The 72,089-nt window shown below is 36.2% G+C and overlaps 1 protein-coding gene and 1 pseudogene across 7 annotated transcripts; one reads left to right on the top strand and one right to left on the bottom strand.

Annotated features, from left to right (window-relative positions):
- Window positions 1–32,872: 32,872 nt before the first annotated feature.
- LOC122297529 (UPF0481 protein At3g47200-like) lies at window positions 32,873–53,471 on the bottom strand. 7 transcript variants are annotated; one of them, XM_043107628.1, is made up of 4 exons: window positions 35,408–35,551; window positions 34,896–35,010; window positions 34,125–34,794; window positions 32,873–34,010 (listed from the first exon to the last, which is right to left on the bottom strand). In XM_043107628.1, exons 3-4 carry the CDS (start codon window positions 34,713–34,715, stop codon window positions 33,066–33,068), a joined length of 1,536 nt encoding a protein of 511 aa, XP_042963562.1. In that variant the 5' UTR covers window positions 34,716–34,794; window positions 34,896–35,010; window positions 35,408–35,551; the 3' UTR covers window positions 32,873–33,065. The 7 variants fall into 7 exon arrangements, with proteins under 7 accessions (XP_042963562.1, XP_042963558.1, XP_042963561.1 ...); XM_043107624.1 differs by having other exon boundaries at window positions 34,913–35,010; XM_043107627.1 differs by having other exon boundaries at window positions 34,947–35,010.
- A 10,139-nt stretch (window positions 53,472–63,610) lies between these two features.
- On the top strand, window positions 63,611–65,093 carry LOC122297530 (annotated as a pseudogene).
- The last annotated feature ends 6,996 nt before the right edge of the window (window positions 65,094–72,089 follow it).

The raw sequence follows: 72,089 nt of genomic DNA, 5'->3' as shown, positions 1-72,089 counted from the left end.
AAATGACAAGAATTTAAATATGAACAGATATCTTTGGAGTCGTAGTAGACTGCCGATGCATGATATGCTTGATATGAAAATAAAGAAATAATGAAACCAAAACTTTCAAATATTATTAATTGAAAGTAGATATTTAAACAAACTTACACAAACTTGAAATAAAGAAAAGAAGAGAAGGAAGGTGAATTTGGCTTGTATGGGAAGCAGTTCTTGCTGAAGGTGAGTTCGGCTAGAAAGTTCTGATTTTCCCAATAAAACGAAGAGCCCTTTTATAGATGAAGGAAGCTCTTTTACAATCAAAGGATCCCATAAATCACGGGATGAACAGTAAAAGGTTCCCATAAATCACGGGATGAACAGTAAAAGTGAACAGTGACTTTTTTTTTTTACTATTCACTTTTCAGAAAGCATGCACTCGTCGAAAGTGGTCTTGTCTTCTTTCACCGAAAGTGCGATATTCTTTCCTGCACTCCAAGCACCGAAAGCATCTTTGTCTCAATGTGCTGTCTGATCGTGCCGAAAGCAAACTGAAATGACTAAAGCACCGAAAGCATTTCTGTCTTCAATGTGCTGTCCGTTTGTAATGATCGAAGCAAACTGAAATGACTAAAGCACCGAAAGCATTTCTGTCTTCAATGTGCTGTCCGTTTGTAATGGTCGAACCATCTTTCCACCCCCAAAAAGTTGAAACTCCGGGGTTGAGAAGAGGGCAGCCGTTTGGGCATGATTTAATTATCTCCCAGCCTAGGGGGATAGTGTTCCGAGTCATGTCCAAAAATGTTGCTGTATGGATCAGAGGCCGTCGATTCTGTTGACGAAGCTTCTGACTCTTTATCCAAACCTTCACTGTTGGAGGTCTGTTCAATGGACTTCTTCAACAGTTCAAGTTGTAAAAGTAAATCCTGCTTCTTCTGTTTTGGAGAAGAGGATGAAGCTGTAGAATTCTTCTTTTTGCCGGAAGGTGACTTTTTCTTCTGTTTTGATGAAGAATTCTTTGACCCTGAACCTGAAGCTTGATCACTTGAACCTGGAATGGTTGGATATGTAATCAAAGCTTGATTTGGGGTGGGGGAAGGGAATTGTTGTTTATCCTTGAGGTTAGGAACAACAAGGGGAAAATCAGCTGAAATTCTTGAGACAATATCGTTAGTGTGAGGAAATTTATCCCACCACTTGACAAAATATTGTCGAATTAACATGTAATCTTTTTTAGTGTATTGCCATCTACAAATCCAAGGAGTTTTGTATTTGGCTCAGAAATGGAGTAAGGGTGGGAGCAAGATGTCTCGTCCTTTCATTTTTGATACACTGGAAACGGTAAAATGTTTAATAGCCTTCTGAAGACTATCAGGAAACAAATCATCAATGGGGCCAAAGAAATGCCACCATTTTTGAAACCACAAAGGAAATGATTGCTTGCAGTTCTTGTTGAAATTGAAAAACCAAGAGTGCTGCATAGCTGGTGTTTGAAACAAAGGAAATCTTAACCAAGCTTCAATATAATCATAATAATTATACTGAGCATTAGAATCCTTGATTGTTTTGAAGGTAGATGGGTGAGTTTCCCATTCTTCTTCGGTTATGACTGAAATGATAAAACAGTTGTGAAAGATGACCCTTGCAGGATCAACTTTGCAGTAAATGGGTTTAACTGAAATGGAACCGGTGCCAACCAAAATTCCAAGATAGTAGCTGAGGTTTTTGTTTAGATCCTCAGGGATCCAATGGAAACCTCGGGGAAAATAATCAGAAGCAATCTGGAAGGGATCTGTTTTTACTGATTTCTCAATGTAAAACAGATTCTGAAACCAAGCTTTTAAGAAATATTCTGCCTTGTTGGCAGAGGGAAATCTGGGGTTTATCGTAGCTAAGGGACTCGCATACGCATCGTATGGAGTGACTAAGGTAGAGGCAAATGAACTGGGAGGAATTGGCCTAGGAACTTGTCCTAGACTGGTAAATCTATTGGCTATCTCCAGTGGGGAGGAAGCTATGGTTGATGCAGATGCTGGAGGCATAAGCATTGTTAATGAAGCGGTGGTGAAGTAATCGGTGAAACCGGTTTCTTCTTCTTACTCATGTTTTCTGCAAGAATTCACGGGTAAGAAAATCAGGGATCGAATTATCAGAACCTTTGATAAATTCAATATCATAATCAAAAACACTTAAAATAGCTTGCCATCGTGCAAAAATCTGTTTTGATGCAATGTTTTTAACATCTTGTTCTAAAACAGTTTTAGCAGTTTTGCAATCAATGCGTAAAAGAAAATGCTGATTAAGCAAATCACTTTGAAATTTAGAAACACATAGTACTACTGACAAAATCTCTTTTTTAATAGTACTATAATTATGCTGTGCATGGTTCCAGGTTCCGGAATGGAAACGAACAATCTGTTCAAAAGAACCTGGTGAAACAACTTGTTTCAGGATGCCGCCATAGCCTGCGTCTGAGGCGTCAGTCTCGACAATCTTGAAGCTATTTGAAGTAGGAATCCCAAGACATGGAAGAGTTTTGACATGTGTCTTGATTTGTTTGACTACGTTGGTGTGAACATCAGTCCACGGAGAAGGATTAGAACGCAATCTCGCAAAGAGAGGGCGACATTGTTTTCTCATATCCTTGTAGAAATCTGAAATGTAATTTAAAGAACCAAGAAATCTTTGAAGTTGGTTTTTATCAAGAATGACATCAGGAAATTTGTCAGCAAATTCAATGGCTCTTTGGATGGGCCTGATTTTGCCTTCAAAGATGTCATAACCAAGGAATCTGATCTTGGTTTGAAATAGCTTAATCTTTTTCGCAGAAACAACAAGTCCATTTCTTTTGATGATCTCAAGAAACGTTCTGAGATGTTTCCAGTGTTCATCAATAGATTTGGAGAAAACAAGAACATCATCTATGTAGACGATGGTGAAATCAGTGAATGATAGGAAAATATCATTCATAATATTTTGGAATTCACTAGGAGCATTCTTCAGCCCAAATGGCATGACGTTCCACTCATAGTGACCGAATGGAGTAGTGAAACCAGTCTTGTACCGGTCAGACTCCCTAATTTGGATTTGCCAAAATCCAGACTTAAGGTCAAACTTGGAGAAAATAATTGCATCACTCAATCTATGAACCAAGTCATTCTTGTTAGGAATGGGATACCTAATCCACTCTAACACCTTGTTCAATGGTTTGTAATTAATGACTAAACGGGGTGTACCTCGCTCAATCTCAGCATTTTTTTGAACATAAAAAGCTGCACATGACCAGGGTGACTTACTATGCCTGATGATATTTTTAGCAAGAAGATCCTGGATTTCATTTTTGCAAAACTCCAAAGTTTCTCTATTCATTTGAATAGGTCTTGCTTTGGTTGGAATTAAGTTTTCAGAGAAATCTTTAACATAAGGTAAAGAAACAACATGTTTCTTCCTATGCCAGAAAGCATTAGGAAGTTCCGAGCAGACTTCATAAATCAAAGTTTTTTGAAAATCTTCGATTTTAGATCTAAGCAAGGAATCATGCAAATTATCAGAAACACGTTTGAATCTAATTTCTTGTTTAAGAAAATCTAAATGTTTTCTTTTTGCAGAGAGCAGAAATACAGATCTTCTAGCAGTATCACGTTCAAATTTAGAAGCAAATTTAAACTTAACTTTCTGTCCAAAGGGGTCAGTGGTGATCCCATCGGCTTCAGAAAGGAATGGATAAATCATGTTAAGAAAGGGCATACCAAGAATAACATCATGAGTCAAATTCTTAACAAGCACAGAAGGAATCTTAAAGCAGACATTGTCCTGGCAAATATGAGCTGTGTTCAACTCATAGCGAATCTTCATCTTAGATCCGTTTGTCGAGAATAAATTCTCTTCGGACTTTTCGAAATAAGAGGTAGGAACTAAGCCTTCTCGGATACAATTAAGATCCGCTCCTGAATCTATTAAAGCGACAGCAGAGAATTTGTATTCATGATTAACAATTATTTCTACTAAACAAAACCATTTCTGTGGGACAGAACGGTGAATCAAACAACATTCCTTAGTTGGATTAGAGGGTTCAGCATGGTCTGACTGGTTTGACTCATCACCAGAAGGACTTTCATGATCAAATTCTTTATCCAACTTTAAACATGCTAAATCTTGTTTAAAAGATGCATTTTCAGATTTGAGATTCTTGATCTCTTCTCTGAGTTCAGTAATCTCTCTTTTTACAAGAGATACTTCATGTTGTAAATCATTTAATGAAATATCTTTGGGTTTTTGTTTTTGAAAACGTCCCAAAGTTTCTTCAAAAGAAATCTTGCCCTTGGAAGTCGATGGTTCTTTTCGAATCATCGTTTCCTTAAGCTTTCTGAGATATTTCTCTTTAAGCTCAGGGTCTTGAATTTGTGAGATAATCGAGAGGAGCATGTTTTCATGTTCCTGCTCTTTACTCAAAACAGTTCCTTGTTCTCTTCCTCCGTCTAAAACATTGATTGTTTTGACTTTAGAAGCACAACAAGAATCATTGCACCCAAACTTGATGTTTGGTGAGTTAATATGATCAGAGTCCGAGTGGTAATCAGATCCACTTGAACTAAGTTCATCATCATCCGTGGATGTAGGAGATCCATGTTCGAGTAAACGAAACAGATCTTCTTGATCAACGGAATTGATATTTAACTCATTAAGCTTTTTCTTAAAACCTTGTGGCTTCTTTGTACACTTATTCGCATAGTGTCCAGGTTGGCCACAATTAAAACATGCTCCCTTTGCAGGGGCTTTTGAAACCTTTTTCTGAAATGGTTTCTTTCTTGAAACCGGTTTTGAAACAGATTTTTTATAAAACTCCTCACGGGATCTGTTATAGTTCCTACGAGGTTTTGAAAACTTTTTAGAACTCTTTCTGCGCTGCACAGATGGAGCAATAGGAGGAAGGCCAAATTGTTCACAAAAGTTTCCCATCTCATATTTGGCTTTCTTTCTATCTTTCATCTGTTGGGCAATCATCCTTTGATCATTGCACATACTAATACCAAGTTTCTGAATAATACTTACAATATCACCGTAAGTATAATTATCATAATTCAGATAACCCGTAGTATCAGTAAGTGAGTCCTTTACCTTAATGGCGAACAAACGAGGCAATCCATCAATGAACTTCTCTTTCCAGTAAGGTTTTTGAGAATCTTCCCTAAGCATAACACGAGACATAAAAACATCTTTATACCAACGATAATCAGACATTTTATTGCATCGTAAGTTATTCAGCTAATCAGAAACTCTATTTGTGATGTTGGAAGGGGTTCCAACAAAATGTTTAACTATGGTAAAAATCAGGGTATTGACACCATCAGGAGACCCATGGGTTCCTTCCCTTCGGTCTTCCTCGGGTGGCAATATGGGTAAACCATCTGTGTCTCTTTTGATAGCAGAACGAATGGTTTCCCTATCCTCGGTAGTGAGATGTTTATCCCACCAAGAACGAAGCATCCCTGAAAATCCGCTGGTCAGGATATCAACAATCTCAGTCTGACTGAGTTTGTTGTTGTAATAAGCAATAGCAACCATGGACATACGATTCAGAGTATTGAGAATTTCTTGCTCAGAGAATCCATCAATATTCCATTCATACATTTGGTCAGTAGATACGGAGAACTGAGAGTATGAACCTCTCTCTTCGTACTGTAAATCAGGAGGTGTGGGTCTAGAATACCAGTTTTTCGTGAGACCTATTGGTTTAATGTCAATCGAATATATCCTGGCAAGTTCGGGTTTTTCAACTTGAAGACCCTGAAATTCTTTTTCAAGTAAATCAATTTTCTGAACTAAGGAATTATCAGACAAAGAAACATCATCATCAGAATCATTCCAAGTATGCACAAAAAAAGAATCATCAAAACTAACCCCTGGGCCGTTTCTGTCAATAACAGAACAGGAGGGTTTTTCTTGCTTAACTTCAGCAAGCATTTGATCAAGTTTAGCCATTGTATTGGTCACTCCAAAATGGATTTTTGACCTATCAGATGGTAGGACAATCAAAGGTTTTTCAATTGTTTTCTTTAAAGCAAGTTTTTCGAAAACAGGTTTTTCAACTTTTTCCTCTATACGGTCGAGCTGTTGACCGATTGTATGGAGGGTCTGGTTGACGAAATTGTTTTGTTCTATGATCTTTTTGGTTTCAGCAAAAACATTTTCATTCGGACCTGGATCCGAGATTTTGAAGGGCGAAGCTTTCACCTCAATCCCTTTGACAGAAACAAGGATGGTTTCTAAAGGAGGATGGCTGGTTTTCACAACTTTCCTGCCTTCTTCTTTAGTAAAACTGGTTTTTAAAACATTCAAAAATTTCTTTGAAACATAATGATTTTCAAGGAAGTCGAAGAATAAGATGTGCTTGCTATCTTTGTACATCTTTTTCTTCCATTCTTTTCGAATCTTCTGTTTCTCAGAAACTGAATAAATCCTATGATAAGTTTTTCGCTTATCACGGTTTTCTTTTGACATAAAATCAGCATGTAAATTAACCATATCAATTACAAACAATTCAGAATCTAAATCATCCAATGCTTTATCCAAAACCATTAAGCTGGAATGGACTGGAGCAACCATATTAGAAGCTGTAGGAGATGTTGATTCAACATCATCTTCTACTTGTACTTCTTCCTTTATGGATTTACCTTTGGATTTAAGATCCTCCTTGGTTGAATAATAAGCAGAGGTAACCTGGGACGAAGTTGAAATTCCTTCCAACTTTATGTCTTGGCTTGAGGGTTCTTCTTTTGAATGAAGTTCCCTAATCTGAATCGGACAATTGGGATTTTCGCGATCCCTCAAGAATCTTTCGAGATTTTTATCTCTTAGATCTTGGTCCGAGCTACAAGAAGACCTAGAACCAGCGAAAGAATTTCTCCTTTCAGACTGGTCAAAAGAAATCTTTACAGTACCATCAAGATACTGTTGGATGATCTTAAGGTCTGAGTTTTGAGCTGGTATCTTCCTGGGAGGAAGTTCCTGCTTGAGTACCCATTCATTTGGAAGAGTTACATCTTTCCAAAAGAGCATCTTGGGTGTTGTGATGTTAGAGTTCGAGGTTGAACTATACATCAAAACGGTCTCATTTTTTGGAGACTTAATCTTAGCCTTTGGCTCAAGGCTAGTACTTAAGACTCTGTAATAGATGCGGTAAACTAAGGATATAGGTCTGCTGCCTTCAACCATATCAAAACCAGAGGTCTTAATACTCAAAGTTAGAGAAGACAAAACATTCTTATCAAACAAATCGACAATTAAATCAGGATAACAATTAAAATGAACTGGTCCATCTATTAGGGATGTTTGAATGATCCCTAAAATACTATTATTGTAATTTAAATGTCTACCATCACGTAAACATAAAAGAACACAAGCATCAATACCTTTTCTTACTAAAGGTACGACTGCAATTTGAACAGATGCAATATGCATAAACTTATAACCCTTTTCTTGAAAAGATTTTATTGTTTTCTTTTCAAATAGAACACAATGTTCTTGTGTTCTGGAAATAGGAAATGTTTGTTCTATTGTTTTGACATGAAATAAACTTTTCATTTTAGATTGAATCCAAGTGCGGTGATAAAGAGAATCAATTTTGATCTTTGGCATATGCCATTGATCAGAACTATTTGAATCATTTTCAGAAATCTCACAATCTTCTTCATTAACAATATCAGGAGGCATACCTGACTGGGAACTGACAGATGAGTTAGATCTAAACATCTTACTCACCTTGGTAATTACTGAAACAAAACTCTTGGGTACATCCTAAATCTAGGTCTTTTCATTTTCCTAGCTGCAGGACTCACACATACCGGAGGGCCACAAGACCAAAACACAACCTCTATATCCCTTCAATGTTCTTCACACGCCTACCCGGCTAATACGGACTACAAGGAACTCCGGAGGTATCTCGTAGGGCCTATTCGACTGCGGTGGTGTACAACAGGAAAGAGAGAAAATAACTAGAAACAGAATGAACTTAGAGTGTTTCCAGAAATTATCCAGATAAGAAAGAGATGTATGGTATCAGAGCCATCTTCTGGTTCTGGTTACTAACAGCTTTGTTATTTCTTTATCTCTTTCTTATCTTGATAATTTCTGGAAACAATCTAAGTTCATTCTGTTTCTAGTTATTTTCTCTCTTTCCTGTTGTACACCACCGCAGTCGAATAGGCCCTACGAGATACCTCCGGAGTTCCTTGTAGTCCGTATTAGCCGGGTAGGCGTGTGAAGGACATTGAAGGGATATAGAGGTTGTGTTTTGGTCTTGTGGCCCTCCGGTATGTGTGAGTCCTGCAGCTAGGAAAATGAAAAGACCTAGATTTAGGATGTACCCAAGAGTTTTGTTTCAGTAATTACCAAGGTGAGTAAGATGTTTAGATCTAACTCATCTGTCAGTTCCCAGTCAGGTATGCCTCCTGATATTGTTAATGAAGAAGATTGTGAGATTTCTGAAAATGATTCAAATAGTTCTGATCAATGGCATATGCCAAAGATCAAAATTGATTCTCTTTATCACCGCACTTGGATTCAATCTAAAATGAAAAGTTTATTTCATGTCAAAACAATAGAACAAACATTTCCTATTTCCAGAACACAAGAACATTGTGTTCTATTTGAAAAGAAAACAATAAAATCTTTTCAAGAAAAGGGTTATAAGTTTATGCATATTGCATCTGTTCAAATTGCAGTCGTACCTTTAGTAAGAAAAGGTATTGATGCTTGTGTTCTTTTATGTTTACGTGATGGTAGACATTTAAATTACAATAATAGTATTTTAGGGATCATTCAAACATCCCTAATAGATGGACCAGTTCATTTTAATTGTTATCCTGATTTAACTGTCGATTTGTTTGATAAGAATGTTTTGTCTTCTCTAACTTTGAGTATTAAGACCTCTGGTTTTGATATGGTTGAAGGCAGCAGACCTATATCCTTAGTTTACCGCATCTATTACAGAGTCTTAAGTACTAGCCTTGAGCCAAAGGCTAAGATTAAGTCTCCAAAAAATGAGACCGTTTTGATGTATAGTTCAACCTCGAACTCTAACATCACAACACCCAATATGCTCTTTTGGAAAGATGTAACTCTTCCAAATGAATGGGTACTCAAGCAGGAACTTCCTCCCAGGAAGATACCAGCTCAAAACTCAGACCTTAAGATCATCCAACAGTATCTTGATGGTACTGTAAAGATTTCTTTTGACCAGTCTGAAAGGAGAAATTCTTTTGCTGGTTCTAGGTCTTCTTGTAGCTCGGACCAAGATCTAAGAGATAAAAATCTCGAAAGATTCTTGAGGGATCGCGAAAATCCCAATCGTCCGATTCAGATTAGGGAACTTCATTCAAAAGAAGAACCCTCAAGCCAAGACATAAAGTTGGAAGGAATTTCAACTTCGTCCCAGGTTACCTCTGCTTATTATTCAACCAAGGAGGATCTTAAATCCAAAGGTAAATCCATAAAAGAAGAAGTACAAGTAGAAGATGATGTTGAATCAACATCTCCTACAGCTTCTAATATGGTTGCTCCAGTCCATTCCAGCTTAATGGTTTTGGATAAAGCATTGGATGATTTAGATTCTGAATTGTTTGTAATTGATATGGTTAATTTACATGCTGATTTTATGTCAAAAGAAAACCGTGATAAGCGAAAAACTTATCATAGGATTTATTCAGTTTCTGAGAAACAGAAGATTCGAAAAGAATGGAAGAAAAAGATGTACAAAGATAGCAAGCACATCTTATTCTTCGACTTCCTTGAAAATCATTATGTTTCAAAGAAATTTTTGAATGTTTTAAAAACCAGTTTTACTAAAGAAGAAGGCAGGAAAGTTGTGAAAACCAACCATCCTCCTTTAGAAACCATCCTTGTTTCTGTCAAAGGGATTGAGGTGAAAGCTTCGCCCTTCAAAATCTCGGATCCAGGTCCGAATGAAAATGTTTTTGCTGAAACCAAAAAGATCATAGAACAAAACAATTTCGTCAACCAGACCCTCCATACAATCGGTCAACAGCTCGATCGTATAGAGGAAAAAGTTGAAAAACCTGTTTTCGAAAAACTTGCTTTAAAGAAAACAATTGAAAAACCTTTGATTGTCCTACCATCTGATAGGTCAAAAATCCATTTTGGAGTGACCAATACAATGGCTAAACTTGATCAAATGCTTGCTGAAGTTAAGCAAGAAAAACCCTCCTGTTCTGTTATTGACAGAAACGGCCCAGGGGTTAGTTTTGATGATTCTTTTTCTGTGCATACTTGGAATGATTCTGATGATGATGTTTCTTTGTCTGATAATTCCTTAGTTCAGAAAATTGATTTACTTGAAAAAGAATTTCAGGGTCTTCAAGTTGAAAAACCCGAACTTGCCAAGATATATTCGAGAGACATTAAACCAATAGGTCTCACGAAAAACTGGTATTCTAGACCCACACCTCCTGATTTACAGTACGAAGAGAGAGGTTCACACTCTCAGTTCTCCGTATCTGCTGACCAAATGTATGAATGGAATATTGATGGATTCTCTGAGCAAGAAATTCTCAATACTCTGAATCGTATGTCCATGGTTGCTATTGCTTATTACAACAACAAACTCAGTCAGACTGAGATTGTTGATATCCTGACCAGCGGATTTTCAGGGATGCTTCGTTCTTGGTGGGATAAACATCTCACTACCGAGGATAGGGAAACCATTCGTTCTGCTATCAAAAGAGACACAGATGGTTTACCCATATTGCCACCCGAGGAAGACCGAAGGGAAGGAACCCATGGGTCTCCTGATGGTGTCAATACCCTGATTTTTACCATAGTTAAACATTTTGTTGGAACCCCTTCCAACATCACAAATAGAGTTTCTGATTATCTGAATAACTTACGATGCAATAAAATGTCTGATTATCGTTGGTATAAAGATGTTTTTATGTCTCGTGTTATGCTTAGGGAAGATTCTCAAAAACCTTACTGGAAAGAGAAGTTTATTGATGGATTGCCTCGTTTGTTCGCCATTAAGGTAAAGGACTCACTTACTGATACTACGGGTTATCTGAATTATGATAATTATACTTACGGTGATATTGTAAGTATTATTTAGAAACTTGGTATTAGTATGTGCAATGATCAAAGGATGATTGCCCAACAGATGAAAGATAGAAAGAAAGCCAAATATGAGATGGGAAACTTTTGTGAACAATTTGGCCTTCCTCCTATTGCTCCATCTGTGCAGCGCAGAAAGAGTTCTAAAAAGTTTTCAAAACCTCGTAGGAACTATAACAGATCCCGTGAGGAGTTTTATAAAAAATCTGTTTCAAAACCGGTTTCAAGAAAGAAACCATTTCAGAAAAAGGTTTCAAAAGCCCCTGCAAAGGGAGCATGTTTTAATTGTGGCCAACCTGGACACTATGCGAATAAGTGTACAAAGAAGCCACAAGGTTTTAAGAAAAAGCTTAATGAGTTAAATATCAATTCCGTTGATCAAGAAGATCTGTTTCGTTTACTCGAACATGGATCTCCTACATCCACGGATGATGATGAACTTAGTTCAAGTGGATCTGATTACCACTCGGACTCTGATCATATTAACTCACCAAACATCAAGTTTGGGTGCAATGATTCTTGTTGTGCTTCTAAAGTCAAAACAATCAATGTTTTAGACGGAGGAAGAGAACAAGGAACTGTTTTGAGTAAAGAGCAGGAACATGAAAACATGCTCCTCTCAATTATCTCACAAATTCAAGACCCTGAGCTTAAAGAGAAATATCTCAGAAAGCTTAAGGAAACGATGATTCGAAAAGAACCATCGACTTCCAAGGGCAAGATTTCTTTTGAAGAAACTTTGGGACGTTTTCAAAAACAAAAACCCAAAGATATTTCATTAAATGATTTACAACATGAAGTATCTCTTGTAAAAAGAGAGATTACTGAACTCAGAGAAGAGATCAAGAATCTCAAATCTGAAAATGCATCTTTTAAACAAGATTTAGCATGTTTAAAGTTGGATAAAGAATTTGATCATGAAAGTCCTTCTGGTGATGAGTCAAACCAGTCAGACCATGCTGAACCCTCTAATCCAACTAAGGAATGTTGTTTGATTCACCGTTCTGTCCCACAGAAATGGTTTTGTTTAGTAGAAATAATTGTTAATCATGAATACAAATTCTCTGCTGTCGCTTTAATAGATTCAGGAGCGGATCTTAATTGTATCCGAGAAGGCTTAGTTCCTACCTCTTATTTCGAAAAGTCCGAAGAGAATTTATTCTCGGCAAACGGATCTAAGATGAAGATTCGCTATGAGTTGAACACAGCTCATATTTGCCAGGACAATGTCTGCTTTAAGATTCCTTCTGTGCTTGTTAAGAATTTGACTCATGATGTTATTCTTGGTATGCCCTTTCTTAACATGATTTATCCATTCCTTTCTGAAGCCGATGGGATCACCACTGACCCCTTTGGACAGAAAGTTAAGTTTAAATTTGCTTCTAAATTTGAACGTGATACTGCTAGAAGATCTGTATTTCTGCTCTCTGCAAAAAGAAAACATTTAGATTTTCTTAAACAAGAAATTAGATTCAAACGTGTTTCTGATAATTTGCATGATTCCTTGCTTAGATCTAAAATCGAAGATTTTCAAAAAACTTTGATTTATGAAGTCTGCTCGGAACTTCCTAATGCTTTCTGGCATAGGAAGAAACATGTTGTTTCTTTACCTTATGTTAAAGATTTCTCTGAAAACTTAATTCCAACCAAAGCAAGACCTATTCAAATGAATAGAGAAACTTTGGAGTTTTGCAAAAATGAAATCCAGGATCTTCTTGCTAAAAATATCATCAGGCATAGTAAGTCACCCTGGTCATGTGCAGCTTTTGATGTTCAAAAAAATGCTGAGATTGAGCGAGGTACACCCCGTTTAGTCATTAATTACAAACCATTGAACAAGGTGTTAGAGTGGATTAGGTATCCCATTCCTAACAAGAATGACTTGGTTCATAGATTGAGTGATGCAATTATTTTCTCCAAGTTTGACCTTAAGTCTGGATTTTGGCAAATCCAAATTAGGTAGTCTGACCGGTACAAGACTGCTTTCACTACTCCATTCGGTCACTATGAGTGGAACGTCATGCCATTTGGGCTGAAGAATGCTCCTAGTGAATTCCAAAATATTATGAATGATATTTTCCTATCATTCACTGATTTCACCATCGTCTACATAGATGATGTTCTTGTTTTCTCCAAATCTATTGATGAACACTGGAAACATCTCAGAACGTTTCTTGAGATCATCAAAAGAAATGGACTTGTTGTTTCTGCGAAAAAGATTAAGCTATTTCAAACCAAGATCAGATTCCTTGGTTATGACATCTTTGAAGGCAAAATCAGGCCCATCCAAAGAGCCATTGAATTTGCTGACAAATTTCCTGATGTCATTCTTGATAAAAACCAACTTCAAAGATTTCTTGGTTCTTTAAATTACATTTCAGATTTCTACAAGGATATGAGAAAACAATGTCGCCCTCTCTTTGCGAGATTGCGTTCTAATCCTTCTCCGTGGACTGATGTTCACACCAACGTAGTCAAACAAATCAAGACACATGTCAAAACTCTTCCATGTCTTGGGATTCCTACTTCAAATAGCTTCAAGATTGTCGAGACTGACGCCTCAGATGCAGGCTATGGCGGCATCCTGAAACAAGTTGTTTCACCAGGTTCTTTTGAACAGATTGTTCGTTTCCATTCCGGAACCTGGAACCATGCACAGCATAATTATAGTACTATTAAAAAGAGATTTTGTCAGTAGTACTATGTGTTTCTAAATTTCAAAGTGATTTGCTTAATCAGCATTTTCTTTTACGCATTGATTGCAAAACTGCTAAAACTGTTTTAGAACAAGATGTTAAAAACATTGCATCAAAACAGATTTTTGCACGATGGCAAGCTATTTTAAGTGTTTTTGATTATGATATTGAATTTATCAAAGGTTCTGATAATTCGATCCCTGATTTTCTTACCCGTGAATTCTTGCAGAAAACATGAGTAAGAAGAAGAAACCGGTTTCACCGATTACTTCACCACCGCTTCATTAACAATGCTTATGCCTCCAGCATCTGCATCAACCATAGCTTCCTCCCCACTGGAGATAGCCAATAGATTTACCAGTCTAGGACAAGTTCCTAGGCCAATTCCTCCCAGTTCATTTGCCTCTACCTTAGTCACTCCATACGATGCGTATGCGAGTCCCTTAGCTACGATAAACCCCAGATTTCCCTCTGCCAACAAGGCAGAATATTTCTTAAAAGCTTGGTTTCAGAATCTGTTTTACATTGAGAAATCAGTAAAAACAGATCCCTTCCAGATTGCTTCTGATTATTTTCCCCGAGGTTTCCATTGGATCCCTGAGGATCTAAACAAAAACCTCAGCTACTATCTTGGAATTTTGGTTGGCACCGGTTCCATTTCAGTTAAACCCATTTACTGCAAAGTTGATCCTGCAAGGGTCATCTTTCACAACTGTTTTATCATTTCAGTCATAACCGAAGAAGAATGGGAAACTCACCCATCTACCTTCAAAACAATCAAGGATTCTAATGCTCAGTATAATTATTATGATTATATTGAAGCTTGGTTAAGATTTCCTTTGTTTCAAACACCAGCTATGCAGCACTCTTGGTTTTTCAATTTCAACAAGAACTGCAAGCAATCATTTCCTTTGTGGTTTCAAAAATGGTGGCATTTCTTTGGCCCCATTGATGATTTGTTTCCTGATAGTCTTCAGAAGGCTATTAAACATTTTACCGTTTCCAGTGTATCAAAAATGAAAGGACGAGACATCTTGCTCCCACCCTTACTCCATTTCTGAGCCAAATACAAAACTCCTTGGATTTGTAGATGGCAATACACTAAAAAAGATTACATGTTAATTCGACAATATTTTGTCAAGTGGTGGGATAAATTTCCTCACACTAACGATATTGTCTCAAGAATTTCAGCTGATTTTCCCCTTGTTGTTCCTAACCTCAAGGATAAACAACAATTCCCTTCCCCCACCCCAAATCAAGCTTTGATTACATATCCAACCATTCCAGGTTCAAGTGATCAAGCTTCAGGTTCAGGGTCAAAGAATTCTTCATCAAAACAGAAGAAAAAGTCACCTTCCGGAAAAAAGAAGAATTCTACAGCTTCATCCTCTTCTCCAAAACAGAAGAAGCAGGATTTACTTTTACAACTTGAACTGTTGAAGAAGTCCATTGAACAGACCTCCAACAGTGAAGGTTTGGATAAAGAGTCAGAAGCTTCGTCAACAGAATCGACGGCCTCTGATCCATACAGCAACATTTTTGGACATGACTCGGAATACTATCCCCCTAGGCTGGGAGATAATTAAATCATGCCCAAACGGCTGCCCTCTTCTCAACCCCGGAGTTTCAACTTTTTGGGGGTGGAAAGATGGTTCGACCATTACAAACGGACAGCACATTGAAGACAGAAATGCTTTCGGTGCTTTAGTCATTTCAGTTTGCTTTCGGCACGATCAGACAGCACATTGAGACAAAGATGCTTTCGGTGCTTGGAGTGCAGGAAAGAATATCGCACTTTCGGTGAAAGAAGACAAGACCACTTTCGACGAGTGCATGCTTTCTGAAAAGTGAATAGTAAAAAAAAAAGTCACTGTTCACTTTTACTGTTCATCCCGTGATTTATGGGAACCTTTTACTGTTCATCCCGTGATTTATGGGATCCTTTGATTGTAAAAGAGCTTCCTTCATCTATAAAAGGGCTCTTCGTTTTATTGGGAAAATCAGAACTTTCTAGCCGAACTCACCTTCAGCAAGAACTGCTTCCCATACAAGCCAAATTCACCTTCCTTCTCTTCTTTTCTTTATTTCAAGTTTGTGTAAGTTTGTTTAAATATCTACTTTCAATTAATAATATTTGAAAGTTTTGGTTTCATTATTTCTTTATTTTCATATCAAGCATATCATGCATCGGCAGTCTACTACGACTCCAAAGATATCTGTTCATATTTAAATTCTTGTCATTTATCTTCAAACTCTGTTATTTCATTTTCCTTCTATCATACACTTGATTCCGCTTTTATGGTATATATAAATATATATATATATATATATCCATCCATCCATGCATTTATAATCTTGAATGGATGGAAGAAATTTATTTGATTCGATATAACTTTTAAAATATTAATTAATTCAATGACCCATGGATTTATTAATTAAGTTGACGTGACAATCAAAATCAATCCCCAATCAATAATATTAAAAACTAATAGACATGGATGCACAGTAAGTACAATTATAATAAGTACTTGAGAGGGACTGATCTTGGATCGTATATTTTTTCTCCTACACATCATGCATGGATGCACACGTACAACGTCAGAGCTTAGAAAAGCATCAACACTACTAGGATATAAAGTAACAGATTCATCATATATGGAGTCTTGCAAAGACCAATACTCAAGTGTGAAAGCACAAAATAATCAGTTGGGCCAAATAATTAGCTCCCAACAAAAGATCAGAAAATTATAATGTGAAAGTGGAATATCCACGTGTCTCTTGCCCGGGAGATTAGTTAGGAAAGAGAAAAATTTTCAAGCATTCTGGATCATCCTCCTCAACCTCATCGATTTCACAAATTAATAATCTTACTAAAGATTTGGAAGTTGCACGGTTTGAGAATGAGTATATGAGGTCTAGATAGTAAGAGTAGGCGACAGTCTGATTTAGAGACGCATTTGCAGAACCAACAAAAAGACCAGAAGGAAAGAATACGCAGTGAGGTCTAACAGCAAGTGCAGCGGAAGATAATGCTGCAAATAGAGCGTGTTATGTCATTGCAACAGAATCGCGATCGACAAGGAAATAAAAAAAAATGAATTTTATCAGTATATTATATTTTTAATATCTAATTTCAAAACAGTTGAAAACATTGTTAGTTGTGAAATATGTTATGTAATATGATCCAATTAATATGTTTTTCAATTGGATGAGATTAGTATTTCTGATATGTACATTTCAACAGTGTTTCACATTCGAAGTTGATGAACAACTAGCTAGCTAGTTCTCGTTAATGGTTAGATATTGATGGAGTAGAGAATTAGAAATATAAATAATAAAGGATTCAGCTTTATTTTATATAGAGTAGTAAAAAAATTGTAAGACAGTTGTAGGTTAATCATCTTTCTTAAATTAATTAGGTCTGACATTAGAAATGGATTAGTGAACTTATGTTCATCATCTAAAACTATTTATTATTTTCATCTCGTACTTACCGAGCTTGGTTATGGCTTAATTATTAAGATGAAGTTGATGAACAACTAGCTAGCTAGTTCTCGTCCATTTTAATGGTTAGATATTGATGGAGTAGAGAATTAGAAATATAAATAATATAGGGTCTAATTGGAAAATCTTGACAGTTTGAAGTTATGAATAATTTGTAGGCGTGGAAAATAAATTGATAACCAAGGCCCAAGGGTGATCTGACCCCGAAACTCAAGTCCAACATGTTAGGCCCAAGCCCAACCCATATCATTTTCCCCATTTTATCTCTTCCTCTTCTTTTCTTTTCTCTCTGCCGTTAAACATGAACCCCTATCTCTGTCCTTCACTCTCGTCGCCGCTCACCACATCGGACACCAAGCGGCGCCAACAACATTAACATCATGATCTATTCCTTCCAAGTAGTGTACGTACGTGTTCTACTTGAACCAGAGGATCCAAAAAACTGCTATATATTGGGTTCATGAATTAAGGGTTTCCTTAAATGCATGGCTATAGAGCCAAGTGGATGCATGGAACTTCAAAGATGTTCTACGGTGTTTACTTTTCTACATTTTATTTTGCTAGGCAACTAGAAAATGTAATGTCAATAATTATTCCAGATTTTCGTTCTTCTTTATTAGCTGCATGCATATGGAAATCATGGCATGACACTTTAAAAGTTCATTTGCATTCTGGTGGACAAGACGCGTCTGTAGTTGGTGGTAGTTGGTATGGGATCTTAGTATTGTATATAAGCTTTGGGACTTAAGGTATCTCATTTGTATCTTAGTATTGTATATAAGTTTGCACTCTAACACCTTGTTCAATGGTTTGTAATTAATGACTAAACGGGGTGTACCTCGCTCAATCTCAGCATTTTTTTGAACATAAAAAGCTGCACATGACCAGGGTGACTTACTATGCCTGATGATATTTTTAGCAAGAAGATCCTGGATTTCATTTTTGCAAAACTCCAAAGTTTCTCTATTCATTTGAATAGGTCTTGCTTTGGTTGGAATTAAGTTTTCAGAGAAATCTTTAACATAAGGTAGTAGTAGTACTCATGCTTTGGTAAGCTCTGACGTAAGTAGCGTGAATCTATGTGGAGTTCCAATTTCCTAAATGCATATATTTAATATTTATACATCAATGTATGTATATTTAAATAGAAGAATAAAAATGATAAATTACATATAGTAGGAAATTAATACTTGCCCTTCCCCACACCCCTGCAAATTAGCATATTTCAATCCCAACCCTCAACATCACTATATTCATAATCCCAACCCTTACAATAAATACAACACGCATGTTCAATTCATCATGAATCAATACAATTCCAACCAATTAAGTATAACACAACTTGCCTATGTCCCAGCATTCAAATACAACATCATTTAATCAAGTGTAATTATTTATCTAAGAGATAGGAAAATAGGGGATATACCAAAATTTAGGGGCTGGCTAGAGGTGGAACCAGATACTGCGTGGGGTCGTAGAAAAAAGGGGCATCTCCACAAAGGATCAGGACTTCGTGATCTATGGATGAAGGAGACAATGGGGCTAGGTGGTTTTGTGCGATGGATAACAGCGGGGCACAGAGGAGCTAGAAGCTTCAGTGAGGAAAGGAGCGTGCAATGGACGTGGCTTGCTTCATTCTTCTCAGAATGTTCATCCATATTTTTAATTAGTAAGTTAGGCATACACCGAGGAGGTATTGAAATTGCAATTAACTTTGTTCCCATCATATCTCATTGGGTGAAAAGAAACCACTACTTGAGGTCACATTTATTGACCTCTAGGAATGTCTGCCCAAATTATAAACAAATAACTTTATTATTCAGCTACTTTGTGAGATATTTCTCATTAAAAAAAAAAAAAAAAAAAAAGAATGTGAGAGAGGGAAAGAAGATAATAACAGACAAAGACTAGAAAAATAGACGAACTTTTGCTCTTATATTTTAATTTCTGTTTATTTTTTTCTTATCTGCCATCATTCAGAGGCAGAAGAACTTTGGGAAGGAAGAAACAAATTTGATCTCTTGACAATAATAAACAAATTAATAACAATGATAAAAATAACTGAACAAGCTATCTTTCCTAAACAAGTATAAAAAATTGCCTAACAAACTCCAAGCATCACGAAAAAATGAAGCCCAAGCCATCAACCTGTTTTGCAAAAAAAGAAAGATATATGTACTAAAAGCAGCAATATATACGAAAGGAAAGATGTCATACATGGGATTTTTTCTTCAAACAGAGCATAATGAAAGCAAAGGAGAATAAAGACTATGAAACCAGATGGGTTTCTTCCATGTATGCTCACAAAGAACAATTTTTTTTCTACATGCCCTAAGCCACAATACCCATCTCAGAAAACACAAAGCATCCCATCTTGACGTACACATGAATAACATAATAGTATTGATTGGAAAATGAAAAATATTTACATACGAAGCTGAGCAAACCATTGGCGAAATAGAGTCGTTTGGGCAGTTGTCGCTTGTTTGGTCCGTTCAATCAACTCACGGGAAGTTGCAATGCTCAGAAGATGTAGGAGCGTTGGGAGGTGGCATTGAACATGGAGATGCCATTGCAAGGTGGCCCTGGGAAGAGAAACCCCGATGCAGGTTCGTAAGGACGTAGGGGGTTGGGTTTCGCGAGATTTCTCAAAAACAAATGTGAGAAAGGGAAAGAAGATAATAACAAAGAGAGACTAGAAAATAGACGAACTTTTCCTCTTATATTTTAATTTATGTTTATTATTTTCTTATCCGCCATCATTCAGAGGCAAAAGCAATTTGGGAAGGCAGAAACAAATTTGATCTCTTGACAATAATAAACAAATTAATAACAATAATAGAAACAACTGAACAAGCTATCTTTACCAAACAAGTATAAAAAGTCGCCTAACAAATCCAAGCATCACGAAAAAATGAAGCCCCAACCATCAACCTATTTTGCAAAAAAAGAAAGATATATATACTGAAAGCAGCAATATATACGAAAGGAAATATGTCATACATGGGTTTTTTTCATCACACCGAGCATAATGAAAGCAGAGGAGAATAAAGACTCTGAAACCAAATGGGTTTCTTCCACGTATGCTAACAAAGAACAATTTTTTTCTGCATGCCCTAAGCCACAATACCCATCTCAGAAAACACAAAGCATCCCATCTCGATGTACACATGAATAACATAATAGTATTGATTGGAAAATGAAAAATATTTACCTACGAAGCTGAGCAAACCATTGGCAAAATAGAGCTGTTCCAGCAGTTGTCGCTGGTTTGGTTCGTTCAATCAACTCGCAGGAAGTTGCAGCACTCGGCAGACGTAGGAGCGTTGCAAGGTGGCGTTGAACATGGAAACACCGTCACGAGGTCGCCCTGGGAAGAGGAACCCCGACGCAGGTTCATAAGGACGCCTGAGGTTGGGCTTCGTGGGATTTATCAAAAAACAAAATGTGAGAAAGGTAAAGAAGGTAGTAATAGAGAGAGACTAGAAAAATAGACGAACTTTTCCCCTTATATTTTAATTTCTGTTTATTTTTTTCTTATCCGCCATCATTCAGAGGCAGAAGCACTTTGGGAAGTAAGAAACAAGTTTGATCTCTTGACAATAATAAACAAATTAATAACAATGATAAAAAGAACTGAACAAGCTATCTTTACCAAACAAGTATAAAAAATTGCCTAACAAACTCCAAGCATCATGAAAAAATGAAGCCCTAGCCATCAACCTGTTTTGCAAAAAAAGAAAGATATATATACTGAATGTAGCAATATATACGAAAGAAAAGATGTCATACATGGGTTTTTTTTTCATCAAACAGAGCATAATGAAAGCAGAGGAGAATAAAGACTCTCTTCCACATATGCTCACAAAATACAATTTTTTTCTCCATGACCTAAGCCACAATACCCATCTTAGAAAACACAAAGCATCCCATCTCGCTGTACACATTAATAACATAATAGTATTGATTGGAAAATGAAAAATATTTACCTATGAAGCTGAGCAAACCATTGGCAAAACAAAGCTGTCTGGGCAGTTGTCGTTGGTTTGGTCCGTTTAATCAACTCGCGGGAAGTTGCAGTGCTCGGCAGACGTAGGAGTGTTGGGAGGTGGCGTTGAACATGGACATGCCATTACGAGGTGGCCCTGGGAAGAGGAACCCCGACGCGGAGACGCCGTCTTGAGGTGGCCCTGGGAAGAGGAACCCAGACGCAGGTTTGTGACGATGCAGGAGGTTGGGTTTCGCGGGATTTCTCAAAAAAAAAAAATGTGAGAAAGGAAAGAAGATAATAACAGAGAGAGACTAGAAACATAGACAAACTTTTCCTCTTATATTTTAATTTCTATTTATTTTTTTCTTATCCGCCATTATTAAGAGGCAGAAGCACTTTGGGAAGGCAGAAACAAATTTGATCTCTTAACAATAATAAAAAAATTAATAAAAATGATAAAAACAACTAAACAGGCTATCTTTTTCAAACAAGTATAAAAAATTGCCTAACAAACTCCAAGCATTGCGAAAAAATGAAGCCCCAACCATCAACCTGTTTTGCAAAAAAAGGAAGATATATATACTAAAAGCAGCAATATATACAAAAGGAAAGATGTCATACATGGTTTTTTTTTCATAAAACAGAGCATAATGAAAGCAGAGGAGAATAAATACTCTGAAACCAGATGGGTTTCTTCCACGTATGCTCACAAAGAACAATTTTTTTCTGCATGCCCTAAGCCACAATACCCATCTTAGAAAACACAAAGCATCCCATCTCGATGTACACATGAATAACATAATAATATTGATTGGAAAATGAAAACTATTTACCTACGAAGCTGAGCAAACCATTGGCAAAATAGAGTTGTTCTAGCAGTTGTCGCTGGTTTGGTCCGTTCAATCAACTTACAGGAAGTTGCGACAGACGTAGGAGCGTTGGGAGGTGGCGTTGAACATGGAAACACCATCGAGAGGTTGCCTTGGGAAGAGGAACCCCGACTCAGGTTCGTGAGGACGCATGAGGTTGGGTTTCGCGGGATTTCTCAAAAAAAAAAAAAAATGTGAGAAAGGGAAAGAAGATAATAACAGAGAGAGATGAGAAAAATAGACAAAGTTTTTCCCTTATATTTTCATTTCTATTTGTTTTTTTCTTATCCTCCATCATTCAGAGGCAGAAGCACTTTGGGAAGGTCGAAACAAATTTGATCTCTTGACAATAATAAACAAATTAATAACAATGATAAAAACAACTGAACAAGCTATCTTTACCAAACAAGTATAAAAAATTGCCTAACAAACTCCAAGCATCATGAAAAAATGAAGCCCCAGCCATCAACCTATTTTGCAATATATACGAAAGGAAAGATTTCATACATGGGTTTTTTTTCATAAAACAGAGCATAATGAAAGCAAAGGAGAATAAAGACTCTGAAACCAGATGGGTTTCTTCCATATATGCTAAAAAAGAACAATTTTTTTGTGCATGCCCTAAGCCACAATACCCATCTCAGAAAACACAAAGCATCCCATCTCGATGTACACATGAATAACATAATAATATTGATTGGAAAATGAAAAATATTTACCTACGAAGCTGAGCAAACCATTGGCAAAACAGAGCTGTTAGGGCAGTTGTCGCTGGTCTGTTCCGTTTAATCAACTCGCGGGAAGTTGTAGCGCTCGGCAGACGTAGGAGTGTTGGGAGGTGGTGTTGAACATGAAGATGTCGTTGCGAGGTGGCCCTAGGAAGAGGAACCCTGACGCAGAGACACCGTAGTGAGGTGGCCCTGGGAAGAGGAACCCAGACGCAGGTTTTCGACGATGCAGGAGGTTGGGTTTCGCGGGATTTCTCAAAAAAAAAAAAAAATGTGAGAAAGGAAACAAGATAATAACAGAGAGAGACAAGAAACATAGACAAATTTTCCTCTTATATTTTAATTTCTATTTATTTTTTTCTTATCCGCCATTATTCAGAGGCAGAAGCACTTTGGGAAGGCAGAAACAAATTTGATCTCTTGACAATAATAAACAAATTAATAAAAATGATAAAAACAACTGAACAAGCTATCTTTACCAAACAAGTATAAAAAAAATTGCCTAACAAACTCCAAGCTTCACAAAAAAAAGAAGCCCCAGCCATTAACCTGTTTTCCAAAAACAGAAAGATATATATACTGAAAGCAGCAATATATACGAAAGGAAAGATGTCATACATGGGTTTTTTTTATCAAACAGAGCATAATGAAAGCAGAGGAGAATAAAGACTCAGAAACTAGATGGGTTTCTTCCACGTATGCTCACGAAGAACAATTTTTTTCTCCATGCCCTAAGTCATGATACCCATCTCAGAAAACATAAAGCATCCCATCTCGATGTACACATGAATAACATAATAGTATTGATTGGAAAATAAAAAATATTTACCTACGAAGCTGAGCAAACCATTGGCAAAACAGAGCTATTTGGGCAGTTGTCACTGGTTTGGTCTATTCAATCAACTCACGAGAAGTTGCAGCACTTGACAGACATAGGAGCATTGGGAGGTGGCGTTGAACATGGAGACGCCATCGTGAGGTGGCCCTTGGAAGAGGAACCTCGATGCAGGTTCGTGATGATGCAGGAGATTGGGTTTCGTGGGATTCAATTCGCATTTGCTTCGAAATATAGCTCACGGGGAGTGTCGGTGCTGGGCAAATGAAGCAGTGCCGCTCGGTGGCACTGACGAGAGAGACGGTGTCGTCGGGAGGCTCTAGCCAGAGGAAGTGCACGCCGGTCCTTGTCAAGGGAGAAGGGTATTCATTGGATGAATTCGAATGGGGATAAATCAAAAACCGAATTTCAAATGCAATCAAAAAGCACGTTTTGATTAGGAAAAAAATTGAAGACAAAGCAGCCACGTAGTAATTAGTGCAATGTGTGCGCCACTACAATGGCTTCTCCGTAGAACTGCTCAAGGATCCAATATTCTCTATATATATCATAGTAAACATTGTTTTTGTATAATTAGTTATCTACCTGGAAGGGATGCATGCAACTCTATATATAGTTCTCTCGTGGGTATGTAATACTTATCTGAGAATGTGTTATTTGAGACTTAACACATTAAATCCCAATAGGTCTAAATGTGTTACTAGGGAATGTGTTATTTCCACCTTACAAGAAAATCATCCAAGATCATCATTTGAGATTACTAATTAACACTTTGCATATAATTAGTACATTCTTCATTTAATTTCCTTGCAGACTCTTAATTATCTACTAGATCTGTTTTCATCAAGCTGGATCACATAGACCAAATTTCCCTAGTGAACCAGGAAAAAATGGTAAGAATGTTCAAGAAGTTGGTGAAAATTGATCAATCCCAAATTGTAAAGTAACATCCTCCACATCAAACTTGTAGCTTTTTCTTTTAAGGAAATCATTTTTGTCACACATATTTGTGATATATATGTGTGACAGAACATTGAAGACATTTTTTGTTCTTTATAAATTAGAAAATTTATGGAGGCTAGTCACAATCTATTATAACATGAATTGGGAGTGAATCCCAACAACATCTGATTCAAAGATAGATTTATTCGATTTGATATTCAAACATAATACCAATAGTATTGACATATTGAATGGAACAACAACACAACATACAAAACTTGATTTAAAATTAAAAAAAATTAAAAAAAAGAAAAAACACTACTACATGAGATCACTATGAATGCTCCCAACTTTATTGAAAACCAAGACTAAGCTAAATGATGTGCAAACATAGGGCTTGATCTTCAATGTCGGCTCCACCAAATAAACCTACCCCAACCATTTCAAATGGTGTTTTGTTTTTGTCGTAATGCTTGTAGTTAAGGCGGAGGTGGAGGTGGATAGTACTGATTAAGTGAGGGGCTGTAACTTGAAAACTTAGCAGCGAAAAGGGAAAAGATGACTGTAACTAGAATGGAAGCGTATGTTGTGAGTGATCCCTTGTAGTTCAACCTGGCAAGAAGACGACAAATTCAAACTCTGGTGTCGTGTGCTCGACAAAGACGGTTGATGTTTTCGATTTGCTCGGTCATGTAGCAATACTCCTTATCAATATCAAACACCAACTCTTTAGTGAGATTGTTGAAAAGATTTGTCAACTCCTCATCTTCACCCTTTGCCTGTTTGATAATCCCGGCATCACGAATAATCTTGACATCCTCAATCGTATCCACTATGCTATCCATGAACACTACAAGGCAGCAAAAAAATGGAGCTGCAGAGTGATTGTTTTGTTCAAGGCTATCAAGTTCCTCAACAAAGGGCCAGTGCTATCATCAATGATTATGGTTGGAATCTTTAGCATCTTGCCTTTAAGCTTTAGGTCGAGAATTCTACCAGAATTATTTCTGACCTCAATACTAGCATATTGAAGTGTTTTGGCATCATGCACCCAACGTTTCCCAGGAAACATAAGATGTGTTTTTTTCCTTTCACTCTTTGCAGGTTGCTGCATGCATATGTTATCCCCTAATGTTAAGGTAGAGTGAAACAAAGCTAATAGATGTATATAATCACCAGTGGCATGCTTGTGCAACATAAATGTTTCAAATTATTCCTTCCCAGGTCTCAAGGGTTCAAAAAATCCAAGAGCAAGGATGTTCAAATCAAGAATTGCCTCCCCCTTTGAGGTAGTAAGTTCAAAAATATTTTGTAGCACGAACGTAGGGACTTGGTTCTCAAGCAAAAGGAAATCACCAGACATATTTGGCAACATCCATCGTATTTGGAAAATGGGCTACCCCACATATTTTTTCTGCAAGAAGTCAACAAGTATAAATGTGGTCAGCATGTCTTCATGTGATCTTAATTGCTAAAGGAAAATTAGAATGTAAAAACCAAATTAATTAGAATGTTTAACTAATTAATACCTCGTATAAACGCAGGAGTTCAACGATGAAGCAACCGTCAAGGAGCATCATCTTCACAAAATCATCAGACTTTATAGCTTGAAAGTCTTTTGCATAGAAATCTCTGGTCTTTTCCTCCGATTCGATCATGACATTTTGGAGACTTTCTTCAAGGATAGGCTGCCCCGTTTAATTTTGATTTAGGCGATCAAGAAATCGCCATTTTTGAGCTTGAATAGCTTGTAGACTTGATTCATTATAATGAAATGGACCAATGGAGACAATTTTGGGGATGTAAGCTCCCTTGTCAACTTTGAACATAGGTGCAGGAACCTTCAATGTCGACCATTCTGACCCGCTGATGATAACAGGCTTTTGTCTCTCATTATCGTTGATTCGGATCACACATTCAAGAACAACTATTCTTCATTTCTTACATTGATCCTTTGTCTGGACTCTTAGATGTCTCCCTTCATTTGGATTGCCATCTTCTTCTCCACCAATGCCAAAAGCCGCTGCTTCATCATGATCAATATTGCCAATAGTTAGCTGGCAAACTGCATCCAAGGTACTCGCATTGATTCGGATCGCATGTTGACCAGAAACAATTTTTCCTAATCTTCTATGTTGTTCATGCTTCTGGACTGATCTTGATGTACGCCTCTGATCTTGATCATTTGGCTTGTCATCTTCGATTAATTCTTCACCAATGCCAAAAGTTGTCTGGCGAACTGTATCTAAAGTACTCGCATTTGATTGTTGACTACTGGTTTCAAATATCTCTCCCACATCATGATCATGATCATCTTCCATTTCTTTCAACAATTAGTTCTTTCAATTCTTCTTAATTATTATGAAAATGCTGGAACTTAATTCTCAATAGACGTTTTTCAATCTGTACCATAAATAAACTAATCACAATGTGCTGAGATTCTCATTCCGACCATATATAGTAACTACTTGCAATCGATTTAAATACATGATGAGGCTGAAATTCACAATGGAGTAGTAGTATTGGAACTAAATTTTTCGAAATGAGCATTTATCGTTTATTTGTCTCATTGATTATATTTAAACAAATTGGAATTATTACCATTAATTAATTAATTTTCCTAGCTAAGAGATGAATTAACCACGTTATTGACCTTTGGTTTCAAAGCTAGTTTAGATCAGTACGTGCGTAGTGAATATTATATAGATTAGCTAGCATTAATTAAAAACAACGCAAAAGCATTCAAAACATGAATAAATATATATAATTATATAAAGGTTAAGCTTTCTAAAAACATTGTAGCTTAGCCCTCTGTGTATAAAATTATGAACCCATTTTGAAATATTGGCTCCGCATATATCAGGCCAGATATCTACTAGCTAGCCTCCACTTACTTCTAACTTTAAATTAAATTGTAGAAAAAGTTAGAAATAATTTGAATAGGTATAGTTAGCTAATTAAGGTTGTGCATAGACCAAATTGGATGGTATATAGAATAATATATACTAGATGCAATCCTACGTCAGGTGTGCAAAATATTTTGCGTAGAAGAAAAATACATATATAAAACTTGTAGATGTAGAAGAAAAACTGAAAATCTGATCCAATTTTCAGTTATATATATATATATATATAATTAATGCTTACTCATCATGAATTGGTTACCATTCTGCGAAACAAAAAAATACATATATAAAACTTGTTATCAAAATTATCTATCAATTAGAACCATTGGCTATCCTTTTATTCTTGTCCATCTTGTCTCTGTCTTAACTAATCTTCGGGGCGAGAGACACGTACGTGGATATTCCACATTCACATATATAATTTTCTCTTTTGTTGGGAGCTAATTATTTGGTCCAACTGATTATTTGTGCTTTCACACTTGGGAGTATTGGTCTCTGCAAGACTCCATATACGATGAATCTGTCACTTTACACACGTAAAAAGTAAAAGTATCTTTGGATTTTACAAAACTTTTTGTAATGATCTGAGAAGTCCTCCTGTTCTCTCTTTGATTCAGAGAATGTGAGGAATAACTGTCAAAGTACCATTTGAGCCTGCCAAGTCAATTTTTATAGTCATGATTCTGCACATACTGTTTGCATCGGTAAGAGTATCCTCCACGGATTAATCAAAGAAAATGGATAAATTTTTTTAATATGAGATAAATTTAACTTTTAATTATTTTATTCACATTAAATTTTTATATCAAATTATTTATTATATAATAATAAAATAAAATTAACCTAAAAAAATATTTAAATATTTTAATTATTAATTTATTTAATTTTATCATATTTTACCATTCATTATAAATTAGTTAATAAACATAAAAAATAAGATAATAAAACATACGATAATAAAGCATGAAATAGACAAATTAACTGATTTTCCCCTTGTTGTTCCTAACCTCAAGGATAAACAACAATTCCCTTCCCCCACCCCAAATCAAGCTTTGGTTACATATCCAACCATTCCAGGTTCAAGTGATCAAGCTTCAGGTTCAGGGTCAAAGAATTCTTCATCAAAACAGAAGAAAAAGTCACCTTCCGGCAAAAAGAAGAATTCTACAGCTTCATCCTCTTCTCCAAAATAGAAGAAGCAGGATTTACTTTTACAACTTGAACTGTTGAAGAAGTCCATTGAACAGACCTCCAACAGTGAAGGTTTGGATAAAGAGTCAGAAGCTTCGTCAACAGAATCGACGGCCTCTGATCCATACAGCAACATTTTTGGACATGACTCGGAACACTATCCCCCTAGGCTGGGAGATAATTAAATCATGCCCAAACGGCTGCCCTCTTCTCAACCCCGGAGTTTCAACTTTTTGGGGGTGGAAAGATGGTTCGACCATTACAAACGGACAGCACATTGAAGACAGAAATGCTTTCGGTGCTTTAGTCATTTCAGTTTGCTTCGATCATTACAAACGGACAGCACATTGAAGACAGAAATGCTTTCGGTGCTTTAGTCATTTCAGTTTGCTTTCGGCACGATCAGACAGCACATTGAGACAAAGATGCTTTCGGTGCTTGGAGTGCAGGAAAGAATATCGCACTTTCGGTGAAAGAAGACAAGACCACTTTCGACGAGTGCATGCTTTCTGAAAAGTGAATAGTAAAAAAAAAAAGTCACTGTTCACTTTTACTGTTCATCCCGTGATTTATGGGATCCTTTGATTGTAAAAGAGTTTCCTTCATCTATAAAAGGGCTCTTCGTTTTATTGGGAAAATCAAAACTTTCTAGCCGAACTCACCTTCAGCAAGAACTGCTTCCCATACAAGCCAAATTCACCTTCCTTCTCTTCTTTTCTTTATTTCAAGTTTGTGTAAGTTTGTTTAAATATCTACTTTCAATTAATAATATTTGAAAGTTTTGGTTTCATTATTTCTTTATTTTCATATCAAGCATATCATGCATCGGCAGTCTACTACGACTTCAAAGATATCTGTTCATATTTAAATTCTTGTCATTTATCTTCAAACTCTGTTATTTCATTTTCCTTCTATCATACACTTGATTCCGCTTTTATGGTATATATAAATATATATATATATATATCCATCCATCCATGCATTTATAATCTTGAATGGATGGAAGAAATTTATTTGATTCGATATAACTTTTAAAATATTAATTAATTCAATGACCCATGGATTTATTAATTAAGTTGACGTGACAATCAAAATCAATCCCCAATCAATAATATTAAAAACTAATAGACATGGATGCACAGTAAGTACAATTATAATAAGTACTTGAGAGGGACTGATCTTGGATCGTATATTTTTTCTCCTACACATCATGCATGGATGCACACGTACAACGTCAGAGCTTAGAAAAGCATCAACACTACTAGGATATAAAGTAACAGATTCATCATATATGGAGTCTTGCAAAGACCAATACTCAAGTGTGAAAGCACAAAATAATCAGTTGGGCCAAATAATTAGCTCCCAACAAAAGATCAGAAAATTATAATGTGAAAGTGGAATATCCACGTGTCTCTTGCCCGGGAGATTAGTTAGGAAAGAGAAAAATTTTCAAGCATTCTGGATCATCCTCCTCAACCTCATCGATTTCACAAATTAATAATCTTACTAAAGATTTGGAAGTTGCACGGTTTGAGAATGAGTATATGAGGTCTAGATAGTAAGAGTAGGCGACAGTCTGATTTAGAGACGCATTTGTAGAACCAACAAAAAGACCAGAAGGAAAGAATACGCAGTGAGGTCTAACAGCAAGTGCAGCGGAAGATAATGCTGCAAATAGAGCGTGTTATGTCATTGCAACAGAATCGCGATCGACAAGGAAATAAAAAAAAATGAATTTTATCAGTATATTATATTTTTAATATCTAATTTCAAAACAGTTGAAAACATTGTTAGTTGTGAAATATGTTATGTAATATGATCCAATTAATATGTTTTTCAATTGGATGAGATTAGTATTTCTGATATGTACATTTCAACAGTGTTTCACATTCGAAGTTGATGAACAACTAGCTAGCTAGTTCTCGTTAATGGTTAGATATTGATGGAGTAGAGAATTAGAAATATAAATAATTAGAAAATCTTGACAGTTTGAAGTTATGAATAATTTGTAGGCGTGGAAAATAAATTGTTAACCAAGGCCCAAGGGTGATCTGACCCCGAAACTTAAGTCCAACATGTTAGGCCCAAGCCCAACCCATATCATTTTCCCCATTTTATCTCTTCCTCTTCTTTTCTTTTCTCTCTGCCGTTAAACATGAACCCCTATCTCTGTCCTTCACTCTCGTCGCCGCTCACCACATCGGACACCAAGCGGCGCCAACAACATTAACATCATGATCTATTCCTTCCAAGTAGTGTACGTACGTGTTCTACTTGAACCAGAGGATCCAAAAAACTGCTATATATTGGGTTCATGAATTAAGGGTTTCCTTAAATGCATGGCTATAGAGCCAAGTGGATGCATGGAACTTCAAAGATGTTCTACGGTGTTTACTTTTCTACATTTTATTTTGCTAGGCAACTAGAAAATGTAATGTCAATAATTATTCCAGATTTTCGTTCTTCTTTATTAGCTGCATGCATATGGAAATCATGGCATGACACTTTAAAAGTTCATTTGCATTCTGGCGGACAAGACGCGTCTGTAGTTGGTGGTAGTTGGTATGGGATCTTAGTATTGTATATAACCTTTGGGACTTAAGGTATCTCATTTGTTTGGATTATATTGAAATGCGTGTTAAAAGGGACAATATTTTTGCGGTTTATTTTTTGGAGTAATTAGCCCAGTACGTACATAACATGACTACATTGCAATCCCTGCCCTCGCCGTGGGTTGCCGCTCAGCCGGCTAGTAGCACTGCAAATTGGTGTTTTAAGCATATATCGGTGTCAACATGATAGTGTATATATATATATTGGGTGTTTTGAGATTTGCCTGATCTTATGTATTTAAGCATGCATGGAAATTAATGACACAAAAATGTTACGTCACGTTTAATTGGACTTATAAATCATGTTATAGTTAGTCATGTCTATTGGAATAATTATAAACAGTAAGAACACAAGTCTGCTGGAATTGATACTTGGCATGTCGACATGATCTATATAATGATTTATACTCTAAATTAAAGCACTAATTAATCAATATAACATGAGTTATAATTGCTTAAAATTATTATAAAGTCACAAGCATTAAATTAAATCGTCTTTACCACCCTCTTATTTTTTTTATAAACCGGGCGATTGAGGAAGAGACCTCGTAGGTGATGATTTTAGTGTTCAAGCTATGCTTCCTCCGGGTACTTTAAGATTTATGTTTGTAATGCAGGGTACGGTGCATATATGCATGTTGTCTTCTCAGTTCTTACTGGAAACATATATGTTCCGAGAATTACTTTTCAGCTCAATGGAACAGACATGATTTACGAAATGAAGCAATATATACACTTGAATGGATCCAATATTAATATATATCATAGAAAACATTGGGTTATATATATAAGCAATACTATCAAGTTATGATCAATAGGACTTATATATCTCCGTGGAAGCTTGAAGGGATGCAATCTTGGAAGTTGGAAAGGATGCAACGTACTCGATCACTCATGATACGTATATGCAGGTTCTGATCTCGTGGGTGTGTAATACTCATTGGATTTCCACCTTACAAGAAAACCATCCAAGATGATCATTTGAGATTAACACGTTGCATATTGGTACATTCTTCATTTTCCTTGCATATACTTTTAATTATCTACCCGATTAATTTGTCTCCATCAAGCTGGATCACAATTTGTCAATCCCAAATTGTAAAGGCGTTAATATACAATAAAATTAAGTAACTTCCTCCATCAACGGAGGAGACCATTTCGTCAAACTTACATCTTTTACTTTTGAGTTCTTTTACAAATTGCATGTGATCACAGCCATCGCAACGGATGATCTACCCATACACATTCATTTCATATACATGGATTTCATTATTTGAAGTACATACATATTCTAATATATATGTGTGACAGAAAATCGAAGGAATTAGATATTTTTCATTTTTTACAAATTAGAAAAATTATGTAGGTCACATTAATCTATATGTAGCATGGATTGTCAGTAAATCCCAACAACTTCTAATTCCAAGATGGATTTATTTGATTTGAAATTCAAACATAATACACATAGTACATACATATACAATGGACGAACAATAGAGCATACCCAACTTTATTTATTTATTTATTTATTAAAAGACACTTCTACATAATGAGACTTTGAATACTCCCAGTTCTATTAAAAAAGCAATAGTAAGCCAAATGATTGCAACCACGTGGTTCATTGATCAATGTTGGCTCCACTAGATAAACTTGCATCAACCATTTCAAATGGTGTTTTGTTTTTGTCGAAATGGTTATAGTGAAGGTGGAGGTGGAGGTGTAGGTGACAACCCATTAGTTGAGGAGGGGCTGTCATTTGGAGGATTACTAGCAATAAAGGATAAGATGATTGTGACCAAAATGTAAAAGATTGTATTGAGTGATCCTTTGTAGTTTAGCCTAGCAAGAAAACGGCGAATTCGAACTCTAATGTCGTGCATTCGGCAATGACGATTGATGTTTTCGATTTCCTTGGTCATGTAGCAATACTCTTCATTAATATCAAACACCAGCTCTTTAGTGAGTCTGTTGAAAAGATTCGCCACCTCCTCGTCTCTACCCATTGCATGTTTGATAATCTCAGCATTACAAAGAATCTTGACATCCTCGACCGTATCCACTATGCTATCCAAGAACAACGCAAGACAACAAAAATATGGAGTTACATCGCAGTTGTTTTGTTCATAGGCTATCAAGTTCCTCAACACAGGGCTAGTGCTATCATCGATGACCATAGTTGAAATCTTTAACGTCTTGCCTGTAAGCTGTATGTCGAGAATGCAACTAGATTTTCCTTGGAACTTAATACCAGCATAACTAAGTGTTTTGGCATTATGCACCCAACCTTTCCCAGGAAGCCTAAGATGTGTTTTTTCCTTTTCACTCTTTGTAGGCTGCTGCGGGTATGTTTTATCCCCTGAAATTAAAGAAGAGTGAAACAAAGCTAATAGATGTATATACTCACTATTGGCATGCTTGTTCAACGTCCCTTCTTCAAATTTCTCCTTCCCAGGTCTCAAGGGTTCAAAAAACCTAAGAGCAAGCGTATTCAGAGTCGCCTCCCCCATCAAGCTAGGAGTAAGTTCAAAAATCTTCTGCAGCACAAACATAGGGAGTTGGTTCTCAAGCAAAATTAAATCACGAGAGATATTTGTCTGCATCCAACGTGTTTTGAAAAGGGGTTCCCCTTCACGATTCTTCTGCAAACAGTAAAGAAGTATAATTGTGATCAATTTGCCTTCGTGTGATCATAATTGCTAAGGAAAAATTAGAGCGAAAAACCAACTTAATTAGAATGTATAACTAATTAATACCTCATAGAAACGCAAGAGTTCTACAATGAAGCAACCGTCGAGAAGCATCATCTGCACAAATTCATCTGGTTCTATAGTCTGAAAGTCATTTGCATAGAATTTTCTGGTCTTTTCTTCCAATTCTCTCATGGCATTTTTGAGACTTTCTTCATGGATAAGTTGCCCTGTTTGGTTTTGAACCAGGCGATTGAGAAATCGCCGTTTTTCAGTTTGCATGGCTCTTAGACTTGGTTCATTATGATGAAATGGACCAATGGAGACAATCTTGGGGACGTAAGCTTCTTTGTCAACTTTGAATATAGGTGGAGGAACCTTCAATGTCGACCATCCTGATCCACTGATGATAATAGGCTTTTGTCTCTCATTATAGTTGATTTGGATAGCATGCTCAGGAACAACTGTTGGGCCTGATTGTGTATCTTTATTTGGATTGTAATATTCTTCATCACCAAAGCCAGCTGCCAGTTGATCGCCGATTGCAGCCAGTTGATCATCGCCGATTGCAGCCAGTTGATCATCGCCAACTGCATCTGAAGTCCCATCATTTGATTGTTGATTACTGGTTTCAAAATCCTCTCCCACATCTTCCATTTCTTTCAATAGCGCTAGCTTTAAGTTCTTCTTAATTGTTACGAAAATGCTGAAACTTAGTTCTCAATAGTTGTTCAATCTGTACCATATATATATAAATAAAGAATTTAATCACAGTCATGTGGTAAGATTCTGATTAAGACCATAGTTAGTACTTAACGGTTGAGGTAAAGAACAAACATGTATGCATGCATCACCTCCAAAAACCATGCAACCCATGCCAGTACGTACCGAACTGTCCGTCAACAGATCATTCTGGTTGGTCTGTTTTCTGGAAATTTGCTTATACAATTACCTGCAGTAAATAAACCACGTACGACTGAATATATATATATATATATATATAGCTAAGTATATACAATTGTTATTACTAAGAACTGATAAAAAAAAAAAAAACAATGTATAATATTATATGGACATGTTTACAAGATATATAAGAAGGCATGAAAAATAGCAGACAACGTACGCGCGTACATTACTAATCATGAGTACAATTATACCAAACAGCTAGCAAATGCTCTGAAAATACGAAAGGTACGTACATACGTATAATTACTAATATATATATGATATAACATGAATATGCATGGATAGACAAATATATGTATAAATGGAAAAAGTCATCATCGAGTTACTAATTAAGCCGAGATGAAATGAAATAACTCATGATATTAAAGCAGCTAGGCGCTTACTGCTCATGAAACTTAAGATCAGAGGCATGCAGTACCAAGCATGCAGCATTCGATCGCCAAAGTAATCTGTTGGGACTCTGTGCTTGTATGCTCGTCGACCTCCCTTCCCCCCTCTCATCTTTTATAAAGCCAAAATTCCAGCGCAAGTGGAGGGGAGCTTCCATTCAGTACAGGTCGGATTTGCTCGTCATTTAGAGCCATACATACGCTATCTTTTTATTCTTGTCTTGGCTCTTTACTAGCTATCTAGCTTATCTCTATCATGCTTAAAAAATATCACCAAGTTAATTGCCTAGGAAAAAGGGCGAGAGACACGTACGCATCCAAATTCATAATTTGGTCACTGATTATATATATATATATATATATGCGCTTTCATACTTGGAATTTTGGTCTCTGCGTTTGTTTTAGTCTTTATTCTCTTTTTGTGTAATAAGGATTAACTATGATCTATGTTAGGTGTATTATATATACTAGCATTTTCCTTTGCGAGTCATGCTAAGCTATTGCCCAGCAATGACCGTTAGGCGTGCTGCCTAACACAAATTTGATTTTTTTATTTATTTATATTTTTTCAGCATATTTAAATATTTTAAAAAATAAAAAAATATATATCAATACACTAAAAGTCACTTCTCTAATCATTAAGTAAAAAAAAAAGTTAAAAAAAATTAAATATATGAATGGTCAAAATGATGAGGCAAACTCAGGCGGCATACTAGTATTTTCTTTTGAAAAATATGTGGCAGTTAATTTCTAGTTGCAGAGCTAACCTTTTAAATATTGTGAACCGATCATCTAATATCATATCATATAATTATGAGAAGATGATAAATAGATTTTTTTTTGTTATATGTGGCCCTTGGCCTAACTTTAAAATAATGTCAATGAAATCGTGTATTATGGACTGTGTACTATGTACTAATGTGGCAAATGATTATTCATTTGATATTGTGGTGATTGTGATCTGTAAGTTAAGGCGATGGAATATTTTCATATGTGTGGTTGTGGCATGTAGTCTCCTGAAGTGTTGGGAATATCTGTGTATTTATGATGTGGCAGAATGCAGTATGAAGTCTTGGGATGAAATTTGTAATTTACGAGGTAAATGTGTGGTTGTACCGTACCATAGGAAGTGCACTTTTTGTTTTTACATGTGTTTGTTTATTAAATACCTGGTTGTATGTTGTTTATCATAAAACTATCTACTGAAATTTCATAATATTGTACTAAGAATCTATGTTGGTACAACTCTCGATTCCGATTACGAACAACCAGCGTGAATGGTCCCAGAGGGTATAAATGTCTAGGGCAAAGTAAAATGGTCAAACTCAGAGGCTATAAATGTTTCAGGCCAAGTAAAATGTTCGGACTAGAGGGTATAAATATCTAGGTCAAAGTAAAATGGTCAGACTGAGAGGGTATAAATGTCTCAAGCCAAGTAAAATGTTCACACTCAAATGGTATAAATGTCTTTGGTCCAGTGGGTGTCTTGAAATGGTTCAAGAGGTTATAAATATCTTAGGCCAAGTAAAATATTCTAGAGTGTGTGCATATTGTATGTATGCACACACTTTGCTGTTACAATGTGCTAAAGGTGTATGTGTTGGGGACCTCGGTCAAGCCCTCACACACTAGATGTTCTATCATCTCATCTCCTTGTTGCTCCTTAAGCGACCTATAGGACTCATTTGCTTAGTGTAGATCACGTGTAGCCCGAAATGGAGCGTGGATGAATTGAGGTTAGGGCTCAATAGTGGGAAGTATGGATGGTGTATAGGCTAGGTGATATCGGGTTGGGTGATGTAGTGCACAGCAATGTGCCTCTTGGGTTGCTAGGCGCCACTCGTGTGCTATGGTTGGGAGATGGGCAAATTTGGCTAGGGTTTGATGAAAGTTTCGGCCAAGGATAGAGGGGGTACACGGCTAGGGCTAGATTGGCATGTAGATCTCCTAAAAGGAAGGGAATTGTAATTCCTGAAATGTAGGAATTTGAGTTGAGATCTAGATGGAAGATGGGGTGGCAAAAAATGGGTAGGATGGATAAGGAATGGAATTGTTTTGGTGGAAAATAGAATTTGATTGAGTCAATCAAAGGCTATTGACCAATCAAACAATTTATGGAAAGCTGAGATGAGAGAAATGAGGATCTAGGGTTTCGGCCAAGCCAAGGAGGCTATGGCCGAATGGCTCAATATGAGATCTAGGGTTTATGGCTTGTTTGGTTGTGGGAATAGAGGTCGGCATGTAGGGCTTGTGATGGATCTAGGGTTTTGTGGTTGAGGATAATGATGAATGACGTGTAAGGCAATGGGAATAGGGAGGCCAAATGGTGTTTGGCAAGTGGGAATCTCCAAGAAACCTCAAGGAAAACTTATGAACATGTGAGAAAACACATGAACACAAAAGATTTTGAAATCTACACACAAGGCCGAAAATCCCAATGAAGGATTTGGCTCTTCACAATGATCCAATCAACAAAACTCCAACACAATAACAAAGAGAAAACTCCAAAGAACAAAGAGAAATCCAATCAAACTTTGATTCATGAATTGCACAAAGATTTAAAGAAAACCTCAAAATATATTAAAAGATAAATAGAATCACACTTATTCAAGAATTTCAATGTGTGATCCTTCTCCTTGGGGATTCATGAATTGCACCCCAAGAAACCCAAGTGCAAAAGCACCGAATGATAAATCCAACCCCTATGGCCGGCCACTCCAATGTTCAAAAATGTCAAAGATCCCTAATGAAATGGCTAAGAGTCCTATTTATAGAGTTTACAATTTGTAAACCTCCAAAAGTTCCCTAGCAAATTAAAATAAATAAATAAAGCAAATAAAATAATAATTAAACAAGTAATTAAATAAAACAAATAATAAAATAATAAAATAAATAAATGGCCCATGGTGGCCGTGGCATGCATGGCGTGGGCTATGGTGGTGCATGGCCCACGACTGGGCTAGTCCTGGTCTGGTCTGCGGTTGGCTGCATGGCATGGCATAGTGCCATGTGTTGGTCTGATGGTGGGTACGACATGGCGCTGTGCGTGGCCTGTTGATGGTGGGCATGGCATGGTGCCAAGCCTAGGCCTAATGGGGGGCACAGGATGATGTCTTGCTGCTGCTATAGTGCCCAGTCAAGTGACTTGGGCGGTGGTCCTGCATAGCCCGGGCTGGTGGCCTAGGCAATGGGAATGCATGACCCAAGTTGACAGTCTGGACTCTGGGGCTGAAAGGCATGAGTTGGAGCTGTGCGCTGGATGGTATGCCTGGTGGGCATACCACTAGCCTTGCCTATAAGGCAGGGGCTAGAGCTGTGCGCTGGATGGCGTGCCCTCACTAGCCTCTCTAAGTGGTGCTAGGGCATGCATGCATGGGCGCAAGTGCAAGCTCAAGGGCATGCGAGGGCTTGTACGCATGGTCTGAGCATGGCCAGTATCCTCCATGGCTGCCCACTGCGTGTCAGGGTTTGAGCCAAGGCATGCAAGCAGGCTAGCCATGTGACTATCCTGACCCTCCAAGAGTCGTGTTGACGTGTGGTCCCGAGTAATCCTCTAGAGGTTGTGACAGTATGACCCGAGTGGCTAGCATCCCAACGTTACGACTTCCGCCAAAAAACAAGTGGGGTCAAGGGTGCCACATGGGATCACTGACCAATGCCAGTTCGATTGACACAATTCTAGAGATGACCAAGCAGAGTAAGAAAAAAAGCCTCGTTTAGGATCATTGAGCATGCTAGTTTGATCTAAAGACTGATTGGGATAATCGAGCAATGCCAAAAAATAACCTTTGCTAGGGATCATCGAGCAAAGTCAATCCAACCGACACCATGCTCGTGATAACCGAGTAGTTTCGGAGTCTCGTTTCTAAAAATACCTTGAGTTTCAGAGTTCAAGGTGTAAAATATGTAGCTAGACTTGGTGGTATTCAAGTTGCAGAGGAGGTGTTTTCACTGTCCATGAGGACCAAAAAACTCACACTTACATATGCCAAAAAAAAAAAAAAAAACAAGAGGAAATTTGATCTCTTGACAATAATAAACAAATTAATAAAAATGATAAAAACAACTGAACAAGCTATCTTTACCAAATAAGTATAAAAAAATGCCTAACAAACTCCGAGCATCACGAAAAAATGAAGCCCCAGCCATCAACCTATTTTCCAAAAAAAGAAAGATATATATACTGAAAGTAGCAATATGTACGAAAGGAAAGATGTCATACATGGGTTTTTTTCATCAAACAGACCATAATGAAAGCAGAAGAGAATAAAGACTCTGAAACTAGATGGGTTTCTTCCACATATGCTCACAAAGAACAATTTTTTTCTCCATGCCCTAAGTCATGATACCCATCTCAGAAAACACAAAGCATCCCATCTCAATGTACACATGAATAACATAATAGTATTGATTGGAAAATGAAAAATATTTACCTACGAAGTTGAGCAAACTATTGGAAAAATGGAGCTATTTGGGCAATTGTTGCTGGTTTGGTCTGTTGAATCAACTCACGGGAAGTTGCAGCGCTCGGCAGACATAGGAGCATTGGGAGGTGGCGTTGAACATGGAGACGCCATCGCGAGGTGGCCCTGGGAAGAGGAACCTCGATGCAGGTTCGTGACGATGCAGGAGATTGGGTTTCGTGGGATTCAATTCGCATTTGCTTCGAAATATAGCTTGCGGGGAGTGTCGGCGCTGGGCAGATGAAGCAGTGCCGCTCGGTGGCGCTGAAGAGAGAGACGGTGTCGTCGTGAGGCTCTAGCCAGAGGAAGTGCACGCTGGTCCCTGGCAAGGGAGAAGGGTATTCACTGGATGAATTCGAATTGGGATAAATCAGAAATCGAATTTCAAATGCAATCAAAAAGCACGTTTTGATTAGGAAAAAAAAATTGAATACAAAGCAGCCACGTAATAAGTGCAATGTGTGCGCCACTACAGTGGCTTCTCCGTAGAACTGCTCAAGGATCCGAGAATAATATTCTCTATATATATCATAGTAAACATTGTTTTTGTATAATTAGTTATCTACCTGGAAGGGATGCATGCAACTCTATATATAGTTCTCTCGTGGGTATGTAATATTTATTTGGGAATGTGTTATTTGAGACTTAACACATTAATTCCCAATAGGTCTAAATGTGTTACTAGGGAATGTGTTATTTCCACCTTACAAGAAAATCATCCAAGATGATCATTTGAGATCACTAATTAACACTTTGCATATAATTAGTACATTCTTCATTTAATTTCCTTGCAGACTCTTAATTATCTACCAGATCTGTTTCCATCAAGCTGGATCACATAGACCAAATTTCCCTAGTGAACCAAGAAAAAATGGTAAGAATGTTCAAGAAGTTGGTGATAATTGATCAATCCCAAATTGTAAAGTAACATCCTCCACATCAAACTTTTTCTTTTAAGGAAATCATTTTTGTCACACATATTTGTGATATATATGTGTGACAGAACATTGAAGACATTTTTTGTTCTTTATAAATTAGAAAATTTATGGAGGCTAGTCACAATATATTATAACATGAATTGGGAGTAATCCCAACAACTTCTGATTCAAAGATAGATTTATTCGATTTGATATTCAAACATAATACACATAGTATTGACATATGCAATGAAACAACACCACAACATACAAAACTTGATTTAAAATTAAAATAACAAAAAAATAACTACTACATGAGATCACTCTGAATGCTCCCAACTTTATTGAAAACCAAGACTAAGCTAAATGATGTGTAAACACAGGGCTTGATCATCAATGTCGGCTCCACCAAATAAACCTACCCCAACCATTTCAAATGGTGTTTTGTTTTTGTCGTAATGCTTATAGTTAAGGCGGAGGTGGAGGTGGGGGTGGAGGTGGATAGTACTGATTAAGTGAGGGGCTGTAACTTGAAAACTTAGCAGCGAAAAGGGAAAAGATGACTGTAACTAGAATGGAAGCGTATGTTGTGAGTAATCCCTTGTAGTTCAACCTGGCAAGAAGAAGACAAATTCGAACTCTGGTGTCGTGTGCTCGACAAAGACGGTTGATGTTTTCGATTTGCTCGGTCATGTAGCAATACTCCTTATCAATATCAAACACCAACTCTTTAGTGAGATTGTTGAAAAGATTTGTCACCTCCTCATCTTCACCCTTTGCCTGTTTGATAATCCCGGCATCACGAAGAATCTTGACATCCTCAATCGTATCCACTATGCTATCCATGAACACTACAAGGCAACAAAAATATGGAGCTGCAGAGTGATTGTTTTGTTCAAAGGATATCGAGTTCCTCAACAAAGGGCCAGTGCTATCATCAATGATTATGGTTGGAATCTTTAGCATCTTGCCTTTAAGCTTTAGGTCGAGAATGCTACCAGAATTATTTCTGACCTCAATACTAGCATATTGAAGTGTTTTGGCATCATGCACCCAACGTTTCCCAGGAAACATAAGATGTGTTTTTTTCCTTTCACTCTTTGCAGGTTGCTGCATGCATATGTTATCCCCTAAAGTTAAGGTAGAGTGAAACAAAGCTAATAGATGTATATAATCACCAGTGGCATGCTTGTGCAACATAAATGTTTCAAATTCGTCCTTCCCAGGTCTCAAGGGTTCAAAAAATCCAAGAGCAAGCATGTTCAAATCAAGACTTGCCTCCCCCTTTGAGGTAGTAAGTTCAAAAATATTTTGTAGCACGAATGTAGGGAGTTGGTTCTCAAGCAAAAGGAAATCACCAGACATATTTGGCAACAACCATCGTATTTGGAAAATGGGCTACCCCACATATTTTTTCTGCAAGAAGTCAATAAGTATAAATGTGGTCAACATGCCTTCATGTGATCTTAATTGCTAAAGGAAAATTAGAATGTAAAAACCAAATTAATTAGAATGTTTAACTAATTAATACCTCGTATAAACGCAGGAGTTCAACAATGAAGTAACTGTCAAGGAGCATCATCTTCACAAAATCATCAGACTTTATAGCTTGAAAGTCTTTTGCAAAGAAATCTCTGGTCTTTTCCTCCAATTCGATCATGACATTTTTGAGACATTCTTTAAAGATAGGCTGCCCCGTTTAATTTCGATTTAGGCGATCAAGAAATCGCCATTTTTGAGCTTGAATGGCTTGTAGACTTGATTCATTATAATGAAATGGACCAATGGAGACAATTTTGGGGATGTAAGCTCCCTTGTCGACTTCGAACATAGGTGCAGGAACCTTCAATGTTGACCATTCTGATCCGCTGATGATAACAGGCTTTGTCTCTGATTATCGTTGATTCGGATCACACATTCAGGAACAACTGTTCTTGATTTCTTACATTGATCCTTTGTCTGGACTCTTAGACGTCTCCCTTCATTTGGATTGCCATCTTCTTCTCCACCAATGCCAAAAGCCGCTGCTTCATCATGATCAATATTGCCAATAGTTGGCTAGCAAACTGCATCCAAGGTACTTGCATTGATTCGGATCGCATGTTGACCAGAAACAATTTTTCCTAATCTTCTACGTTGTTCATGCTTCTGGACTGATCTTGATGTACGCCTTTGATCTTGATCATTTGGCTTGTCATCTTCGATTAATTCTTCACCAATGCCAAAAGTTGTCTGGCGAACTGTATCTGAAGTACTCGCATTTGATTGTTGACTACTGGTTTCAAATATCTCTCCCACATCATGATCATGATCATCTTCCATTTCTTTCAACAATTAGTTCTTTCAATTCTTCTTAATTATTATGAAAATGCTGAAACTTAATTCTCAATAGACGTTTTTCAATCTGTACCATAAATAAACTAATCACAATGTGCTGAGATTCTCATTCCGACCATATATAGTAACTACTTGCGATCGATTTAAATACATGATGAGGCTGAAATTCACAATGGAGTAGTAGTATTGGAACTAAATTTTTCGAAATGAGCATTTATCGTATATTTGTCTCATTGATTATATTTAAACAAATTGGAATTATTACCATTAATTAATTAATTTTCCTAGCTAAGAGATGAATTAACCACGTTATTGACCTTTGGTTTCAAAGCTAGTTTAGATCAGTACGTGCGTAGTGAATATTATATAGATTAGCTAGCATTAATTAAAAACAACGCAAAAGCATTCAAAACATGAATAAATATATATAATTATATAAAGGTTAAGCTTTCTAAAAACATTGTAGCTTAGCCCTCTGTGTATAAAATTATGAACCCATTTTGAAATATTGGCTCCGCATATATCAGGCCAGATATCTACTAGCTAGCCTCCACTTACTTCTAACTTTAAATTAAATTGTAGAAAAAGTTAGAAATAATTTGAATAGGTATAGTTAGCTAATTAAGGTTGTGCATAGACCAAATTGGATGGTATATAGAATAATATATACTAGATGCAATCCTACGTCAGGTGTGCAAAATATTTTGCGTAGAAGAAAAATACATATATAAAACTTGTAGATGTAGAAGAAAAACTGAAAATCTGATCCAATTTTCAGTTATATATAAATAATTAATGCTTACTCATCATTAATTGGTTACCATTCTGCGAAACAAAAAAATACATATATAAAACTTGTTATCAAAATTATCTATCATTTAGAACCATTGGCTATCCTTTTATTCTTGTCCATCTTGTCTCTGTCTTAACTAATTTTCGGGGCGAGAGACACGTACGTGGATATTCCACATTCACATATATAATTTTCTCTTTTGTTGGGAGCTAATTATTTGGTCCAACTGATTATTTGTGCTTTCATACTTGGAGTCTTGGTCTCTGCAAGACTCCATATATGATGAATCTGTCTCTTTATATCCTAGTAGTACTCATCATGCTTTTCGAAGCTCTAACGTTGTATGTGTGCATCCATGCATGATGTGTAGGAGAAAAAATATACGATCCAAGATCAGTACTCCTTCTCAGGTCCTTATTAGAATTGTACCTACTGTGGGGGATTGATTTTGATTGTCACGTCAACTTAATTAATAAATCCATGGGTCATTGAATTAGTCCAATAATAATAATAATAACTTATTAATTAATATTATAAAAATTATATCGATCAAATAAATTTCTTCCATCCATTCAAGATTATGCATGCATGGATGGATATATATATGTCACTTTTAAAGCATTATATATATATATATATATTCAATATAAAAAAATTAATTATTTTTTATTAAAATAAGACTATTTTTATCGCAAATAATCATGACACGATTACCTATATATACCTCTAGTTCAGCCTGTACTTTAGATTCATTACACACGTAAAAAGTAAAAGTATCTTTGGATTTTACAAAACTTTTTGTAATGATCTGAGAAGTCCTCCTGTTCTCTCTTTGATTCAGAGAATGTGAGCAATGACTGTCAAAGTACCATTTGAGCCTGCCAAGTCAATTTTTATAGTCATGATTCTGCACATACTGTTTGCATCGGTAAGAGTATCCTCTACGGATTAATCAAAGAAAATGGATAAATTTTTTCAATATGAGATAAATTTAACTTTTAATTATTTTATTTACATTAAATTTTTATATCAAATTATTTATTATATAATAATAAAATAAAATTAACCTAAAAAAATATTTAAAATTTTTAATTATTAATTTATTTAATTTTATCATATTTTACCATTCATTATAAATTAGTTAATAAACATAAAAAATAAGATAATAAAACATACGATAATAAAACATGAAATAGACAAATTAAAGTCACTTAGGCATGTCTTTATAAATGAAAATAAGATGCACACCAAGAAAGTCCACATGCAAGCACTACATGAAAAGCCACAGAAAGTGTCGAGAGAGGAGAAATATAGTATTTCATTATAAATATATTTATCTTTTACAAAACTGTCTTTTATTTAAGAATAATTGTACCCATCATTTTTACACCACACACCTAGCATACCATAAATATAAAAGAATTATTGTTTTCAATTAATTAAAACAAAATGCCCAACATGTTTGCTTTCGGTGGAGAATTTCAAAACAATATGTTGGGAGTTCTATATTAAGGGTGAGACGGACGAAGGGAAGTTGTCAGTTTTTAATTTTAGTTTTTTCTTTTTTAGTTTGTGGAATAAAAGAGAGCTTTTCGCATAAGGCACTACAAGAGAGTTTTAATTTTGTGGGGTTTTACGAAGAGAAATAATAACTCACTTTCATAAATAAGAATTCAAGCTATTAATCAAAATCAAGAATAAAATGAGAATAATAACTATTCATAAGGTAGAAGAATAAAGTTTTATTTTTATTAATATTATATATTTAGTTATATATATTTATATATTTAGTGTAATTTATATAGAGTTATTCAAATATATTTGTAAAAATTAAAAAAAATTAGAAAATTATATCATAGTATTTTACTGAGTTCAAATATTTATCTTTTTTATAGTCTCTTATCCTAAATTTGTAAATTCAGATTTATTATAAAAAATAAATTTAATTTATTATAAAAATCTAATTTAATATGACATTTGAGGCAAATTGAGAATTGTGTGAAAGTTTGAAGGGGCAAAGTGAAATTTTTTCTTGGAGATATTTTTGTCTTTGCAGGTGAAGAAGCTGCACGTGCTCAATTTTCGTCTGATTTAACGCTGATGATAGACCAAAGGGGGGATTGGAAAGTTTTGAAAGTAAGCAGGTCTACTTTGATGCAGTCATTAGTTTTGAATGAATATTATAAATTGAATGAAAGTTCGATTAGATAAAGTATAATTAACCTAAGAATTATTTACGTTTAAAACTAAATTATTTTAATAATTGAAAATAAAAGCGCATCATCCAAACATAGAAGAATCAAACAGAGAAGAATCAAACCGACGTTGGCATTTGGAAAGATCATTTTATAGTCTAAAAATAATATTCGGCCAATTCTTTCAGCTCAACAAATTTGACCAACCATATGATCTAAAGTTAAAAATACTGTTTATTTATTAAACTCACTACTACATTTTATTTGATACATTAATTATTCTTTAGTTAAAATTTAATTTTAACTAGCCTACTACTAATGTTCTAATAGAATCAAGATATTAAGGACAATAAACGCCAAAGACCCTACCCAACAATTTCTTCTTATACGTAACCTTTTTTTTATGATTTAAAAAAGAATAATGCTACTCCTTCCAATTATGGTTGATCTCGACATAATTAATTTTTATTTAATAATTAAGGAATTATGTTTTTAATGATATTATAAATTTTTTCTGTTTTTAAAAAATATTTAATAAAAAATATTTAATTTTTTCAAAACAATTTGTCAAACTACATTATGGGTGAGCAAGACTTTTAAAAAAGCATACCATGTGACGGTGTCGGACTTCAGTGGATGCAATAATTATGGACCTTATGGTACTCTTGACTAACACAATCCTGACCCCAATCATGGTGTACAGCTTGGACGGTATGCGCAGTTGTCATTGTACCACACTATTTTGTTTTTGCTAGAAGTACTCACGAGAGTTATTGTGTGAACATGACATCTCTTAAAGCTGGAAAAAGAAGTTACAAGGAAATTGCCAAGAAGTTAACGCGGTATTGACTCATTCATTGGCTTCACGGAGTCTTCAGGGAAGTTGCTACGAAGATACTTGAAATGTACATAGTGTAGAAAGAAAAATAGACTTGTCATTTTCAGGAAATTCAAATATTAACGACGTAGCATTCGAATGCAAGTGATATATTCGGAGGTTTGGAACATAAACATTTAAACGTTATGGTCATTTGACAGTGAGTACTACGTTCGAACGTTTAGTTATACGTTCGAATGTTATGTTATAATTTTGTCTAATTACTTTCGAACATTAGTTCGAATGTGAAACACTGTTCAAATGTATATATCAGAAATACTAATCTTATCCAATTGAAAAACATACTAATTGGATCATATTACATAACATATTTCACAACTAACAATGTTTTCAACCGTTTTGAAATTAGATATTAAAAATATAATATATTGATAAAATTAATTTCTTTTTATTTCCTCGTCGATCGCGATTCTGTTGCAATGACATAACACGCTCTATTTGCACCATTATCTTCCGCTGCACTTGCTGTAAGACCTCACTGCGTATTCTTTCCTTTTGGTCTTTTTGTTGGTCCTGCAAATGCGTCTCTAAATCAGACTGTCGCCTACTCTTACTATCTAGACCTCATATACTCATTCTCAAACCGTGCAACTTCCAAATCTTTGGTAAGATTATTAATTTGTGAAATCGATGAGGTTGAAGAGGATGATCTAGAATGCTTGAAAATTTTTCTCTTTCCTAACTAATCTCCCTGGCAAGAGACACGTGGATATTCCACTTTCACATTATAATTTTCTGATCTTTTGTTGGGAGCTAATTATTTGGCCCAACTGATTATTTTGTGCTTTCACACTTGAGTATTGGTCTTTGCAAGACTCCATATATGATGAATCTGTTACTTTATATCCTAGTAGTGTTGATGCTTTTCTAAGCTCTGACGTTGTATGTGTGCATCCATGCATGATGTGTACGTAGGAAAAAAAATATACGATCCAAGATCAGTCCCTCTCAAGTACTTATTATAATTGTACTTACTGTGCATCCATGTCTATTAGTTTTTAATATTATTGATTGGGGATTGATTTTGATTGTCACGTCAACTTAATTAATAAATCCATGGGTCATTGAATTAATTAATATTTTAAAAGTTATATCGAACAAATAAATTTCTTCCATCCATTCAAGATTATGCATGCATGGATGGATGGATATATATATATATATAATATTGATTCAAGTTCTAATGAGAACCTTTTAAAGCAATATATATATATATATATTCAATATAAAAAAACTAATTATTTTATGTTAAAGTGATTATTTCCTATTAAAATAAGTCTATTTTTATATCAAATAGTCATTTTTATTACAAACAACTCGTTATAAATGTTCATCTTTTTAATAATATATATATTTATATGTAAGTTTAAATTACCTATATATAACTCTTGGAAGTCATAATTATGTGAAATCCATTATTTACGCGGTAATTCTTATTACGTAGTACGTACTAATGCTTTGGTCATGCTCGGACGTGTGCATGAGAGACACTAATCGAAGGGCCCCAGTAGTACTAAAATGCTAAATGAGGGGGCCGGCTGGGGTTCATGACTTGATTATTGTCGGTATCACCTAATATATATAAATATATATATATATATATTTATATATATCATGCATGATACATTAATATATAACAGATTAGATGTGACCAATTAGTCTTCCTCTAGTCTATGTGCGATTAATGTGACTCGCACCCATCTAATAATATCTTTATTTTTTACGTGTCCACCCGAGCTAGATTGGATAGCCAAAAGATCTTTGATTTTTAAATTAAGAATATTAATTATTTTTAATTATCTATTTGACATTCAATTAATATAAGCATAGTTAGAAATATAGTATTTCATTAGAAATATATTTATTTTTTACAAAACTGTCTTTTATTTAAGAATAATTATATTCATCATTTCTACACCATACACTTACTTTAATAGCAGTTGTGTGCGGTGTAAGCAGCTGGATAAAAGGATTCAGCTTTATTTTATATAGAGTAGTAAAAAAATTGTAAGACAGTTGTAGGTTAATCATCTTTCTTAAATTAATTAGGTCTGACATTAGAAATGGATTAGTGAACTTATGTTCATCATCTAAAACTATTTATTATTTTCATCTCGTACTTACCGAGCTTGGTTATGGCTTAATTATTAAGATGAAGTTGATGAACAACTAGCTAGCTAGTTCTCGTTAATGGTTAGATATTGATGGAGTAGAGAATTAGAAATATAAATAATATAGGGTCCAATTGGAAAATCTTGACAGTTTGAAGTTATGAATAATTTGTAGGCGTGGAAAATAAATTGATAACCAAGGCCCAAGGGTGATCTGACCCCGAAACTTAAGTCCAACATGTTAGGCCCAAGCCCAACCCATATCATTTTCCCCATTTTATCTCTTCCTCTTCTTTTCTTTTCTCTCTGCCGTTAAACATGAACCCCTATCTCTGTCCTTCACTCTCGTCGCCGCTCACCACATCGGACACCAAGCGGCGCCAACAACATTAACATCATGATCTATTCCTTCCAAGTAGTGTACGTACGTGTTCTACTTGAACCAGAGGATCCAAAAAACTGCTATATATTGGGTTCATGAATTAAGGGTTTCCTTAAATGCATGGCTATAGAGCCAAGTGGATGCATGGAACTTCAAAGATGTTCTACGGTGTTTACTTTTCTACATTTTATTTTGCTAGGCAACTAGAAAATGTAATGTCAATAATTATTCCAGATTTTCGTTCTTCTTTATTAGCTGCATGCATATGGAAATCATGGCATGACACTTTAAAAGTTCATTTGCATTCTGGCGGACAAGACGCGTCTGTAGTTGGTGGTAGTTGGTATGGGATCTTAGTATTGTATATAAGCTTTGGGACTTAAGGTATCTCATTTGTTTGGATTATATTGAAATGCGTGTTAAAAGGGACAATATTTTTGCGGTTTATTTTTTGGAGTAATTAGCCCAGTACGTACATAACATGACTACATTGCAATCCCTGCCCTCGCCGTGGGTTGCCGCTCAGCCGGCTAGTAGCACTGCAAATTGGTGTTTTAAGCATATATCGGTGTCAACATGATAGTATATATATATATATTGGGTGTTTTGAGATTTGCCTGATCTTATGTATTTAAGCATGCATGGAAATTAATGACACAAAAATGTTACGTCACGTTTAATTGGACTTATAAATCATGTTATAGTTAGTCATGTCTATTGGAATAATTATAAACAGTAAGAACACAAGTCTGCTGGAATTGATACTTGGCATGTCGACATGATCTATATAATGATTTATACTCTAAATTAAAGCACTAATTAATCAATATAACATGAGTTATAATTGCTTAAAATTATTATAAAGTCACAAGCATTAAATTAAATCGTCTTTACCACCCTCTTATTTTTTTTATAAACCGGGCGATTGAGGAAGAGACCTCGTAGGTGATGATTTTAGTGTTCAAGCTATGCTTCCTCCGGGTACTTTAAGATTTATGTTTGTAATGCAGGGTACGGTGCATATATGCATGTTGTCTTCTCAGTTCTTACTGGAAACATATATGTTCCGAGAATTACTTTTCAGCTCAATGGAACAGCCATGATTTACGAAATGAAGCAATATATACACTTGAATGGATCCAATATTAATATATATCATAGAAAGCATTGGGTTATATATATAAGCAATACTATCAAGTTATGATCAATAGGACTTATATATCTCCGTGGAAGCTTGAAGGGATGCAATCTTGGAAGTTGGAAAGGATGCAACGTACTCGATCACTCATGATACGTATATGCAGGTTCTGATCTCGTGGGTGTGTAATACTCATTGGATTTCCACCTTACAAGAAAACCATCCAAGATGATCATTTGAGATTAACACGTTGCATATTGGTACATTCTTCATTTTCCTTGCATATACTTTTAATTATCTACCCGATTAATTTGTCTCCATCAAGCTGGATCACAATTTGTCAATCCCAAATTGTAAAGGCGTTAATATACAATAAAATTAAGTAACTTCCTCCATCAACGGAGGAGACCATTTTGTCAAACTTACATCTTTTACTTTTGAGTTCTTTTACAAATTGCATGTGATCACAGCCATCGCAACGGATGATCTACCCATACACATTCATTTCATATACATGGATTTCATTATTTGAAGTACATACATATTCTAATATATATGTGTGACAGAAAATCGAAGGAATTAGATATTTTTCATTTTTTACAAATTAGAAAAATTATGTAGGTCACATTAATCTATATGTAGCATGGATTGTCAGTAAATCCCAACAACTTCTAATTCCAAGATGGATTTATTTGATTTGAAATTCAAACATAATACACATAGTACATACATATACAATGGACGAACAATAGAGCATACCCAACTTTATTTATTTATTTATTTATTAAAAGACACTTCTACATAATGAGACTTTGAATACTCCCAGTTCTATTAAAAAAGCAATAGTAAGCCAAATGATTGCAACCACGTGGTTCATTGATCAATGTTGGCTCCACTAGATAAACCTGCATCAACCATTTCAAATGGTGTTTTGTTTTTGTCGAAATGGTTATAGTGAAGGCGGAGGTGGAGGTGTAGGTGACAACCCATTAGTTGAGGAGGGGCTGTCATTTGGAGGATTTATAGCAATAAAGGATAAGATGATTGTGACCAAAATGTAAAAGATTGTATTGAGTGATCCTTTGTAGTTTAGCCTAGCAAGAAAACGGCGAATTCGAACTCTAATGTCGTGCATTCAGCAATGACGATTGATGTTTTCGATTTCCTTGGTCATGTAGCAATACTCTTCATTAATATCAAACACCAGCTCTTTAGTGAGTCTGTTGAAAAGATTCGCCACCTCCTCGTCTCTACCCATTGCATGTTTGATAATCTCAGCATTACAAAGAATCTTGACATCCTCGACCGTATCCACTATGCTATCCAAGAACAACGCAAGACAGCAAAAATATGGAGTTACATCGCAGTTGTTTTGTTCATAGGCTATCAAGTTCCTCAACACAGGGCTAGTGCTATCATCGATGACCATAGTAGAAATCTTTAACGTCTTGCCTGTAAGTTGTATGTCGAGAATGCAACTAGATTTTCCTTGGAACTTAATACTAGCATAACTAAGTGTTTTAGCATTATGCACCCAACCTTTCCCAGGAAGCCTAAGATGTTTTTTTTCCTTTTCACTCTTTGTAGGCTGCTGCGGGTATGTTTTATCCCCTGAAATTAAGGAAGAGTGAAACAAAGCTAATAGATGTATATACTCACTATTGGCATGCTTGTTCAACATCCCTTCTTCAAATTTCTCCTTCCCAGGTCTCAAGGGTTCAAAAAACCTAAGAGCAAGCGTATTCAGAGTTGTCTCCCCCATCAAGTTAGGAGTAAGTTCAAAAATCTTCTGCAGCACAAACATAGGGAGTTGGTTCTCAAGCAAAATTAAATCACGAGAGATATTTGTCTGCATCCAACGTGTTTTGAAAAGGGGTTCCCCTTCACGATTCTTCTGCAAACAGTAAAGAAGTATAATTGTGATCAATTTGCCTTCGTGTGATCATAATTGCTAAGGAAAAATTAGAGCGAAAAACCAACTTAATTAGAATGTATAACTAATTAATACCTCATAGAAACACAAGAGTTCTACAATGAAGCAACCGTCGAGAAGCATCATCTGCACAAATTCATCTGGTTCTATAGTCTGAAAGTCATCTGCATAGAATTTTTTGGTCTTTTCTTCCAATTCTCTCATGGCATTTTTGAGACTTTCTTCATGGATAAGTTGCCCTGTTTGGTTTTGAACTAGGCGATCGAGAAATCGCCGTTTTTCAATTTGCATGGCTCTTAGACTTGGTTCATTATAATGAAATGGACCAATGGAGACAATCTTGGGGACGTAAGCTTCTTTGTCAACTTTGAATATAGGTGGAGGAACCTTCAATGTCGACCATCCTGATCCACTGATGATAATAGGCTTTTGTCTCTCATTATTGTTGATTTGGATAGCATGCTCAGGAACAACTGTTGGGCCTGATTGTGTCTCTTCATTTGGATTGTAATATTCCTCACCAACAAAGCCAAAATTGGCGCCAATATTGCCAAAAGCTGCCAGTTGATCGCCAACTGCATCTGAAGTACCATCATTTGATTGTTGATTACTGGTTTCAAAATCCTCTCCCACATCTTCCATTTCTTTCAACAGCGCTAGCTTTAAGTTCTTCTTAATTGTTACGAAAATGCTGAAACTTAGTTCTCAATAGTTGTTCATCTGTACCATATATATATAAATAAAGAATTTAATCACAGTCATGTGCTAAGATTCTGATTAAGACCATAGTTAGTACTTAACGGTTGAGGTAAAGAACAAACATGTATGCATGCATCACCTCCAAAAACCATGCAACCCATGCCAGTACGTACCGAACTGTCCGTCAACAGATCATTCTGGTTAATTGGTCTGTTTTCTGGAAATTTGCTTATACAATTACTGCAGTAAATAAACCACGTACGACTGAATATATATATATATAGCTAAGTATATACAATTGTTATTACTAAGTTAATCTTGTGAATCTACTATATATTTAATTGGTAAGTTAATCTTGTGAGATATATAGCATATATTTACGTACATATCATGCTAATTAATTCAATTTCAGTATGCAAGAATTATATGTACCGTACGTAGTGTGCGCGCGCAAGAAGCTAGCAAAGCTACATGAGCATGATGCAGAGATCGATACTCCCGGACTCACGGTCTGAGTTCCTGGTGATGAGAAACTCCAACTTCACCCTACAATGGATACCGAGATTAGCCTAGAATATATAATATCTATGGGTCTGCTAACTCTACTGTAAAAGATAAAAAATATATCAGTGAGAGACACAGAGAAGCTGCCAAAGAGCTGAACCGACAAGCTCTTGACAGCATGAGTAGTTTTGGTTCACACTTCACATGAGACCAAGTACTTTACGTACTTTACTTGCCACCCTCAGAAAACCGTACAACTCGAGCATCGACCTGAGCTTCGTTTGCCTCACTCAGAGAGTCGGATCAATATTAAACGAAGCTACAAGGCCCACGTGTGAATCTACAATGCCACAAGAGTAATTAGATACATTAACAGCACTAGTATTGGACTTATCAAATTTATCTTTAAAATTTAATAAAAAGTATAAATTTTTTATAAATTCAAAATTTTCATATCTATAATTTCATATTAGATTAGTAGATTCGTCAAAATAATAATATAATATTATTTTTTTAATAATAATATTTTTAATTTTTTTCCTCATATTTTATAATTATACTAACCTAATAGTTTAATTTAGTACTTAAATAATTGATTCCCAACTAATTTAGAATAAAATAAAATAAAACCATTACCTATTAAAATTAAAATAAAATATTAGTTTGAAAGTAGAATAATAGACCTTTAAATTTAATATTTAATACAATTCAAAAAAAATGTTTGAGCAAACATCAAATAGAGAGTTCGATCAAGACTCACTCGACACGTATGATATGCATGGGTGTGTATATTATATATACATATACATATATTTATAATTTGGAGGCTGGGACTTTTAAATCTAATCATGAATCGATCATGCATGCACAGTACTACCTATGATAAGCATTAAAGCATGATGAGTAAGTACCATGACGAGAATTGTCTCGCTGCCTATTTGAGATCAATTAAATATATATATATATATATGTACTATTTTAATTAATGATTTGATCACATATCGATCTAATTAATTAAGCTATGAGTTTTGGCTTTTTTAATTAATAAATGTGCAGTATATATCCATATATCTCCCGATAACTAATTTATAATAATAAGTTCATGTATCCTGAAAAGTTTTATGAAGGGGTTTTAATTTCTTACAAAAGATTCTCCCCTATCGGCCACGGCCTTACGTCTAATTAATTTCATCATCTGTTTTATTCCATCTCTTTAACAAACGTCCAAATAATCTTACAAACGTCCAAATCTAGCACCATTAATAATATCTATTTTAATTTGTCGGAGAGCATTAATATTGCGTTCCACCACGGGCATTAGATGGTACTGATGGATCCGTTACTTTATAACGCAGTAGACTAGTAGTAGTAGTACTCATGCTTTGGTAAGCTCTGACGTAAGTAGTGTGCATCTATGTGGAGTTCCAATTTCCTAAATGCTACTTATTATTCTAGTCATTTATCATTTTTATCTTTTAATTTAAATACATATATTTAATATTTATACATCAATGTATGTATATTTAAATAGAAGAATAAAAATGATAAATTACATATAGTAGGAAATTAATACTTGCCCTTCCCCACACCCCTGCAAATCAGCATATTTCAATCCCAACCCTCAACATCACTATATTCATAATCCCAACCCTTACAATAAATACAACACGCATGTTCAATTCATCATGAATCAATACAATTCCAACCAATTAAGTATAACACAACTTCCCGATGTCCTAGCATTCAAATACAACATCATTTAATCAAGTGTAATTATTTATCTAAGAGATAGGAAAATAGGGGATATACCAAAATTTAGGGGCTGACTAGAGGTGGAACCAGATACTGCGTGGGGTCGTAGGAAAAAGGGGCATTCTTCTGCGTGATCTGTGGATGAAGGAGACAATGGGGCTAGGTGGTTCTGTGCGATGGATAACAGCGGGGCACAGAGGAGCTAGAAGCTTCAGTGAGGAAAGGAGCGTGCAATGGACGTGGCTTGCTTCATTCTTCTCAGAATGTTCATCCATATTTTTAATTAGTAAGTTAGGCATACACCGAGGAGGTATTGAAATTGCAATTAACTTTGTTCCCATCATATCTCATTGGGTGAAAAGAAACCACTACTTGAGGTCACATTTATTGACCTCTAGGAATGTCTGCCCAAATTATAAACAAATAACTTTATTATTCAGCTACTTTGTGAGATATTTCTCATAAAAAAAAAAAAAAAAGAATGTGAGAGAGGGAAAGAAGATAATAACAGACAAAGACTAGAAAAATAGACGAACTTTTGCTCTTATATTTTAATTTCTGTTTATTTTTTTCTTATCCGCCATCATTCAGAGGCAGAAGAACTTTGGGAAGGAAGAAACAAATTTGATCTCTTGACAATAATAAACAAATTAATAACAATGATAAAAATAACTGAACAAGCTATCTTTACTAAACAAGTATAAAAAATTGCCTAACAAACTCCAAGCATCACGAAAAAATGAAGCCCAAGCCATCAACCTGTTTTGCAAAAAAAGAAAGATATATATACTAAAAGCAGCAATATCTACGAAAGGAAAGATGTCATACATGGGATTTTTTCTTCAAACAGAGCATAATGAAAGCAGAGGAGAATAAAGACTCTGAAACCAGATGGGTTTCTTCCATGTATGCTCACAAAGAACAATTTTTTTTCTACATGCCCTAAGCCACAATACCCATCTCAGAAAACACAAAGCATCCCATCTTGATGTACACATGAATAACATAATAGTATTGATTGGAAAATGAAAAATATTTACATACGAAGCTGAGCAAACCATTGGCGAAACGGAGTCGTTTGGGCAGTTGTCGCTTGTTTGGTTCGTTCAATCAACTCACGGGAAATTGCAGTGCTCAGAAGATGTAGGAGCGTTGGGAGGTGGCATTGAACATGGAGACGCCATTGCGAGGTGGCCTTGGGAAGAGAAACCCCGATGCAGGTTCGTAAGGACGTAGGGAGTTGGGTTTCGCGAGATTTCTCAAAAAAAAAAAATGTGAGAAAGGGAAAGAAGATAATAACAAAGAGAGACTAGAAAATAGACGAACTTTTCCTCTTATATTTTAATTTATGTTTATTGTTTTCTTATCCGCCATCATTCAGAGGCAAAAGCACTTTGAGAAGGCAGAAATAAATTTGATCTCTTGACAATAATAAACAAATTAATAACAATAATAGAAACAACTGAATAAGCTATCTTTACCAAACAAGTATAAAAAGTCGCCTAACAAATCCAAGCATCACAAAAAAATGAAGCCCCAACCATCAACCTATTTTGCAAAAAAAGAAAGATATATATACTGAAAGCAGCAATATATACGAAAGGAAAGATGTCATACATGGGTTTTTTTCATCAAACAGAGCATAATGAAAGCAGAGGAGAATAAAGACTCTGAAACCAGATGGGTTTCTTCCACGTATGCTAACAAAGAACAATTTTTTTCTGCATGCCCTAAGCCACAATACCCATCTCAGAAAACACAAAGCATCCCATCTCAATGTACACATGAATAACATAATAGTATTGATTGGAAAATGAAAAATATTTACCTACGAAGCTAAGCAAACCATTGGCAAAATAGAGTTGTTCCAGCAATTGTCGCTGGTTTGGTCCGTTCAATCAACTCGCAGGAAGTTGCAGCACTCGGCAGACATAGGAGCGTTGCGAGGTGGCGTTGAACATGGAAACACCGTCGCGAGGTCGCCCTGGGAAGAGGAACCCCGACGCAGGTTAGTAAGGATGCCTGAGGTTGGGTTTCGTGGGATTTATCAAAAAAAAAAATGTGAGAAAGGGAAAGAAGGTAATAATAGAGAGAGACTAGACAAATAAACGAACTTTTCCCCTTATATTATAATTTCTGTTTATTTTTTTCTTATACGCTATCATTCAGAGGTAGAAGCACTTTGGGAAGGAAGAAACAAGTTTGATCTCTTGACAATAATAAACAAATTAATAACAATGATAAAAAGAACTGAACAAGCTATCTTTACCAAACAAGTATAAAAAATTGCCTAACAAACTCCAAGCATCACGAAAAAATGAAGCCCTAGCCATCAACCTGTTTTGCAAAAAAAAAGAAAGATATATATACTGAATGTAGCAATATATACGAAAGGAAAGATGTCATACATGGGTTTTTTTTCATCAAACAGAGCATAATGAAAGCAGAGGAGAATAAAGACTCTCTTCCACATATGCTCACAAAATACAATATTTTTCTCCATGCCCTAAGCCACAATACCCATCTCAGAAAACACAAAGCATCCCATCTCGATGTACACATTAATAACATAATAGTATTGATTGGAAAATGAAAAATATTTACCTACGAAGCTGAGCAAACCATTGGCAAAACAGAGCTGTCGGGTAGTTGTCGTTGGTTTGGTCCGTTTAATCAACTCGCGGGAAGTTGCAGCGCTCGGCAGACGTAGGAGTGTTGGGAGGTGGCGTTGAACATGGACATGCCGTTACGAGGTGGCCCTGGGAAGAGGAACCTCGACGCGAAGACGCCGTCGCGAGGTGGCCCTGGGAAGAGGAACCCATACGCAGGTTCGTGACGACGCAGCAGGTTGGGTTTCGCGGGATTTCTCAAAAAAAAAAAAATGTGAGAAAGGAAAGAAGATAATAACAGAGAGAGACTAGAAACATAGACAAAATTTTCCTCTTATATTTTAATTTCTATTTATTTTTTTCTTATCCGCCATTATTCAGAGGCAGAAGCACTTTGGGAAGGCAGAAACAAATTTGATCTCTTAACAATAATAAACAAATTAATAACAATGATAAAAATAACTGAACAGGCTATCTTTTCCAAACAAGTATAAAAAATTGCCTAACAAACTCCAAGCATCACGAAAAAATGAAGCCCCAGCCATCAACCTGTTTTGCAAAAAAAGAAAGATATATATACTGAAAGCAGCAATATATACAAAAGGAAAGATGTCATACATGAGTTTTGTTTTTCATAAAACAGAACATAATGAAAGCAGAGGAGAATAAAGACTCTGAAACCAGATGGGTTTCTTCCACGTATGCTCACAAAGAACAATTTTTTTCTGCATGCCCTAGCCACAATACCCATCTTAGAAAACACAAAGCATCCCATCTCGATGTACACATGAATAACATAATAATATTGATTGGAAAATGAAAAATATTTACCTATGAAGCTGAGCAAACCATTGGCAAAATAGAGTTGTTCTAGCAGTTGTCGCTGGTTTGGTCCGTTCAATCAACTCACAAGAAGTTGTGGCACTCGACAGACGTTGGAGAGTTGGGAGGTGGCGTTGAACATGGAAACACCGTCGAGAGGTCGCCTTGGGAAGAGGAACCCGACGCAGGTTCGTGAGGACGCATGAGGTTGGGTTTCGCGGGATTTCTAAAAGAAAAAATGTGAGAAAGGGAAAGAAGATAATAACAGACAGAGACGAAAAAAATAGACAAAGTTTTTCCCTTATATTTTAATTTCTGTTTTTTTTTTCTTATCCGCCATCATTCAGAGGCAGAAGCACTTTGGGAAGGTCGAAACAAATTTGATCTCTTGACAATAATAAACAAATTAATAACAATGATAAAAACAACTGAACAAGCTATCTTTACCAAACAAGTATAAAACATTGCCTAACAAACTCCAAGCATAATGAAAAAATGAAGCCCCAACCATCAACCTGTTTTGCGAAAAGGGAAAGATATATATACTGAAAGCAGCAATATATACGAAAGGAAAGATGTCATACATGTGTTTTTTTTTTCATAAAACAGAGCATAATGAAAGCAGAGGAGAATAAAGACTCTGAAACGAGATGGGTTTCTTCCACATATGCTGAAAAAGAACAATTTTTTTTCTGCATGCCCTAAGCCACAATACCCATCTCAGAAAATACAAAGCATCCCATCTCGATGTACACATGAATAACATCATAGTATTGATTGGAAAATGAAAAATATTTACCTACGAAGCTGAGCAAACTATTGGCAAAATAGAGCTGTTAGGGCAGTTGTCGCTGGTTTGTTCCGTTTAATCAACTCGCGGGAAGTTGCAGCGCTCGGCAGACGTAGGAGTGTTGGGAGGTGGCCCTAGGAAGAGGAACCCAGACGCAGGTTCTCGACGACGCAGGAGGTTGGGTTTCGCGGGATTTCTCAGAAAAAAAATGTGAGAAAGGAAAGAAGATAATAATAGAGAGAGACAAGAAACATAGACAAACGTTTCCTCTTATATTTTAATTTCTATTTATTTTTTTCTTATCTGCCATTATTCAGAGGCAGAAGCACTTTGGGAAGGCAGAAACAAATTTGATCTCTTGACAATAATAAACAAATTAATAAAAATGATAAAAACAACTGAACAAGCTATCTTTACCAAACAAGTATAAAAAAAATTGTCTAACAAACTCCAAGCATCACAAAAAAATGAAGCCCCAGCCATCAACCTGTTTCACAAAAACAGAAAGATATATATACTGAAAGCAGCAATATATACGAAAGGAAAGATGTCATACATGGGTTTTTTTCATCAAACAGAGCATAATGAAAGCAGAGGAGAATAAAGACTCTGAAACCAGATGGGTTTCTTCCACGTATGCTAACAAAGAACAATTTTTTTCTGCATGCCCTAAGCCACAATACCCATCTCAGAAAACACAAAGCATCCCATCTCAATGTACACATGAATAACATAATAGTATTGATTGGAAAATGAAAAATATTTACCTACGAAGCTAAGCAAACCATTGGCAAAATAGAGTTGTTCCAGCAGTTGTCGCTGGTTTGGTCCATTCAATCAACTCGCAGGAAGTTGCAGCACTCGGCAGACGTAGGAGCGTTGCGAGGTGGCGTTGAACATGGAAACACCGTCGCGAGGTCGCCTTGGGAAGAGGAACCCCGACGCAGGTTAGTAAGGATGCCCGAGGTTGGGTTTCGCGGGATTTATCAAAAAAAAAATGTGAGAAAGGGAAAGAAGGTAATAACAGAGAGAGACTAGAAAAATAAACGAACTTTTCCCCTTATATTTTAATTTCTGTTTATTTTTTTCTTATCCGCTCTCATTCAGAGGCAGAAGCACTTTGGGAAGGAAGAAACAAGTTTGATCTCTTGACAATAGTAAACAAATTAATAACAATGATAAAAAGAACTGAACAAGCTATCTTTACCAAACAAGTATAAAAAATTGCCTAACAAACTCCAAGCATCACGAAAAAATGAAGCCCTAGCCATCAACCTGTTTTGCAAAAAAAAGAAAGATATATATACTGAATGTAGCAATATATACGAAAGGAAAGATGTCATACATGGGTTTTTTTTCATCAAACAGAGCATAATGAAAGCAGAGGAGAATAAAGACTCTCTTCCACATAAGCTCACAAAATACAATATTTTTCTCCATGCCCTAAGCCACAATACCAATCTCAGAAAACACAAAGCATCCCATCTCGATGTACACATTAATAACATAATAGTATTGATTGGAAAATGAAAAATATTTACCTACGAAGCTGAGCAAACCATTGGCAAAACAGAGCTGTCTGGGTAGTTGTCGTTGGTTTGGTCCGTTTAATCAACTCGCGGGGAGTTGCAGCGCTCGGCAGACGTAGGAGTGTTGGGAGGTGGCGTTGAACATGGACATGCCGTTACGAGGTGGCCCTGGGAAGAGGAACCCCGACGCGAAGACGTCGTCGCGAGGTGGCCCTGGGAAGAGGAACCCATACGCAGGTTCGTGACGACGCAGCAGGTTGGGTTTCGCGGGATTTCTCAAAAAAAAAAAAAATGTGAGAAAGGAAAGAAGATAATAACAGAGAGAGACTAGAAACATAGACAAAATTTTCCTCTTATATTTTAATTTGTATTTATTTTTTTCTTATCCGCCATTATTCAGAGGCAGAAGCACTTTGGGAAGGCAGAAACAAATTTGATCTCTTAACAATAATAAACAAATTAATAACAATGATAAAAACAACTGAACAGGCTATCTTTTCCAAACAAGTATAAAAAATTGCCTAACAAACTCCAAGCATCACGAAAAAATGAAGCCCCAGCCATCAACCTGTTTTGCAAAAAATGAAAGATATATATACTGAAAGCAGCAATATATACAAAAGGAAAGATGTCATACATGGGTTTTGTTTTTCATAAAACAGAGCATAATGAAAGCAGAGGAGAATAAAGACTCTGAAACCAGATGGGTTTCTTCCACGTATGCTCACAAAGAACAATTTTTTTCTGCATGCCCTAGCCACAATACCCATCTTAGAAAACACAAAGCATCCCATCTCGATGTACACATGAATAACATAATAATATTGATTGGAAAATGAAAAATATTTACCTACGAAGCTGAGCAAACCATTGGCAAAATAGAGTTGTTCTAGCAGTTGTCGCTGGTTTGGTCCGTTCAATCAACTCACAGGAAGTTGTGGCACTCGACAGACGTAGGAGAGTTGGGAGGTGGCGTTGAACATGGAAACACCGTCGAGAGGTCGCCTTGGGAAGAGGAACCCGACGCAGGTTCGTGAGGACGCATGAGGTTGGGTTTCGCGGGATTTCTAAAAGAAAAAATGTGAGAAAGGGAAAGAAGATAATAACAGAGAGAGACGAGAAAAATAGATAAAGTTTTTCCCTTATATTTTAATTTCTGTTTTTTTTTTCTTATCCGCCATCATTCAGAGGCAGAAGCACTTTGGGAAGGTCGAAACAAATTTGATCTCTTGACAATAATAAACAAATTAATAACAATGATAAAAACAACTGAACAAGCTATCTTTACCAAACAAGTATAAAACATTGCCTAACAAACTCCAAGCATAACGAAAAAATGAAGCCCCAACCATCAACCTGTTTTGCGAAAAGGGAAAGATATATATACTGAAAGCAGCAATATATACGAAAGGAAAGATGTCATACATGTGTTTTTTTTTTCATAAAACAGAGCATAATGAAAGCAGAGGAGAATAAAGACTCTGAAACGAGATGGGTTTCTTCCACATATGCTGAAAAAGAACAATTTTTTTCTCCATGCCCTAAGTCATGATACCCATCTCAGAAAACACAAAGCATCCCATCTCGATGTACACATGAATAACATAATAGTATTGATTGGAAAATGAAAAATATTTACCTACGAAGCTGAGCAAACTATTGGCAAAACAGAGCTATTTGGGCAGTTGTCATTGGTTTGGTCTGTTCAATCAACTCACGGGAAGTTGCAGCACTCGGCAGACATAGGATCATTGGGAGGTGGCGTTGAACATGGAGACGCCATCGTGAGGTGGCCCTTGGAAGAGGAACCTCGATGCAGGTTCGTGACGATGCAGGAGATTGGGTTTCATTGGATTCAATTCGCATTTGCTTCGAAATATAGCTCACGGGGATTGTCGGTGCTGGGCAAATGAAGCAGTGCCGCTCGGTGGCGCTGACGAGAGAGACGGTGTCGTCGGGAGGCTCTAGCCAGAGGAAGTGCACGCCGGTCCCTGTCAAGGGAGAAGGGTATTCATTGGATGAATTCAAATGGGGATAAATCAAAAACCGAATTTCAAATGCAATCAAAAAGCACGTTTTGATTAGGAAAAAAAAAATTGAAGACAAAGCAGCCACGTAGTAAGTGCAATGTGTGCGCCACTACAGTGGCTTCTCCGTAGAACTGCTCAAGGATCCAATATTCTCTATATATATCATAGTAAACATTGTTTTTGTATAATTAGTTATCTACCTGGAAGGGATGCACGCAACTCTATATATAGTTCTCTCGTGGGTATGTAATACTTATTTGGGAATGTGTTATTTGAGACTTAACACATTAATTCCCACTATATATTTAACCATTTGAAGTTTAATGTGCTCGTTCATAAGTATGAAGAAGCCAATGTGGCACGTTTAATGGGGACTGGTGATACACCTGATATGATCCCATCAATTAGAAAGGGGGATTCGGATAAGCCTGGGTACATGGTTGTTGGGTTTGAGGTGATACCTTGCAGTGTTATGCATAATGTTGATTCAGTGAAGAATTTGCAGAAATATGGCAAGTATCCCAATGCAGTGAAATGTGATCCCAACACTGCGTCTATGCCAATCAAGGAAGGGCAGCCAATTGTCTTCACGTATGAGGTCACGTTTGAGGAGAGTGACATCAAGTGGCCGTCGCGTTGGGATGCTTATTTGAAGATGGAGGGATCGAAAGTCCATTGGTTCTCCATTTTGAATTCTCTAATGGTGATAACCTTCCTTGCTGGTATTGTTCTCGTCATTTTCCTGAGGACTGTTAGGCGGGATCTGACTCGTTACGAGGAGCTTGACAAGGAGGCACAAGCACAGATGAATGAGGAAGTCACAGCACTTTGAATTTCCTCTTGTGGGGAAGTCACAGCACAGGAGCTATTCCATTTTCTCTTTTTGTCATCCTGCTTCTCCTCTGGTTCTGCATCTCAGTTCCACTTACCTTAGTTGGTGGATACTTTGGGGCAAAGGCATCTCATATTGAATACCCAGTTCGAACAAACCAGATTCCTCGGGAAATACCAACTCAGAAATACCCTTCTTGGCTTCTTGTTCTAGGCGCTGGTACACTTCCCTTTGGCACCCTTTTCATTGAGCTATTCTTTATAATGTCTAGCATTTGGATGGGCCGTGTATACTATGTCTTTGGGTTCCTCTTTATTGTTTTGATTCTCCTCGTGGTGGTTTGTGCTGAGGTATCTTTGGTTTTGACCTACATGCATCTCTGTGTGGAGGATTGGAAATGGTGGTGGAAGTCATTTTTTGCTTCTGGTTCTGTTGCCATATACATCTTCTTGTACTCTGTAAACTATCTCGTATTCGACCTGAAGAATTTGAGTGGACCTGTCTCCGCCACGCTTTATTTGGGATATTCACTCTTCATGGTTGTAGCAATCATGCTGGCGACAGGCACAATTGGGTTTCTTTCATCATTCTGGTTCGTGCATTACTTGTTCTCTTCGGTGAAGCTGGATTGAAGATCAACATCCTTTGCTCAGAGGAGCACTTTGAAGAACATTGTTGAGGAGAGAGAAATTGTGACGGGTTCAAAGATGTTTTACTGTGTTTACTTTTCTAGAGTTTATTTTGCTATACGGGGAACTAGGACATGTAATGACAATAATTCGACCGGATTTGCTTAATTCTTTATTAGCTGGAAATCATGGCAGGAGACTTGGCCACTAAAGTTAACTTGCATTCTGGCGGACAGGACGCATCAGTAGTTGGTGGTGGTTGTTGGTATGGGATGATCTTAGTGTAAAATTTTGGATTTAAGATATCTGTTTTGTTTTAAATGCTAAAGGTACAATATTTTTGCTGTTTATTTTCACTTTGTTTTGCGTAGCTGATTTATCTGCTTTTTTTTTTTTTTTTAATCAAGCTTGCATATATATATATATATATATATTAATGAACTTAATGTTGTAAAATAACATTGTAAAATTGTATGACCACCTTGAGCTAGCAATCAAATGCACAGTGCATAGTGCCAGCATAGTACTGCATAGTAACTGGCATAGTAAATGGCCGACATAGCACAGTGCGCATAGTGCCAGCATAGTACTGCATAGTAACTGGCATAGTAAATGGCCGACATAGCACAGTGCGCATAGTGCCAGCATAGTACTGCATAGTAACTGGCCGACATAGCACAGTGCGCATAGTGCCAGCATAGTACTGCATAGTAACTGGCATAGTTCCCTTTGTACGCCTATATATATCGTTAAATTCCTTAAGAAATTCATAAGTTTCATAACTGCTCTGAGTTCTATCTCTCTCTCTCTCCTTTTAGAAAGTTTTATAATAAATCTATCTCTCTATTTCCTTTTCGATAGTTCTATAACACGTTATCAGCACGAGAGTTCTGACGATCTTGAAGCTAATAGTCCTCTACTTCAAGTAAGTCTTTCAATATATTTTTTGTAGTTTTCAAAATGAATATGAAATATTAAACATACTTATGTTCCTGATTTATATATGTAGAAAATGTCAAATCTTACAAAATTGGAATTCGTTGCTCTTGACATTTCTGGAAAAAATTATTTATCTTGGATCCTTGATGCTGAGATCCATCTGGATGCAATGAACCTGGGAGATACAATTAAAGAAAGAAATCAAGGGTCCCTGCAGGACCATGCTAAGACAATGATTTTCCTTCGGCACCATCTTCATGAAGAATTAAAAACTGAGTATCTAACGGTGAAAGATCCACTTATTTTGTGGAATAATTTAAGGGAGAGATATGAACACCAGAAAACTGTAATTCTCCCAAAAGCTCGTCATGATTGGATGCACCTGAGGTTGCAAGACTTCAAGAGTGTTAGTGAGTATAACTCTGCACTCTTTAAAATTAGCTCGCTATTGAAATTATGTGGTGAAAAAGTCACTACTGATGACTTGTTAGAGAAGACATATACTACTTTTCATGCCTCGAATGTGCTCCTGCAGCAGCAGTATCGAGAGCGAAAGTTCAAGAAATATTCTGAACTTATATCTTGTCTTCTATTAGCTGAGCAAAATAATGAGCTTTTATTAAGAAATCACCAGTCACGTCCTACTGGTTCTATATCATTCCCTGAAGTGAATGGTACTAGATTTACATCATTCCCAGAAGCGAATGGTGCATCTTTTCAAAGAAAAAGAGGGCGTGGACGTGGTAAGAAAAACTATAGAAGTGGAGGTCCTAGAAGTGACCACACTAAAAGGGAAAATAATAGATATACACCGTACCACCAGAAGTGGTTCAACTCAGAAAAGGGCAAAGGTCCTCAAAATAAATTTGTAAAGAAATATGAAGATGAATGCCATAGATGTGGTATGACTGGACATTGGTCTCGTACCTGTCGTACAGCTAAACACTTGGTTGACTTATACCAATCTTCCATAAAAGAAAAAACAAAGAAATTTGAAATAAATTTTGCTGAACCATCATATGCTTTAAATTCTATAGATGGAGAAGATATTACAAGTCTTGATATTTCTGATTTCTTTGAGGATTCTAGTGGTAGAGTTGATCATGGAAGTGTTCCTTTTTAATTAATGTATTTCCTTTATATTATTGTAAAATATTTTTATTCTGTAATGTTTTTTTTTTTAGTAATGAAAGTTTTATATATTTTGTAGAATCATGAGTCTTATTGATGAACTTTCTATCTCCGAGATGAATAATAAAGATGTATGTCTGGCTGACAGTGCTACAACTCACACAATTCTTAAGGATAAAAAATATTTTCAAAATCTAACATTGAGTAAAGCCTATGTTCATACCATCTTCGGTTCATCGAATCTAATTGAAGGCTCCGGAAGAGCTTATATTGTGTTGCCTAATGACACCAAATTTTGCATTAATGATGCTCTATTTTCTTCACAATCCAGAAGAAATTTATTAAGTTTTAAAGATATACGTCGTAATGGTTGTCATATTGAAACCATTAACGAAGACGATAAAGAGCATTTTCTCATTACTAAAATAATTTCGAGCCAGAAGCTCGTATTAGAAAAACTGTCTGCCCTCTCATCTGGATTGTATTATACAAAAATGAGAACAATTGAATCACATGTTGTAATGCACCAGAAGTGCATTGATCCCAAAATATTTATGACTTGGCATGATCGCCTTGGACATCCGGGATCAATAATGATGAGACGAATAATTGATAATTCGTATGGGCATCCCCTAAAGAATCAGAAGATTATTTTACCCAATGAATATCCATACTCTGCATGTTCTCAAGGTAACTTGATTATCAAACCATCTATCTCAAAGGTTGGTTTTGAATCTCCATCTTTTTTACAAACGATTCATGGAGATATATGTGGGCCTATTCAACTATCAAGTGGACCGTTCAGATATTTTATGGTTTTAATTGATGCATCAAGTCGATGGTCACATGTTTGTCTACTTTCCACTAGAAATGCTGCATTTGCTAAACTTCTTGCACAAATAATTAAGCTACGAGCACAATTCCCTGACTATCCAATTAAAACTATTCGATTGGATAATGCAGGAGAATTTACATCTCAAGCTTTTGATAATTATTGCATGTCAATAGGAATAGATGTTGAACATCCAGTTCCCCACACACATACTCAAAATGGTTTAGCTGAATCATTGATTAAAAGACTTCAGCTAATCGCTAGACCTTTACTCATGAAATCAAATCTTCCTATTTCTGCTTGGGGACATGCTATAATTCATGCAGCATCATTAATTCGAGTTAGGCCATCAGCATATCACAAATATTCACCATTATAGCTTGCATTTGGTCAGCAACCAAATAATTCTCATCTTCGTATTTTTGGATGTACTGTATATGTTCCAATTGCACCTCCACAACGTACAAAGATGGACCCTCAACGTAGACTTAGGATATATGTTGGGTTTGATTCTCCATCTATTATCAGATACCTTGAGCCTCTTACAGGGGATATGTTTAAGGCACGTTTTGAGGATTGTCATTTTGACGAATCCATTTTTCCAACATTGGGTAATGAGAAGTCGGTGCCTGAAGCACGACAGGAAATTACTTGGAAAAATAAAGCTCTTTCCCAATTTGATCCTCGTACAAAAGAATGTAATCTAGAGGTTCAAAAGATTATTCATTTGCAAAGTGTTGCAAACCAATTACCGGATGTATTTACTGACACTAAAGGTGTGGTAAAATCATATATTCTTGCTGTTACTGTTCCAGCAAGGATTGCAGTCCCTGAAGGACAAGTTGCCAAAATAGCAATAGGCGAATCTAAGATACGCCTGAAGCGTGGACGGCCTATTGGTGCTAAGGACAAAATTTCTCGGAAGAGGAAAATACAAAATGAATTTGGTACTCCTGAAGAGTCCATACCAACACAGGCCATAAGAGTAATTGATGCTCCTGAAGAGAGTAAATCTCCTGAGAAAGAACCTCCTGAAGATGTATTTCATGAAATGTCTTCCCTTGAAGAGGGACAGGTACCTGAAAATAACGAGATCTCGATACATTTCATGAGTACAGGAGAAATTTTGAATAGAAATAAAACTGTTGTCGACAACATATTTTCATATAAAATGGCTCTTGACATTACCAGAAGTAATGAAGAAATTGAGCCAAGAACTGTCGAAGAATGTCGACGTAGAGATGACTGGCCAAAATGGAAATCAGCTATTGAAACTGAATTAAACTCGCTAGCAAAGCGAGAGGTCTTTGGACCAATTATACAAACACCAAAGGGTGTAATGCCCGTTGGATATAAATGGATATTTATACGTAAACGTAATGAAAGCAATGAAATTGTGCGATATAAAGCACGACTTGTTGCACAAGGTTTCCTGCAGAAACCGGGGATTGATTATGAGGAAACATACTCTCCTGTTATGGATGCAATCACATTCAGATATTTGATCAGTTTGGCAGTTATAAAAAGATTGAATATGCAATTAATGGATGTGGTCACTGCATATTTATATGGATCATTAGATCATGACATATATATGAAAATCCCTGAAGGATATAAAATGCCTGAAGCTTCTAATCTGAGTACATCCAGAAGTATGTATTCTATTAAGCTTCAAAGATCTTTATATGGGTTAAAACAATCCGGACGCATGTGGTATAAACGCCTTAGCGAATATCTATTGAAAGAAGGATTTGAGAATAATCCAATATGCCCATGTGTTTTTATTAAGAAATCAGACTCCGGATTTGTTATTATTGCGGTTTATGTTGATGATCTAAACCTTGTTGGAACTCCTGAAGAGATCAGAAGAACCGCTACATATTTAAAGAATGAATTTGAAATGAAAGATCTTGGCAAAACGAAATTTTGTCTCGGCCTGCAGCTCGAGCATTTGCCAAATGGAATTCTCATTCATCAGTCAAATTATACAGAGAAAGTCTTGAAACACTTTTACATGGACAAAGCTCATCCCCTGAGTACTCCAATGGTTGTTCGATCACTTGATGCGCAGAAGGATCCATTTCGTCCTTGTGAAGACAATGAAGAAATTCTTGGTTCTGAAATACCTTATCTCAGTGCAATTGGAGCCCTGATGTATCTTGCAAATTGCACTCGGCCTGATATTGCATTTTCAATTAATTTACTTGCAAGATATAGTTCCGCACCAACTCGAAGACATTGGAATGGCATTAAACATATTCTTCGATACCTTCGAGGTACGGTTGATATGGGATTATTTTATCAATATGGTTCAAGTCCACAATTAATTGGATATGCAGATGCAGGTTATCTTTCAGATCCACACAGAGGTAGATCTCAGACTGGATATGTATTTACTTATGGAAATTCTGCTATATCATGGAAATCTGTCAAACAAACACTATCTGCTACATCTTCAAATCACTCAGAGATCATTGCAATTCATGAAACAAGTCGAGAATGCATTTGGCTAAGATCAATGATCCAACATATTCAAGAAAAGTGTGGTCTTCCAGTGATTAATGATAGTCCAACAACTTTATACGAAGATAATGCTGCTTGTATTGCTCAAATTAGAGGAGGATATATCAAAAGTGATAGAACCAAACATATTTCACCTAAATTCTTTTATACTCATGAACTTCAAGAAAAATGTGAAATTAAAGTCAAGCAGATACGATCAAGTGATAATCTGGCAGATTTATTCACAAAAGCATTACCAACTGCAACATTTAAGATGATTGTGCAGAACTTTGGAATGCGGAGACTTGAAGACCTTTTATCATACACTTTTCAGGGGGAGTAATGTCTTGAAGACTTATGATGATTGTACTCTTTTTCCTTCGCTAAGGTTTTATCCCACTGGGTTTTCCTTCGCAAGGTTTTAATGAGGCAATCTTAAAGCATTTTACGGTACACATGAATATTGTACTCTTTTTCCTTCGCCATTGGTTTTTTCCCACAGGGTTTTTCCTTGGCAAGGTTTTAACGAGGCATATTCATTATATGTGGTCATCCAAAGGGGGAGTGTTGTAAAATAACATTGTAAAATTGTATGACCACCTTGAGCTAGCCGTCAAATGCACAGTGCATAGTGCCAGCATAGTACTGCATAGTAACTGGCATAGTAAATGGCCGACATAGCACAGTGCGCATAGTACCAGCATAGTACTGCATAGTAACTGGCATAGTAAATGGCCGACATAGCACAGTGCGCATAGTGCTAGCATAGTACTGCATAGTAACTGGCATAGTAAATGGCCGACATAGCACAGTGCGCATAGTGCCAGCATAGTACTGCATAGTAACTGGCCGACATAGCACAGTGCGCATAGTGCCAGCATAGTACTGCATAGTAACTGGCATAGTTCCCTTTGTATGCCTATATATATCGTTGAATTCCTTAAGAAATTCATAAGTTTCATAACTGCTCTGAGTTCTATCTCTCTCTCTCTCTCTCTCCTTTTAGAAAGTTTTATAATAAATCTATCTCTCTCTTTCCTTTTCGATAGTTCTATAACACTTAGGAAATAATTGGAGGGTCTTTACCACTATCTCTAGTTACAATATTGGAAGGTAAAATAGCTACTGGAATGCGATCAATAATCCCATTGGTTGCAGCCCATTGTGTCACAAAATGCGCAAATTAATTTTGAGATCGATTGATTTTTTTGTAAAACCATCCTTCTTGTAAATCTAACATTGGAGTGATGTCATCCAGAATGAGAGATATTTGCCAGTGAGATGAGGCGCCTTGGATGGATGATATAACAATGAGAGAATCACCTTCAAAAGTGGCATTCGGGAAGTGAGAGTGCTTTGCCCTATTAATAGCAAGTTTTGGTGCAACTGCTTCAACTACTATTGGGATTGTTGTGCCAATTTGTTTCTGCCCATATTTCTAATACGTTCCCTTGTGAGTCGTGACTTATCGCTGAAACCCATGAAGAAGAAGTCCTGACTGCAGCATCGAAATAGATACTTATGTTATTGGGCTCAGGATGTTCCCAAGGTTGGATGATCTGATGAGTACTCTTAATTTCCCAGGCCTTTAGATTCTCTTGATAGGAGAAATTCAGTTGTTCTTTTGCTTTCTGCAGTGGTAAGACTATTTGATTGTGGACTATCTCATTTCTCATCCACTAAATAAAATCCATTATTAGAGTCGCAAATATTTGAAAAGGATGAACATCTTGGGGGTTTAGTCCCAGCTTCTGTTTTGGATTGAGTATGAGAGTAATCCATTCCTGAATTGTAATAATTACCAAGGAGGAAAGATTTAAAGGCCACCTACTTTGACTCCACAATATTCTTGAGATTGGGCATTCAATATAGAGATAAAGCAACGTTTCTTCTTGCTCATTGCATAAAG

The sequence above is a fragment of the Carya illinoinensis genome, chromosome 15, assembly GCF_018687715.1.
Source record: "Carya illinoinensis cultivar Pawnee chromosome 15, C.illinoinensisPawnee_v1, whole genome shotgun sequence".
NCBI lineage: Eukaryota > Viridiplantae > Streptophyta > Magnoliopsida > Fagales > Juglandaceae > Carya > Carya illinoinensis.
This window is presented reverse-complemented; position numbering and strand designations above follow the sequence as displayed.

Excerpts from the sequence above, each read along its gene's own strand:
- LOC122297529 (XM_043107628.1), bottom strand. The coding sequence starts at position 34,715 with ATGGAAGATGTGGGAGAGGATTTTGAAACCAGTAATCAACAATCAAAT. Across the intron at positions 34,011-34,124 it reads AACTCTTGCGTTTCTATGAG|AAGAATCGTGAAGGGGAACC; the intron begins GTATTAATTAGT and ends TACTGTTTGCAG.